The 60,948-nt window shown below is 40.4% G+C and overlaps 4 protein-coding genes across 7 annotated transcripts in view; all 4 read right to left on the bottom strand.

Annotated features, from left to right (window-relative positions):
• Nucleotides 1-401: 401 nt before the first annotated feature.
• Nucleotides 402-40,407, bottom strand: trim62.1 (tripartite motif containing 62, tandem duplicate 1). Of its 2 annotated transcripts, none has more exons than XM_032514768.1 (6): nt 40,308-40,407; nt 38,210-38,762; nt 10,335-10,430; nt 5,408-5,769; nt 4,283-4,398; nt 402-1,119 (listed from the first exon to the last, which is right to left on the bottom strand). In XM_032514768.1, the coding sequence occupies exons 2-6, from the start codon at nt 38,615-38,617 to the stop codon at nt 569-571; spliced, it is 1,533 nt and encodes a 510-aa protein (XP_032370659.1). In that variant the 5' UTR covers nt 38,618-38,762; nt 40,308-40,407; the 3' UTR covers nt 402-568. The 2 variants fall into 2 exon arrangements, with proteins under 2 accessions (XP_032370659.1, XP_032370660.1); XM_032514769.1 differs by having other exon boundaries at nt 5,513-5,769.
• An 862-nt stretch (nt 40,408-41,269) lies between these two features.
• Nucleotides 41,270-48,604, bottom strand: tnfrsf1b (tumor necrosis factor receptor superfamily, member 1B). Of its 2 annotated transcripts, none has more exons than XM_032514770.1 (9): nt 48,415-48,604; nt 46,124-46,229; nt 43,707-43,832; nt 43,421-43,579; nt 42,848-42,941; nt 42,496-42,767; nt 42,302-42,385; nt 42,044-42,102; nt 41,270-41,946 (listed from the first exon to the last, which is right to left on the bottom strand). In XM_032514770.1, the coding sequence occupies exons 1-9, from the start codon at nt 48,463-48,465 to the stop codon at nt 41,419-41,421; spliced, it is 1,479 nt and encodes a 492-aa protein (XP_032370661.1). In that variant the 5' UTR covers nt 48,466-48,604; the 3' UTR covers nt 41,270-41,418. The 2 variants fall into 2 exon arrangements, with proteins under 2 accessions (XP_032370661.1, XP_032370662.1); XM_032514771.1 differs by having other exon boundaries at nt 42,302-42,379.
• Nucleotides 48,605-50,619: 2,015 nt separating this feature from the next.
• On the bottom strand, nt 50,620-55,672 carry miip (migration and invasion inhibitory protein). Of its 2 annotated transcripts, none has more exons than XM_032514258.1 (9): nt 55,335-55,672; nt 54,437-54,639; nt 53,791-53,896; nt 53,586-53,697; nt 53,402-53,475; nt 53,181-53,307; nt 52,584-52,680; nt 52,147-52,266; nt 50,620-51,935 (listed from the first exon to the last, which is right to left on the bottom strand). In XM_032514258.1, the coding sequence occupies exons 1-9, from the start codon at nt 55,567-55,569 to the stop codon at nt 51,801-51,803; spliced, it is 1,209 nt and encodes a 402-aa protein (XP_032370149.1). In that variant the 5' UTR covers nt 55,570-55,672; the 3' UTR covers nt 50,620-51,800. The 2 variants fall into 2 exon arrangements, with proteins under 2 accessions (XP_032370149.1, XP_032370148.1); XM_032514257.1 differs by having other exon boundaries at nt 54,437-54,642; nt 55,335-55,670.
• A 3,938-nt stretch (nt 55,673-59,610) lies between these two features.
• Nucleotides 59,611-60,948, bottom strand: part of LOC116688627 (uncharacterized) — a 2,249-nt gene continuing 911 nt past the window's right edge. The window contains exons 2-3 of the mRNA XM_032514782.1: nt 60,149-60,948; nt 59,611-59,770 (exon numbers count right to left, since the gene is read on the bottom strand). The exon at nt 60,149-60,948 is cut by the window's right edge and continues 103 nt beyond it. Of these exons, the coding sequence (XP_032370673.1) occupies nt 59,636-59,770; nt 60,149-60,948 (935 nt within the window). The 3' untranslated portion in view covers nt 59,611-59,635. The remainder of the gene's footprint in view (nt 59,771-60,148) is intronic.

Below are 60,948 nucleotides of genomic sequence, written 5' to 3'. Positions count from 1 at the left end.
GCCAAACGAAGGCCAAAAAGGGAGCCGAGTGTTGTCAATCCCATTCCACAGACAAAGCTAAGCCAACTGTACAGCACAGAGAAGACAAGTGACCAGTCTTCATTGTCCTCTTGCTTGAACAGAGAGGGGATGTCAAGTCTGACAAGTCTGGAGATTGATCAGGAGAGTGTTGCCCCCTGGGAGTGTGTGCAAGGTGGGCCTGGGACTTTAATCCCTTTCATCTTTTCAATTAAAGATACGGAATGAAGTGCGGGCCATTATCGTATGGCCATTTCAAGTCACGCAACAATAACAGCTCAGGTCTTAAAGCAACACTATATAACTTTTCACTCTTCGGTCCCCCTACGGGTTGTCTCATTGGAACAACTCAGGACAGAAGAGGAAAAAAGTTACAGTGTTGCTTTAAGAGCAACATCAATCACAAGTCTTAACTGAACTAAAATAAATGACATTTCAAAACACCTTATTAAACATTTTTAAACTCATTTCTTATCACATCTTTTCAAAACCTACACAAGTCCTGTGCATTATCTGTCAGGACAATCACGACCACAGATGTGTGCAGCTCTTAAAGGCGTACAGTGTTGATTCGCAGCGGCTGCACGTTCTTGCCGTTGGCGTGGCTCTGGCCAGGGCTGAAATAGGGGAAGACCTTGGCGGGGAATTTCTCCCGGTAGGTGTAGAGCCAGGACATGTCGTCGGCATTGTAGAAGATGAGCAGGCCTTTGTGGTAGTCCAGATACACCCCCACCTTCTCCAACTTGCTCTTTACATTGAGGCGGGTCCACGGCTCGGTGCAGGCGCTATACTGGTTGCCGTCGTGCATAACGATGCAGTAGAAGCCGCGGCTGGGCTGGATTTGGATGCTGCCCTTGCGGCTTACTGTCTCATGGGCCACACCGATCATCCACTGGGTCTTCTCCGACACCATCACCTCCCAGTAATGGACGCCCGACAAAAAGCCATCTGCGCCCAGAACAGACACCTCCACGTCAAAGCGGCGCGGGGAGTCCTGCAGGGGCTGCGGATGAAGGTTCCCGTAGGCCACTATGGTACAATCGTCTGAGAGGATCAGTCTTTGATGTGCTGTGATGGGGTCGAGGGTCAATGCTGCTGGCACTGGGGAAGACGAGAAAAGGGAAGAGACAGTTTTAGCACAAAGAGTCCGCATTTATCTCACTTTTAGATTTAACACTGGACAGAAAACAGCCGAGACACACAGGCCAGTCATCAGTATAAGAAAGTAGGAAAAGACAAAACAAATCATCAACATGTTATGCCTTAGCTTTGAACATTTCTGTTAGCTTCTGTGTATTATCCAGAGTAAAGACATTGTCAATGAAAATAGACGCTGCTGAATTCCATAGAAACTCCATTTCCTTCCATTGTTTTGTAGTGGTGGCATACTTGGACACCTAAAACCAAAATTATCTCAATGCCAACATACCACTAAAATAAAGGTTTTTTTTGGTTGTTATTTGGATGAATCAACACTTTGAGACCAACAACCCAGTAGAGACATCATTAGTACTGCCAGAGTTAAAAGAGGTGATTAAGCCATGCCCTGTGGTAAGTGATGACTGATGGCTTGTGTATTATACTGTGAATCAACTGCTTAATTCTTATTTCAGGAGAATGAGCAATGAGTGTGGCTGCGAGTACACGCAATAGATTTTATTATGAGATGTTATTACCTTTATGCATAAAGTAGAATTTTCAAAGTCCCCTCTAGAGTCTGATATGGTAGCTCAAGCTGAGCAATATCAGACCACAGGAAGAATACAAATAATACAGGGAAGCACAAATGACAGTGTAGGAGGCTCTTTCACTGTGCAGTTTTGTGGTTTCAGGGAGGGAGAATTTGCACCCATCTCTGCTTTTAAGGGAACCCTATCTGGCTGAACAATAACAGGTTCTTCTCTTTGCTCAGTTCCTCTATCTTCTCTATCTTCCTCTTTTTATCAACTGGGATAAATGGAGGTGAAATGTTTGGCGCCCGGCCAGCGGACAGGACAATGCCTTCTCCAGTCAATGACATCTCCAGTGTTTGTTACAATCAAGTCATTAAAATTTCATAACCTAAGTGCCTCTTTGTGTCATACAGCGAAACCTGCAAGTGTACACACATCAACGAAGAAAGCCATTTTTCTTGCTGAACATGAGGAGGGTGAAAAAAGCACAGCGCCTGGTAGTTATTCCGGCTAACCCATCAGTGACAGCGAGGGATGAGGGACGATGGGAAGAATGTCTTTATTTCGTCTCTGGCAACCGCTGGTGATGGATTGTAACCAATTGTTCCATTTGGCAGCCAGTCGAGGGAGGCAAAACAACTGCCTGGCCTCCCTTCGGTGACAGCGGGCTAAATTGGGAGATTCGATTGAGGGAGTAAAAAATTCCTCAGCACATTATTTTAAATAATCTCCTATGAGTGAGTGATGGCTGTAGGGCAGAGGGAGAAGAGCTCCTCTTGGCACTGTCAAACACAGAGGGACATTGCCGTCCTCTGTGTCGACTACCATTTTTCATCTGAGGAAAAAAAAAATGCACAAAGCATCCCAGCAATCCTAATTCAGGGCTGGATCAGTTCCTGCACTCCGTGTTTCTGTGTCAAACATTCAGCTACTGAAGGAAATTAAGACAGTCAACCGGTTTTTAAAGCAACAGTTACACGTTTCGGAAAATATGGTTTATTTGCTCTCCTGCTGAGAGTTGATTAAAAGACTGATACTACTCTCCCATCTGTCGGTTATTTTAAACATAATTCTAAATCTAGCTAGACGATGGTTATCTTTGCTTAGCAGGAAGACTGAAAACATTGGAGAGCAGCAAAGTATGGCTTCGTCCAAAAGTAACAAAATCCTCCTACCAGCATCTCTAAAGCTTCCTAAAGAAACAACTATTTGTGGTTTTACATTGGCACTCGTTCAAGGAATACACTGGCTCATAATTGTGAATCATATCACAAAAAAAAACCAAAACAGGAGAGATTATGCTATGTCTTACACATGGCGCAAAGCAAACAGTCATTGCTAGTGTCAGACCAACGTTGTAATTTTCACACCCAGCGCCCACAAAGAAGCAAATGTACTTGCGCCCATCTGTGCAAACATGGGCGTGTCTTAAAATGAGGTGTGGTCAGGCGCATTGTTGGCGCATAGACATCAGAGAGCAACTGTGTGCCACTGACCAACAAAAACCTGTTCTAAAGTCAATGGCGCAGTATTTTTCTCCTATTAGAATGAAACATTATTCAGATAATAAGTGATGAACGAATTGCAGTTACATTTGCAGCCCTGTGGTTAATCCGCAGACAATTAACATTTTGATTAATAGCAGCTGTGGGTGGGAGAAATGTTCAAGTTTCAATATATACATTCATTAAAGTGAATTCAACTGACAAAACGTTTTGCATTTTGTGTTGACGAGTTACCCCTGTTCAAGACCTGCCCTACTTTGCCTCTGGTTGGCTAGAACTCTTTGGTTGGCCTCATACCATTGGTAGGGGGAACTACGATGGTGGTTATACCCAGTGCATCAAAAACAAATCCCATGTGGACTTTTTAATTTATTTATTTACTTTTTATTTTTTCTATGATAGTCATACGCCGGATATCCGTCACCACCCCAGGGTACTTGAAGCCCAAGGCAGAGAGTCTTGCTTTGTGCATGAGCGCATCCTTTTCCTCAGCAGAAAATCGCTCACTTCTCCAATTTCCCAAATCCGCGGTTTATATAGCATTGCACATGGTGCAGGCACATCTGGCTTTTAAAGGGAATGAGACATGACACTGATTGGTTGTATTCATGTTATGCACAAAAACACACCTATGATTATTTAAGAGAGTAAATACAACCCCTAAACCCATTGCCCCTTTACTTTGCATCAAGATAACGCGCTGTTAAACTAGCCAAAGTGGAGTTGGACAGGCCCTAAATGCACCAGCATCACACACTTAAGACCATGTGCTCTATAGACAGGTTTAAATTACATTAATGAGCTTTGAGATGCTGGTAGATGGATTTTGTTACCTTTGAACAGACTAGCCATTTCCCCTTTTCCAGCCTTTATACTTAGTTAAGCTAACCGCTGCTGTCTGTAGCTCTATATTTACCACACCGACATGAGATTGGAATCAATCTTCTGGTTTAACTCTCAGCATAAAAAGCAGATAAACATATTTGTTAAACCGTTCCTTTATCACCTGCAGTGCTTTCCACTAAATGACACGCTCTATATTTACTGAGCAGCATGTTTGCGTTACATCCATCCATGTTCACATACCTGGTGAGATGTCTTGGAAGAGAGACTTCCATATTGTGTACTGTAAGGGCCCCATGTACTTGGATGTCGGGAAGTCTTCATACGTCAGATTGGTCTCATGTATCTTCCCTTTAATCCTAGACAGAAAAAAAAAAACCCAGATCAATAACAGCCTAAATCCAATTTTCCACCTTCCCCCAAACAATACTGTCTGTTGTTCAACCCACAACATTGATTTTTCACATGCTTATTCTGGTTTGTGTCTTTGAAATATGCCATTATTGAAATTAAACAGCTGACAAACTGCTTCATAAATCTCCAACTATAGAGAACGTATCAGTGAGAGAAGTGGTTCAGCTCTAACACCATTACAGTATGATTCAATATGAACCTCCACATGAATCACTCAGTGCACTCCTACATGTAGTCCGACAGTTCAGACGAGATATTGACCGTGTTGTTTACCACGTTGAAATCCTGAAAATAACAGCGCAGTATGTCGAAAAGGAGACCTTGTGGAGAAACATCCCGTTATTTGTGGTGTATTGTCAGACAGTGAGGAATACAAATAAAATAATATTACAATGTTTCTGTAAGTACCACTCATGGTGTTTTCCAAAAGTACAATTTTTGAATGATAGAGTGTTTCTTTGCCAAAATGTGACTTGTTTCCTTGGTTCAAGCAAAGTGAAATGTACCTTGATCATACATGCTTGTCCATCATATTTACATACATTTACAATCTATTCTCAGACATGATATTATCCACCTCCAGTTTAGATGAAATAATACTTAAAAAAAACGTTAATATTGTACATTTAAAGATATATAATGTTTAATTCCAACACACTTGCAAGCTCTATTTTCAACCTCATTAATCAGCTCTAAAGCTATTAAACTCTTCAATTAAATCGTCCTCAAATACCCCTCTTCCAGATTAAACCCTACAGCTGGTTTATTCAGGCCTAATACACCATCTGTTCAGAGATTATCTGATGCGGTTGCTCAAATCTGTACTTTCTATAAAAATGTAAGCAACCTTATATTTCGGCTCAGCAGAACACCCATTTGGCATGTTGTAAGCTATTATTATAAAAACTGTAATGGCAAATATGTGGATGCAAGACTTCAAGAGTTGATAAAAACCTGATCCTTCTTGAAGATAATGTGTTTACAACCACATTTAGTTTCTTATCGGACTGCAGTGATGACACTGGGACTGCTTTAGCAAACTCAGAGCAGGTGAAGCACCTCTCAGATGTGACGGCTACTCCCTCCAGGAAGTCGTGTCGTTCCGTCTCATTAAGGCGCTCCTGCAGGATTTGGATGCCCTCCTTGACGTCGCGCAGCTGCTGGCTGTAGCGCTGGATCTTGTGCTCAATGTCGGCCAGCTTGCGGGCAGTGTCCATCTCAAGCTCTTCCAGCATGCTCTTCTGGCGCTCGCGTAGGAAGCGGTGAAGGCGCTCGAATGCGTCGCCGATGGTGGCGCGCAGACTCTTGGCTGAGGACTGGGAAAAAAAAGAGGCAAAAGAGTGTTTACACCCTCAGCCGGGCTATTTATAGCTGTCATCACCCAACTCTGAAATAGACGTAGTACTTTAGTTAGCTTGGTTTATTGAGTGTTTCAGTCGCAATAGCCTGATTCTTAAATAGACAAGAGTCAGCAATTCAAGGACTAGCAAAGTGCTCTAAATTGTGTTAATATTAAATTAACATTCATTCATTGATTCAGCTTGTACATGTATTGATGTTAAGTGGCTCTCTGAACAGTGTGTGTACAACCTTCCACTGAGAAAATAAAGTCTGCAAGACTACAAACCTGGTGGACTGGCAGAGAGGCGCAAACTATTACAGGCCGAAGCAAAGACTGGACTACATTCACACGTTTTGTTATAAGTTTCCCTGTGTCCAAACAGTCATCGTTTCACAGAAAAAGTTGAGCTTACGTTTTTACACAGATCAAATCAGATTTATCAATGAATCCCAGTGAAATTGATCAAAACAAGAATTTTATGTGAAACTAGTTTATTTTCTCTGTCAGGAATTTCAACCATTACTCTGATCTTTTCAGCATTTACAGTAGGATCTGTGATCTGAGGTTTAATTACACTCGAGTAAAATTCAATCAATCCCCTTCAAACAGCATGTTCCTCTCAGAGACTGGTGGCAGGTATTCTCGCTCTGCCTGTGGGAAACTTTTCAGACAACTATTTCTCTCCAGGCATGAGAGCTATGACATTAAGGTGGGCTGTATCCCCAGCCCTCCTACCTAGTTAAGAGTTGAAAACCAATAGTGAAAAGGAGGAAGAGGAGGAGGAGGGCTGCAGCAGTCCAGCTATCAGTCTCTCAGTGACACGTCTGCTGCTTTGACCCAGCAGGCCGTGATGGCACTAAGAGGGTGTCTGTAGCCCTTGGAGACAGGAGACTGGCTACCTTTCAGGGAAGCATGTGATTATGTGGCGAATCCCCGGTGGGAATGTGAATAGGACACAATGTCTATCCTTCAGACGGAGACCAAGCACCCACGAGCCTAGGACTCAAATTGCAGTGCAAGCAGGACACATTCAGTTTAAATGAGAGTCAGGCTGCTGCACTGATTCCTTCGCAGGAACTGAGACACAACGACATTACAGGGGAACTCCACTGATTTCACACATCAAAGTGTGTTTACAGGTACGCTTTGAGAATAGACAGAATTGTAGCCTATCTCCAGTATTTCCTTTAATATTCTTATTTAATTGTCCTCTTTTGTCTCACACACACACACACACACACACACACACACACACACACACACACACACACACACACACACACACACACACACACACACACACACACACACACACACACACACACACACACACACACACACACACACACACACACACACACACACACACACACACACACACAATGCGTTCTCTTTATTTTCATGACTATTTACATTGTAGATTTTCACTGAAGGCATCCAAACTATGAATGAACACATATTGAATTATGTCCTTAACAAAAAAGTGTTAAATAACTGAAAACATGTCTTATTTTCTAGGTTCTTCAAAGTAGCCACCCTTACCTCAAATCTGAATATTTAACAAAGGAAAAGTGAGTTTGGGCTTTCTCAGGAGAATATCTGTGTGCAGAATTATTATGCATTTAAATGAAAACTAAATTTTTTCCATCTCACTTGTTTATTTTAATTTAAGAATAAAATTTAAAATGTACAAATAAATAATACATTTCAATAAATATTCAGTGACCAATATAGCCACCCCACTTTTCAATAACGGTCATGAGCCTTCCATCCATGGAATCTGTTTCTTGATCTGTTAATGATCAACTTTTTGTGCAGCAGCAACCACAGCCTCCCAGATGCTGTTCAAAGAGGTGGATTGTCTTCCCTCACTTTAAATCATACGTCTAAGAAGGGCCCATAAGTTCTCAATGAAGTTGAGGACAGGTGAGGAAGGGGGCCATGTCATTATTCTGTCTTCCATAAGGTCTTTGCTGACTAGCCACGTAGTCGAGTACTTGGATGCATGTGATGGAGTATTGTCCTGCATAAAAATCATGGCCTTCTTGAAGGATATAGTTTTTTTTCTGTACCACAGCTTGAAGACAGTATCTTCTAAAAAAATGGCAGTAGTTTTGGGAGTTGATTTTAAGTCCATCTTAAAGTCAAAAAGGTCCAACTAGCTCATCCTTAATAATAGCAGCCCATACCAGTACCCCACCTCCATCGTGCTGGTGTCTGACTCAAAGTGGAGCTCTATATTTAGAGATCCAGCCAAGGGCCCATCCATCTGGTCCATCAAGAGACACTCTCATTTCATCTGTCCATAAAACCTTTGAAAAATCTATCTTCAGATATTTCTTGGCCTAGTCTTGACGTTTCAACTTATGAGTCATGTTAAGTGGTAGTCGGGTTTCAGCCTCTCTAACCTGGGCACCTGAGCACTGAACACCTTGTACTTCTTTTGGCCCATTTTGTCTGAGGTAAACAAGCTGCCTAATAATTATGCACACCTTGATATAGGGTGTTAGTCACTTTAGGCCTCACCTCCACTCATTAAACAGATTACCAGATAATGCTTAAATCAAATTAGCATTTAAGTTCATATGGCTTTGGAATGGAAAATATGCATGAAAATGACAACAAGGTCAAAATACTCACTTGCCTAATAATTGTGCACACAGTGCACACACACACACGTCTGACAATGTTATAGTGCAAAGCTAAATAGGTGGAGTACTCTTAACAGTTGGGTAAAAACACAGAAGAAAAAAATATTTGATGAAAATATGCAGGGAGACGTTTCATTCTAAGCTACCTAAACGCATCAATAAAGTCACAGTGTGGCTCTCTTCCAAGCAGAGCACTCAGTGCAAATGGATGTAAATCTAATGAGATCAGCTCATTCCCAATGAGGAGTGGGGGCGGCAAAAAAGCCTACATCTAGCAGTTAGAGTCAGTTGATGGACAGGCTAAAATGGACAGGGCCTGGCTCTCTCTGGCAAAAAGACAAGTGGTGCTGTGACGTCGGACAGCAGGTACAAAAACAGGAGAAAGAGAAATGTGCTCCCTAGATGCCAAACAACGCTGACGGCTGCGACATTGTCTCTGCTAAAGACCCTTCCCTGGTCAATAGCTTCAATGTCACTACAGGATAGAGAAGAGGTGTGTGTTGTGTGTGTGTGTGTGTGTGTGTGTGTGTGTGTGTGTGTGTGTGTGTGTGTGTGGTCGTATGTGTGTTTTTGTGTATGTGTGTGGAGGGTGAGGGACTGACATATTGAGTGGATGCTCATGGTTCGCGGATTAAAACAAGGTCACAAGGATCAAACAGCCGCTCAATAAACCAATTTTACGTGTCGGAATTTAACTGTCAGTCCAAATCAGTTTGGAAGAAAAGATGGATAATCAGTGACTGAAAGACTGCACACGTTTCTCTTTTTCCTGCTCGTTCAGGCTTGTTTTACTAAGTGAGTATTACTGTCACGTTTGGATGCTTGAGATGCAAACAAGGATGTCTTGTTGAATAAAGATGCGCACAGTCTGTTGTGTCTGATATTCAATGCTATTTGTTGGTATATAACTAATTACTTGTAAATCAAAATGTGAATTCTAAGCATGCTTTTGATGCATGATTACAATTTTGTGATTGTCTGCTGGTTAAATCATTTCGTTTAGATTGTTTTTTAAAAGTATTCTATGATATTAAAAGGACTGTTTTTGGATTTAAAACTGTCAGACAAAACAAGACATTTGAAGATGTCACCTTGGGCATTATTCCTTTTCTGACGTTTAATAGAGTAAATAATTAGCAGATGAATCAGTATTGAAAGTAATCTTTAGTTGCAGCCATAAAGATGTTTACTATCACTTTTAGTTTATTACTATTAATTTACTATCAAATAAGACAAAAAAAGCAGCATGTTCACAATTGAGAAGCTGGAACTTGGTGGTATTTGATATTTTTGCTTGAAAACATGGCATTTAATTGCTATTTAAAGTAGTTGCTGAGTCGATCTATTAATCAATTACACCACAGATTGTTTCAGGTTCACCTTTGTGACAATTAGTGCTGAAACAATTAGTCGGTCAATTGATCACTCTTATGTTGTGTATCCAACGAAAGTCTGGCTCAACTGATGTTCATGCTGGGATAACGTCTGACATCCGCCATCTCAAAACATCTAGTTTAAAGAAATACAAATCCCCTATCCCAGAATGGATAAACGGTGTAGCCAGACCGTACTCCATTGCTTACAAAGCACTGTGGAGAGAGGTCTGGCAATCCGAGACTAATCCTGCAGTAATGGCAAACAATCTCCTGGTTCCAGCTTGCAGAATGTAAAGATTTGCTGCTTTTATGTTTCATGTCATTGGAAACTGAATATAGTTTTCAATGTTCGGTGAGATAAAGCACGGCTTTACCTTAGGCTCTGGGAAACTGTTATGGCTAACACTATTTTCTGACATTTCTATAAACTACAGTATATAGATAATGAAAAAGATTTTTAGTTGCAGCCGTATGCAGCTGAATAATTGCTGCTGGTGCAAATGTTTCAATACCTTGGTCTCAGTAAGTTGTCTTTGCAGGAGCTGCAGGGCCTCGGTGTGTCCCTTCTCACTGTCCTGCAGGGTGGCCAGCTGCTCCTTCATCTCCCTCTGCAACACAACAAACATGTCAGTAACTAGTGATTGGAACTCAGTGAAACAGAACACGACAATTAAGCAATGTTGGAGGAGTTTATAAAATGCTGTATGACATTCCTTTCTATTTAAAATACTCCACTTCTTTTTTGGTCAAACATTGTCTCATAAACACTGTCAGTTTCAAGAAAATTATGCTAATATAGCTGGCAGACAGATATTTTTTCAATTCTATTTATTTTAATTGTATTATTTGTGCAACAGCTCTCTGTGCTCAGGTGTGAGGCAGCGAAGATTAAAGGCTCAGCTTCAAAACAAGCAAGGCAGATGGATAGCGAGATATGAAAGAGATAAAATGAAATCGCTGGAGATGTTGGGCTGTGTCAGAGAAAACTGGGTCTCATATCTAGTCAGGCACACGCTGGCAGAACCTGCATCACTCAGCCACCTCCAAGTCTCCCTGAGGCAGGAGAGGGGCTCTGCGGGAGCTGGCTGGGACGGCTGCTGTCACGAATGGTGCAGAGTTTTTGTGCAGGTCCCATGTGCCGACAACACTGGCACACTTTAGGTTTTAGGACAGAAGAGGTTCAGCGGATTCACTCCCTTAAGTAGAGATTTGTTTATAAGACTCAAGGTACAGGTCTGCACTTTGTTAATCGGTATATGGCTGATGTTTTCAAACTAAGAAAAAAATGGGGAATAAAATGGTTGAGAGTTTGTAATTCAGTGTCTCACTCAAACACTTTTGTTAATGGTAAATGTTGGCTTTTTGCGAGAATACTACATTATAGAGAATCAGCAATCATCCCCAGGTACGTTGTGGAATACTAACTTTTGTTACTACACTGAACATATACAAAAGACATGTCTAATCAAAATATGACACAAGGATACATTGCATCATTGACCTGGCATTGAAAATCAGACCTGACCCTTTTCAAACTGACATATCTGAGCCTAAACCACTGCAGTATTTAATGAGCTGGCATACTATAAAAAACTGAAAGTCTTTTTGGTGGTAAAATAGCATTTTTTAGGCCAGGAACCCATTAGGCAAAAGAGAGACCAAGTAGGTACCCCTACTTCATATGTATATTTTATAGTTTTTACAATTGAGTTAAACTGAGCCAAATAGATACAAAAAATTGGTTATTATTTATACATCATGTTTTAACATTAAAACACCCATATTATGCACATTTCAGGTTCATAACTGTATTTTGAGGTTGTACCAGAATAGGTTTACATGGTTTCATTTTCAAAAAACACCATATTTTTTTTATTGTACAGCACATTGCTGCAGATCCGGTTTGGGTCTCTGTTTTAGCTACAGAGTGAGACATCCCACTTCTTTACTATCCTTGTTGGGAGTCGCACAGACGTGGTAGCTAGGTAAGATCACATCAGCCTGAGAACTCTTTCTCCAACTTTGGTCAGTACAAGGCAGGATTAGCTGGGAGACTTCTTCTGAACAAGGGCGCACTTGTGGAATACCTGCGGACCAGGGACATGTAAGTAGTTCTTTTGTAGATTATGGTGAACTAGTGTGTCCTGTAGCAGTGTTTTGCTACTGAGAAAGAGCTAGCATGTTAATGCTAACATACTACGGTTAGCCACTTTGTCTTAGTTAGTGAAGTAGAAAGCCGTGCAGATTTTGACCAGCTCTCCCAGAGACTGAAGGCAGAGGACATTCATAAACCTGTATCGAACTCAAAATAGCATTGATAGTTTTTTTTTTTCGAAGTTTGTATGCCTGTGGAAGCATCAGAGACACAAAATAACACCGCAAATCCCTGAAAAAAAATTGTGTTTTTTTCCATAATTTGGCCACTTTAAACATGACACACATGCACCTTCAAGGTTGAATGCACTTACTGGAAGTCACTTTGGATAAAAGAGTCAGCTTAATGACATGTAATGTAAAGTAATGTAATACATGTGGTCGTGGAAGCCAAAGTTAATCCTTAAACTCAACTGTATGGCTACCAAAGTGACTACCGTACCTAAACCTTCTTTTTCCACAAACTGGCCAATTTATCTTTGCTATTAATATGTTGGATTCATATTAATGTATATTTTCAGACATTTTTAATTTTAAAATAAACTTTCAAAAAGATATTTTTCACATAATTTGGCAGCCCCCCTGCACTAACTCTGAGGACTGCCTAAGGGTCAAGGACCCACTGTTGAAGATCTCTGATCTAAAGGGTCTGGATTTCTGCTGATTATTAAAAATGGTGGGTTGACAACCTAAATTTTATGAAAGCAAAACAACAACTAAACATTAGGGGAAGAATGATGTTACATTGAAATTATACCTTTGTCAGTTTCCAAAAATGTAAATTAAAAAAAGAAGGGCCTAAAGTACGATTATGCACAACACAGAAACTGTGCATTGGAGAAAAGCCTTATACATAAAATGACAATATATGTGTTGCATAGCATCATTGCATTTGCTCTGGTTTAAGGGGAAACAGAAAATTTAAATAAAAAGGACACAACCTGGCACACTGCTCATTTCTTTCAAACCCCCCATTAAGCCACCCATGCAGCTGGTCTCTCCCCTCATGTAACCTGTGTGTCACACAGTGTCACCTCCCCTGACTGCAGCAAAAATCCATCAAATGGAACTGTCAGCTTAGCGGGGCTAATGTGCGACCATCACTCAGCTAGCGGGGTAAAATAAATGCCAGAATATATCTCTCACAGGAAAATGCATAATAGAAGGGAAAAAATGGTAAAAGCAGAGAGGAAAATAAAAGCCATGCATCAACTGTGTATTAGAAAAGCCTTGACCTCGATCATTAACTGCCAAATCAAAAAGAAGCAAATATGGGCTGTTGAAGATGAAGCATGTTTCCTCTCAAGGACAGAAACAGTGGAAAACAATGGTTGGTGCAGAGGGGGAGCGTGACTCTCCATGCTAATGATAGGAGTGCGGCAGGCTCAGCAGGCTCTCCGCCTCATCGCTACACGCTTGTCTGCAGCAGGTCAAAGGCCGCTCCCACACACTGAGAGAGACCAACACTGACAGACTGGCAGAGAAAACATGCTCCTCCACTCTTCTGCTGCACATTGTCTGATTGACTGATCAGAGAGGGGCAACTTTAACTGTGGCTGCCGTCACGGCAATAGACAGATGCAATAAGATGAACCCACACATTTCTGAAAATCCAAAATCATCTGCACAATGTTTCTTTCAATAAACTGAATTTTAGATTCAAGTTGTCTGGGAGTTTTGAATCAGCGTCGTCTGCATTGCAGTTTGTTTATTCTCTTTTAAATATATTTATTGTTTACTGTATGTACCTAATACACCCAGGCAAATTTGTTGAAAGTGCAAACTTGCTTAGTTTAATTCTGTAGCAAACAGGATATATCTACTTGGAATAGGACTTGTTGCTAAAATTATATAAACTTGGAGAATGTGTACTTAAGGTGACTTTAAGCAGGCAAAGGTATAAGGAGCAAAAATCAACCTTGAAGAAATTGTCTTCATCCAATTCAAGGCCCTAAACCTCCTTCATAACGTGCAATTACATAATCCTTAACCTTCCTGGAAGCAAAAATGATCCTTTTTGTATCCTACAGATGGGCATTTCCTGTGTTGACCTTTAAAGCAGAAACTGAGCATAAGCCACAGTTGTGTCCATTACTACACATGGAATTATATCTGAATTTGATTCACTAGCAATTCGAGGAAAAGTGAGCATGATTGCAAGCGAACCACAATTATGGGACAAAAATGAAAAAGACTCTTGATGTTCAGATTGTGTGTGCACACAGTGTGCAAGTGTGTGTTTTTATGATGTGTGTGGAGGAGCCTCTTTCCTGTCCATTGCATCTGGCCAACATAAGTCTGACATGACATTTCCCCAGGATGTCAAGTTGTGGTAAATGGGGGTCACGGCTGGGGATTTTGTTTTTGTGATCAAATGTTTTTTAATAAACAAACATAAACACACTTGAACAGCTGTTACAGGTAACAGAACATACATGTAATACCCCCCATAAATCTAAAATTAATTTCATTCTGCTGTCATTCCCTTATTCCACTTCCTGTCCCTTCAGGTTAGCAGTTCTGGTAGATATACAAGTAAAAAAATGGATGAAATAATCAACTATCAGTGCATGATTCTTTGTGCATGGGGCTTAAAATCCTTCAAACTTAACTTACAGCTGCGAGCCTGATTATATGCAGCAGCTCGTTCAGGATTGAAAGAGTGATATTGGCTTCAAACTGCCAGCCCTGATGAAGAGGGGAACAAAACAACATGCAGTGTCACAGCATGAATAATAAAAAGCCTACAGGAGCAGAACTCTCTCTTACACGCAGACAGGACTAGCTTCCTGTGATTTCATTTCCATGCACTGATGAAAGGAAAAAAATAAACAAATAGCAAAATACTTTTGCAACTCATCTCCTTACCGGAGGACATACAGAATGCAGAGCCAATGTGCTACTTAGACTTATAATTAAAGTGGGATATCTTTAATCTGTTTATCATTACAGTTGGGAATGCAAACCCCAGCAGAGCCAACAATAACTCAATGAACTGCAAGTGATTTTCACAAGGACAGTTTGGCATAACCTTCGTCGAGCGGAGGGTGTAATTCTGTCAGGTAGCAGACAGGGTGGGTAAATAGGACGTCAGCCAATAACAAAGCAGTGAACACAATGCAGCCGTTATAGTGAGGCAGTAAGGTTTATGGGCTTGTTGTAATTTAACATGGAGCGGGTCTGAAATATGCCGCCAATGCCCCGCCGACCCTTACAACTAGAATCAAATATTACAAGGGAAGCAACACACAAGAACTCCATTTTATCTGTATGTATATGTATTTATATCTGTAAGTATCTGTAGACAGTAATGGCCCAAATACATTTTCTACACACACCGTCTTTGTAGCGTGTAAAGAGTTCTCCCTATCTGTAGGCGAGAAGCAAAGCGTAGTCTTTATTTAATCTCTCCATTATTATTTGTTACAAAATACCTTGTACTTGTTATGTTTCTACCTACCTACTTACTTACGTATATTTATATATGTTATGATATATAATCGTAGGTCTGTGCGGTGATAATGCAGGATGACCAAACATTTTCAATCAATGAGTTACGTGTCAGTCCATATGACGTCATTCTTAAAGCTCATGGTTTGTTTGAATTAAGCCAATGTGAACATGAACTAAATGACAACAATGTCAATCAAAATCAATCTTTTTTTTGTGTATACGTGTAACATGTTCTAATATTTACTCCAGCTCCATGACATGTGGGAATTCTGTGATTCCTGGCTGCAGGAAGAAAAATAGTAAATTAATAAAAACATTAAGAGGAAAGATGAAACATCAACACACTCATTACTAGATTTAACTGAAGATGAAGATGGCACATGCAAGTAGAAAGGGAAAGAAGGAAAAAGAGGAGAGTGAGCCAAGATAAATAATCTGTCAGACCAAAAGTAAGTGGTATTCTACAAAGTGCTGCGTTTTCTAGTTGGGACACAGAAGCTAGGAGTAAAAATACACAAAGAAAACAAACAGTGCACCATGCAGGTTGCCCAATGAAACATTGAAAAAAACACGACAAGCAACTAGCCTGCGTGTTCCTGTCCTCGCAGTACAAGGACCTTCACAGCACTCAATGCCAAACCAAGTGCAGCATGAAGACACTGACACAGTGAATAGCAGTGTTCTGAGCTCTGTGTTCTGAGCTACAAAATTTAACTGAGTCATATTTTCTCTCTTCCCCCCCTTCATCTTAGACGCATGTTCCTAAAAAGGACATGAGTGGCCATTCAGTGCGGAATTAAAATGCACACCAAAGACTTCTTGGAAGCAAAACCCCTTGTGTAATCACCAACCCCTTTAAAAATATAGATATATATAATATATTAATAATAATAATATATGATATATTATATATATCTATATATAAAATAGATATATATACAACAACAAAAAAACACACACACACACAACACACACTATATATACACACATATATATATACACATACACATACATATACACATACACACATATATATACATATAACTACATATACAGTATTATATATAATAACACCCATACACACATATATATAACACATACACAATATATATACATATATATACCAAATATAACAAAACACAAATATATACATATATACACCCCACAAAATAACATAAAATTTTACACACATATCAAATATACGTATATACACACAATACATATATATATGTATATACACACATTTCATATATATAATATTAATCACACATATACATATATAATATACACACATATACATATAATTTTATATACACACATATATATAAAAATATATATACACACAATATACAAATATATGATATACACACATATAACACAAAATTATATACACCATAAAAATTTTACACAACATTATACAACATATACAATATATATAAAATAAAATCAATATATATATATACACACATTAATAAACATATAATATATATTATAAAACACACATTTCATATATATATATATAATATAACACACAGTTTCAATATATAATATATATATACACAACATAACAATATATTTAAAAATTATATACAACAATAACATTATATATTATCACACACATATACATATATATGTATATACACACATAACATATAATGTTATACACACATATACATATTTTATGTTAAAACACCAAAACATATATATAGTATATACACACAATAATAATATGTATATACACACATATACATATATATAGTATACACACATTACATATATATGTATACACACAATACAAATATATGTATATACACACAAATATTTTATGTATAACACACAACAAAATATATGTATAACACACATATACATTAAAATATATATACACACATATAATATATATATACACACATATACATATAATATAAACAACTATACATATATACACACAATATAATATTTTGTAATACACAAATATAAACACCACCCATTTTAAAGGCACTTTTTTTAAACCCACCTGTCTAACACTTAATTTCTAAGCAGCCAATCACATGGCGGAACCATGTCATTTAGGCATGAGACATGGTCAAGAAAATCTCCTGCATTCAAACCGGACCAGTATGGGAAGAAAGGGGATTTGAGTGACTTGGAACGTGGCATGATTGTTGGTGCAGAAGTGGTGGTTGAGTATTTCAAAAACTGCTAATCTACTGGGTTTTTCACGCACAACCCTCTAGGGTTTTTCAGAGAATGGTCCCAAAAAGAAAAAACATCCCGTGAGCGGCAGTTCTGTGGGTGGAAATGCCTTGTTGATGCCAGAGGTCAGAGGAGAATGGCCAGACTGGTTCGAGCTGATAGAAGGGCAACAGTGACTCAATAACCACCCGTTACAACCAAGGTGGGCAGAAGAGCATCTCTGAACGCACCGTACGTCGAACTTTGAGGCAGATGGGCTACAGCAGCAAAGACACATCGGGTGCCACTCCTTTCAGCTAAGAACAGGAAACTGAGACTACAATTTGCACAAGCTCATCGAAATTGGACCAATAGAAGATTGGAAAAACGTTGCCTGGTCTGATGAGTCTCGATTTCTGCTGCGACAGTCGGATGGTAGGATCAGAATTGGCGTCTACAACATGAAAGCAGGATCCATCCTGCCTTGTATCAAGGGTTTTCAGGCTGGTGGTGGTGGTGTCATGGTGTGGGGAATATTTTCTTGGCACTCTTTGGGCCCCTTGGTCCCAAATTTGAGCATCGTTGCAACGCCACAGCCTACCTGAGTATTGTTGCTGACCATGTCCATCCCTTTATGACCATAATGTACCCAACTTCTGATGGCTACTTTCAGCAGGATAATGCGCCATGTCATAAAGCTGGAATCATCACAGACTGGTTTCTTGAACATGACAATGAGTTTGCTGTACTCAAATGGCCTCCACAGTCACCAGATCTCAATTCCAATAGAGCATCTTTGGGATGTGGTGGAACGGGAGATTCGCATCATGGATGTGCAGCCGACAAATCTGCGGCAACTGTGTGATGCCATCATGTCAATATGGACCAAACTCCCTGAGGAATGCTTCCAGCCCTTGTTGAATCTATGCCACGAAGAATTGAGGCAGTTCTGAAGGCAAAAGGGGGTCCAACCCGTTACTAGCATGGGGTACCTAATAAAGTGGCCGGTGAGTGTATATGTATATATTATATACACAATATAAATGATATATATATGTATATAGTATATACACACATATACATATATATAACACACACACACACACACAACACACACCACACACACAACACACACACACACACACACACCACACACACACCACCACACACACACTAATCGTTAGTGCTGTCAGTTAAACGCGTGTCAATTTTTTTTATCGCGAGACTACTAGTACTACTAGTACTACAACACCACAATGATTCTAGCTAGACCGGAAACAAACAACAGGACACACTTGTCGGGGCTTGCAGCCGGACAAAGAGTACTGGGGTTGCGTTTTGAGTAGATGGCGAGTGCGAGACAACAAAATGGATGCCAATAAGATGCCAAAAGTTGCCAAACGGTTCCATTGACAGGACCAAAGTGATCTGTATGTTTTGTCGTTGTGAACTGAGCTATCATCGCAGCACGTCCGGTCTGAAATACCATTTGATGGCCAAGCACACAGCTGATGAGAATTCATCAGCGTCAAAGTATTTATTTCACCCTTTTATTGATGGACAGTGTTACACTGTGTGAGAGATTATTTGCTCCAAATGAGAATGTTAGTGTGAAATTGAACACTACAGTAGGCTATATGCCAATGTTGTTTTCAATTTAAAAATAAACATTTGCACAAAGCAAGCCGATCCACTTTTCCATGTTGATAAGAGCGTTAAAATGATGAAAAAAATAATGGGACAAAAAGAAATCAAGGGACATTTAGAATAGATAAAAAGGTGTGATTAAATTATGACAGTAATGCTATAAATCGCAATTAAATATTTGAATCGTTTGACAGCACTATTAGTTATCATTGTCATAGATAAGCAAACCGAGTCTATGATAAACTGTGGGCCAAAGGATTTGAGACCAATCATAAATGTTTCACTGTCTGGTGTGAGAGACTGGTGTATGCGCCTCGCCCCCCCCCCCCAATAACAATAACCTGTAAAAAGAAACAAAAAGCAGAACAACAAAAATGCTGTCTCAGGCTGCAAACTCTGGTGTATTGTGTTCCAAGACATCAAAATGAGCTCAAGCTGCGCCTTACATCTCGCAGCCGTGTTTCCTCTAGCATCAGCAGAGCCTGCAGCCTCTCAGGGGGGACGAGTGCGTCCCTGCAGCCTGAACTCAGCCAGCAGAGCAGGCAGAGGCCAGCTGAGCTGACTGTGCAACATTGCAAGACCGAGTGAGACAGGCAGCCTGAGACAAAACAAGCCTGTACAGTACATGTGCATCTACTTTCAGTGCTGCACTGATGGAAGATATGAGGGATCATTATTTTATTAGGGTTGTAAACAATTACTTTTATCATGACCTTCCGCCAAGGAGGTTATGTTTTTGGCTTGGTTTGTCTGTTTGTTGGTTTTCTTCTCGGTCAGCAGGATTACGGAAAAAACTGCTTGCCCAATTTTCATAAAACTAGGTGGAAGGGTGCAACATGTGCAAAGGAAGAAGCCATTCAATTTTGGAGCGGCTATGAGTCACGGGGTGGATACAAGAATTGTTTTTCACTCTTGTGAACATTACGAGATAGGACATTTATGCTGCATTCCTGTGGTGTCAGAAAAATCTGACCTGATCGTATTTCATGGCTCATCTTATCTTTCTTCTGCTCTTCGTCACACAAATACTGGAAACTAAATAAAACACAATAGCACATCTTCTTTGTAATGCCATTTTCACTTAAAGCTCATACACACAAACCAAAATCAAACAACTCCCTAATGGGACCATCCGTGGAGCATTCTTAGAGTACCATTCCAGTTCTTCTTTTTTATGACTCATCAATTTATTGTTGCAAAGATTACAAGAAAATTAAATACCAACATTCCTGGCAATCAATTGATTGCTTAAATTGAATGTGAAGCAAAAACGTAATACTTGAATTTGAATATATTTGGGTTGAGGATTGTTGGTCAGCCAAAACAAGGAATTTGAAGACGTCCCCTTGGGCTCTGGAAATTTGTGTTGGCCATTTTTGACTGTTTTAAGTTAAGATAAGATAGAGCTTATTAACACTGCACTGGGGAAATTCCTGTGCTACATCAAAAGAAAAAATGTACACACATCAGAGGAATGTTATACACATTTAGTAAACATAGGCGAAGAAATAATACATTAACGTAAATAGAAAAAATAGAAACAGAAACATGTACCTAAGGGAACCAGTTGTTTAGTTTAAAAATGTCAGAAAATGGTCAAATCAATGCACCACAATCGAAAATTCTGTGCGATTGTTTTGTCTGACTGACAAAGAGTCCAAAACCTAAAGATATTAAATTTACATTGACAAAACATAAAGCATCAAATCAGCACACTAAAGGTGCTGTAACCAGAAACTGTTTAGCACTTTTGCTTGATAAATGATTTAAAGATTTAGTGTCAGATAGTTAGTACATTTTCTGTTGAAATGTGTCTATTTCCCATTGTTTGACTAATCAACTAAAAGTTTAATGTTTAATTCTCATGAAAGTAAATGTAGCTTTGTAAGGACAAAAAGGCAAATTCATCATCTAGCTGTATAACTGAGCACTTTAAAAAAAATATATCCACTGCTACAGTTTCAGCAGAATATTTGACAGATAAAATGGGGCTGCTGTGACTTGTTCCTGGGTCAGAACACAAATGACCCACACATCTACTACATCTATTTTACAGGAAACATTTGGTAAGAGCAGTGGGGATTACTGGAAGCATTGATGCTGGCAGCCACCTCCAGTCCTCTGAATATAGGGCACGTTGTGTAAATGAGGAATGCTCAGAGGCAGCTGCTCCACTTCCTGGAGTGAGGAAGGGCACAGAGTATGCAAATGTTTTACTCCAAACATTAAAAGATGAAGTAAAAACAAAACACTTTATGTCGGTTTTAACACTTTTAACCTTAAAAGGAAAAAGAATCATGTTTGGATTGCTGACAAAGGTCTAGAGAGTCCACACGCTGAGCTGAAGGAGTAGGGAGACGAGTGTGTGGTAGAAAAGTAGCGGGATGTCTGAAGGTTTAAGAAGACAAGCAGGTCTCAAAGCCATCCGTGTTAAGTTTGATAATCTACACAGCGCAGGACAAGCCATTTAAGTGGAACAGGGGGTTTGTTGTTGGAACTAGAGTGGAAATCTGAGAAGTATGGAGCGATAAGAGCGGGCCTGCTGTTTGCAAAGAGTCACCAGCTTGGCAGAAGCCACTCAGTGCTTCACCATCAGTCCTGAAGCTGTTACAGCAGAACTAACCTTCTATAACACTGTTTAAATAAAAGGAGTCTGTGGTATATAAACAGTTTTCACAGCTGAAGTTGGGAATTGATTTGACAGTCTGCTTAAATGCTTACGGGCCTAAAATGGAATTTTAGAATAATCTCACACCAGTAACCGGTTTCAACCCATCTCCAAAGTGCTATCAACCAACCCTGTCAAGAGCAAGACACTCATCTTGGAGAGGGCTATACATCATCTCAACAGGCAACTGATAAAAGAAAACAAAACATTCACATACCAAAGTTTGACTTCCTTTAAGCCTGTGAGATTACATACAATCCAAAACAAACCACAAGCTTCTCACATGAATCACGTCTGTAATTAGGTCGAAAAAAAGGGATAATTAATGAAACTGGTTTAAGTGGCTATATTTGGAAGCTTCACAGCAATCAGAGTCAAACCTTTCAGATGTTTACATTTTTCTATAAAGTGAGCCAAAGTGAAACTGGAACTTTCTGGAACAGCACCTTACTCAACAGTATGTTATGCGTCTGTCTTCATATTTTGTCTAGAAGGAGGGCATTTTCAAAAAAATCTTTAATTACTGAATATTTCAAACAGCATTTCACATATGCCCGAGAGCATTATGGTGCATTCAGACCAAAAATGTGGGTATACAGCAGGGGGAGTGTCAATGAAACGGCCCATTTGTGTGACGCCCTGTTGTGTTCTTTAACCCCCCCCCAATGCAGCATAAGTAGACTTTAGATTTCCCAATTGTTGTTTTCCGTCAGATCGTTTATAGATCTCAACATTTCTGAACGCACATGAAGTAGGGATATACAATGTATTGTCTTTTTTATCGTCACAATATACACATCGCTAAAAGGCTGCAACATATCGCGAAAGACCCTCAGAGATCATTTTTGATATTCAATTCAATGTTCAATTTGTTCAAAAAAAGAATGTTAGAAATTATTTTGCTTTGTTTGTTTTAATTTTAATAAGCAATTTGTTGTATTTTATAATACGGAAAGCAGCAATAATGCGGAACTGAGTACACTTTGGTATCTGTTTATTTAATGTAAGTGATATCGTTATCATGATATTAAACAGTGTTATGGCATATTGCATCTTTTCCAAATACAGTGTAGAAGTTTTAGATGACAAAGATTCTGGGATAGGGATTTGACTTTTGCCTAAAAATCATATTCAAAGTTTGTTTGTTTAATATTATTCAAATATTTATTAATAATATTTTGACCATTAAATGCCTTCAGTAAGAACTATATTGGTATCAAACCAGAGTGCTGTGTTTCAGTCAATGTCAATTGACAGACGAAGAAAACACACAATTGTTTTTTATTAAAAGTCAGACCCTTGATTAAACACAAGCAGTATGCTTTCAACAGGTTTTAGCCACTGTTCTTATCATATCACGGTTAATGGGCCCCATATCTTCGCAAACGAACCGTGTCAGCAAATCTGTCGCTCTATTTTGACGGGCATAGGAGAGGCCTCATGAAGGAGATAGCACAGAGCTGATTCTGGACTGCCTCACCCTTGCCCCCGATCCCTCCCCTTCCTCTTCCAGCTTGCCGAGATGTAGTGTTGACAGGTGGGCTCTCAAGTTGCTGGTTGTCGCGTGTTATGTCAGTGTGGTCCTTCATCTTTTACATGTCGCTTTGTCCTTACTCATGATTTTTCCGTTTTTTGGGAACCCAAAGTAGCGCCACACGTTGCTTTTCAAATTGTCATGAGTGTAGTTTTCAAACTCCTCGTCAGGCGTGGTTCTTGCCATTGTTTTAGTATACAAAACAATAACAAGCAAACGCATTTACTAAAAATAATGTCCAACAGGTTAGATTATTAAGGGATGCTTAATATTCATTTGAATTTGTTATGTTTTTATAAATTTTCAAATTATATTCAAATAAAGTTTGGAGTCAAAGCCCTAATTCTGAGAACGCTGACTTAACAAGAGAGTGTTGGTGAATTGTTTGGATATGAAACTGTATGCTGAAAACGACCATGCAGGTTCTCCCAGTGCCTGCATGGGTTTTTGACGGGTTTCCTCACAGTTCAAAGACATGCAGGTGAGGTTAATTGTGTTTTGTATTTTAATGTGTCAGCTCTGGGACTGACTGGCACCCTGTCCAGGGCATAACCCTCCTCTCGCCCAATGTCAGCTGGGATTGACTCCAGCACCCCACGTACCTCTAGGATAAGCGGGCATAGCTAACAAATGGATGGAACCAAGCTAGGATGAAAGCACCTGTACTGGTACATTTTCATGGGAGCTGGAATTATTTGTACATAGAGTAATTGTTGTTTAACTTGCTGTGGTGTGGATTTGTATTAGAATATGGAAAGTTAAAAAATAGTTACATTTCAACTACTTTCCACAATTGTATTTTGACTGTCACTTCAAATTCCACTGTTTCAACATTGACACACACTGACATTTTCTTCAGTTTAGCCTTTTCACGTTTAGTTTCAAGGGCCATTCAGCTATATTTGGAAGCTTCACCTGACTATGCAAAATCCAAAAACACAGAAACCAAACTCACATGCAGGCATAACAACACAGTCATAAAGAACTGCATTTCCTAACACCATCATCTCTTTCTCACTGCACGGTGATTTTACTCCCATTACAACCCTATTTCCACCTGGTATTAAAATCCAATCTATATGATCTGATCACAAGTGGACAGCTCTAAGTATGGGTGATAATGCATTCAGGACGCATTGAGATCCAATCACTCTGACCACGTCCGGAGGGGGTTTAGGCCAACTCCAGACCTCATCAGTGAGAACGGGTACTGGGCTGGCGACACTAAGGACCGCCTACTGTGAGCAAAACTACGCACTTGTTCAAAGTATTTTCGACGTCACAGAAACCGCAGAGTGAATCAAGCATTTTGGATGTTATCATACTGTCTGTGAAGTGTCGAACTGTTTGTTTTGGTACTGCCTGCTCTTATAACTCCAGCTGTCTGGAGCTCTGTGTCTCGTGGTGGGCTAGAAAAGGCAGCCGCCAGTATACAATAACCCCAAATCTAATATGTAGGATATTCCTACAGACATGTATGTTCCTACCTTGTAACAAGTTATCAAAGCAGTTGCTGTGGAACGGTTGTCCTATAGATTTTTCCACAATAAAAGTGCCCCGTTATTGTGTAATTTTAAAGGTTTTATTTTGAAACAGCAAAATCACAAAAATTTTAGGCCTTCATCAGCAGAATAACTCTTATCCTAAAATAACTTCATTTAAACCTCCTTTTCACCTGCCTGATAGACTGTAGGCCGCAGTTTTTCATTAGCGCACAACACACCACACACACCACACACACACACACACACACACACACACCACACACACACACACACACACACCACACACAACACACACACACACACACCACCACACACAACCACACACACACACACACACACACCAACACACCCCACACACACACACACACACCACACACCACCACACACACACACACCACACACTTTATTTGCATATAGAGCATTTAAGTGAGATCCAGTCACAACTGGTCCCTCAGGACGCATTGGAGAACGATTCTGCTGCCAGGTGGGGACACACTGGGTAAACAAGCCCTGAAAATGACCCTTGGATATGTTTGACTGCCAGCAGATTTTCACTACAACCAAATACAAGCTGGTGCCATCTTTTAGAAAAAGCTTCTTAGGATTAGTCAAACCACAGTCACCAATAGTCAACATGTTGTGAAAAACATGATGTTGTTGTACGCCAGCCAGCTCCACACGGCAGGAATATCAAACAGATTTGATTGCCTCTACCTTGTCTTAGCGGCATGGGTGCAGCTTGAAGCGATTTGGTTGCAGCTGTTGTGTATACACACTATGCAGGCGTGATTGCTCCAGCTCGCCAGCAGCTCTTTCTGACCAAATAAAGTGAGCGTCTGCTTCTCTTCCATGCAGTTCCAACATCAAATACATATTTGGGATGTATGCCTCTTTTGTCAGGTCACACTGTGAAATAACAGACTGTTTCTACTGAAGCTGGTAGTACAGTTTACAGTTCCGTGAATTTTAAGTATAGCCTTCAGTCAGGTCTGCATGTTATTTAATCTCCTGATGATTTCCAATAATCTACATATTTAAAAAAAAAAAAATATATATATCTATCAAGTTTCGGGGGACTGCTCGAGCACAGAGCAGGAGAAAAATCCGTTTACAGTTAATGATGCTAATGTTTTGCAGTATTGACCAGTTTCAACCAAACAAAGGCTTCCAAAACTTCATACACTCAAAATGATTAAGATCAGTCTTCAAAAACACTCTGTTCAGTCCTAATTATAGGGAAACCAACGCCATATGAAAGATATTGTGTGCTGTGCAAACACAATACAGAAAATAAAGAACACAAAGTACATTATTAATCAATACTACCACAATATAAAGAGACTAATGTAATTCACTTTTTAAAAGCTAGTTTCTTTTTCACTTGCTTCAGCCAGACTATGCAATTTTCTACAGTGGATTGCTTTCACGGGGCTCTTAAATGTATATCTACTGGGCCTACTGTGCTGGACTGAAAGATTTCAACCACTACTCACTTTAACCAAGGTGACACATGAGAGCTGTAGTTGTTAAAGGCTTTCTCATTTAATCTTTGTTAAAATGACACTGCTCAAATCTAACGCCTAGCACAGCAGTAGACACAAATTCAGTTTAGAATATATAGACAGAAAAGCAAAACTTATACTTAAGCTAGTTGAACAGAAGTCAACTAGGAAGTGGAGCAGGACTAGTCTGGCTACCACCAAACCAAGCCAAGCTCAATAGATTTGAGATTGACCGTTGGTCTGGGGAGTGTCCTCTGTATTTTCTCTGCACAAGAGGCGTGACCAACAAGCATAGTTCAAATGACTCTGTACACAATTGGATAGTCCTCCAACCAATCAGACAAACAATCCAAATGACGCAGAAGCAACAGCAGCATCAACAGGTTGCTGTGCTCAGCTACGCTATGGTGGCCGCCGCTATGTTGAATGTAAACACGAAGCTGCTTGGCTGCTTTTCTATTGTCATCGTGTTAAACCCACCAATTGTGCAGCAGGTAGATAAGCCAGTTTGTGATTGGTTCCTGAAAAAAAGTGAACCGAAGCAGGAGAATTAAACGTGCAGGTTTCCAGACCAAACTGCAGGGCGAAATTAAATCCCCGGCAGAGTGGGCAGGGTTTACCCAGTCTAGAGCAGGATTTCAGCTCTCCATATGACCTTTTGAGAAAATCCACATCTTTTTACCACATATCGTAGCCAGTTTAAAAAAAAAGCAGCTAAATCTTCCTGGTCCTGTTTCTGTCAGAAAACCATAAAATTGCCTGATAAAGAGTGGAACAGACTACCAATAACCTGGGTTTTTGTTGCAAGTCAATACAATAATGAAGTCACCTTCTGATAACACCTACAGTTTTTTCAGGTGATTACCTTGATTTACATTTAAAATAAAAGTGGGTTAGAGGCAGCAGACAGTTTTTGTCTTAACTTTAGTGCCACTCAACCCCCGATCACACTCACATAATGTCAAAAGCTCAGTTTTCCTCATTCACAATAAAATGCTTTTCAGATGTAATCACTCTGGACTTTAAAAAAGCTAAATTTTCAGGTGACAAAAATGTCAATTTAGTGTGCATGAAAGACTAAAGTAAAGAAAAAAAGATTTTTGAGCCAATCAAGCAAACAAATACCGAGGCTTGTCTTTTATTTCAAAGAGAGTTTTTTCTGTCACTTCCATTTTTGAGAGGGCTGATAAGACAGATGTTATTTGACTTTTCCTGATTAAAGATGCAACATTTTTCACAGCCCTCTATACTACCTGACAGCTCTTACACTTTTAATGCTTGACGAATGCGCACTTGTTTTACAGCTGTATTTATTGTAAGCCACAGCAGTTAACTGCTCTGCACAATGCCTGAACTATAAACAGCTGCTCGAGCAGGAAACCTCTGTTAATGTGCAGACTGCAAGAGATGATGAGTGGAGGAAACAGGGTGAGGACAGAAAATACAGCTGGCTGCTCCCCACTGATTAGCCTGACCCTGGATTCATGCTAAATGCATTATGGGAAATAAACAAACTAAGAATATCTGGCCAGAGAAACTTGAACTTGAATTGGCCATACATCACATTAACAGGCAATTTAGGAGTTAAGGTGTTTAAAACAGCTAATATGGATATAAATTATTATGCAGTCTAAGCCAGGGCAGTCATGCAAAACTTTCATTGGGTGTTTTTCTCCTACCACACATAACCACAAAAAACTATTTTGTCCTCTTGTCTGATAATTACACAAATGTTTTGCAAGGAACTGCTGCTTAATTTGACACCATTTCCCTTATCCCACAACTAGAAACATACCGGGACTAAGCATCTGCCTTCTTATCAATCATCTTCAGTCCCTCTGTACCTGGACTGTGACGAGAACAACACATTTATAAGTAAACAGAAATACAGCTTGACTCTTTCACAAAAGGAGGTATTTAATAGGTTCATGCTCCTTCTCTCTCCCCTTACCAGGGACTTGTTAATTCAGGGAGCGGGTAAGAACTGAGTCAGAAACAGTTAACGAGGACTCCTATCAGCAGCACGTCTAATTAAATCATCTGCAGCAAAACACGGACGCAGGGAATTACAGGAGATTACAGCCCGGTCCGGCCCTCGAGAACAATGGCCTGTAATCTGTCTTAATTCCCCAGCTAATCAAGCAATGCAGGGCTCAAGAGTCTCATGGCTGCAGCGCCTGGATACAGCAGTTCACATCCACCCAAATATCAAACTGACGGAAAAAAACTTAAAGCCAGAAAAGCATGAATAATAGCAGCTCTGTGACCGCTCACCACTGATGGATTTTTTTTTTTCTTAACATTTACCAAGATCTGAAATTGCCTCGGCCCAGAACCCATCTTTCTTAAATTCTCATTTCACATTCACTACTTTTAAAAGGCTATTGTAAAAAGTAACATCTTTCACTGCCTGGTCTTTTTCATTTAATGAAATCTTTATAGCAGTGTCACTGGTGTGGAGGCCGCTCTCCCTGCTGATCTGACTCACATTAGGGAGGCCTGGGCTCAGCATTAAGCCTCACTTTAAGCTGCAAAACTTTAAAGGACAGCACTTCCCCTTTCATCCACTAAGATGACCAGTAAATCTCATCTCTCCAGCAGTGATCCTTTCTTTGCCTCTCTGGCCTGCCAGACCAGTTACAGAACACACGGCACCCCTGTGACCTACAGGTTTAACTGTCAGACAAATACATGTGCGACTACGGATGTCATACAACAGGTACAACGGATTCACTTATGATAAATTATTGGGACGAAGTCATGGAGTCACGTGCGGGAGCTACTGTATTTGAACAGAAAACATACATTTCTGCAGAAGATACCTCTTTGGAAGTAGCTATTTTTAAGGTTGTATAATTGATAATGTTGCTGAGCAAACATATACTCAGTTGCCAGTTTACTCAGTACACTTCTAAAACTAATGCCTTTTGGGGATATCTACAGTATATGACTGTATTTCATGCGACTTTCCCCTCTTTCAGTAGTTCACACTTTTGTGGTGTGTCATGTCTGTATTACACCTATTGTGTTGCAACAGAACACACTATAATGATATACATAAAAAGTAATTGGGTGGAATCAGCTAAAAATCACATATAGACATAGAAATCGGCAACCCAAATAGAAATCTGACAAGGAATTTAGTAACATCAATGTTTCAGAGGTGAGTTATGCCATATCTAGTTTTTTGAGCATTTTCACTGAATTCACTACTCATTTGTCTTTAAACTCAATGGTGAGCATAGGTGTTTGTGATAAAGAATTTAGTAGTGGTAGCCAAGAAATGCTCAAGATGCCCTTGTGAGCATGTGGGGAGGTACTTGTTAGTCTATCGTCTATTCTAAGAATATTTTTGGTTAATATTCTTCTGACAAACACCTGCTAAGCTAAAGAAGGTTTGTACAATGAATTTTACTATCTTAGCCTTAAAAAACAACTTTGGGAAACGGGGCTCTGGTCTCTTTGTATGTGGCTGAAAACATCTTTCACTTCCTGACCTCTCATAAGCTGCTAGAAAACACATGTCAAAATGCAAACACCACTTTGCAGAAGGCCTACATATACTTCTCATGCACAACAGATGTATCGAGATCTGACTCACTTAACTTAAGCTTGAGCCAAAGTCATCTAAACAAGACAAAATGTTATGATTGATGGACGCAGCGCCTGCTCCACTTTTTCCAATCAATGCAGCCGTTTGCCAAGGTAAACATGGAGTCCAGCTCTGTCCTGCCTCTAGCACCATCGGTGGTATCAGTAATAAGGGCAGTACAAGCTACTGCCTCATTCTGCATCAGGATATTGTGCCAGCACTCCTCTAATGGAACATAACTGTTCTGTCTCTCCCCATGGCTCCATTTCCGCATGAACGCAGCCTCTCTGCCACACCACCCTGACTGACCGCCAAGCTGGACAAACTCATTTGTTTGGGGGTAGGTGGGTGGGTGGTGGGAAATTAGCAGGGTTAGGGACTGGGAACTGGTTTCCTCAAAATAATGTGTTACCAAACAAGATCTGTGGCTTTTAATAAAGCACAAATCTTCAAAACAAGAAGACTACTGAGAGACAAGACAGCGCAGGAGCTAAATAAAAGAGACATGAAGCTGCAAGAGGAAAGGAGAGCAGTCTGAGGCTAGCCACAGGGGAGATGGCAGCCGTGGGTGCCCTTGAAATTGCCTGACTCATTACTGCAGCAGCACGGCCATGCGTGGTGATGGCAGGCTCAGAGAGAGCTCTCGGCTGGGCTCTGACAATTGGAGAGTGAAAGACAGCCCGGTTTATAAACCACCAGAGGAACACTTCAAAGGCTGGCAAGCTCCTTCTTCCTTTTCTACCATCCTTCGTTGCAATGCAGACAAGAAAAATGATAATTCGTTTTCAAGATTAAACCCTGCATTTGTTGTCTGATAAGGAGGGAATACGTAGGTATAAGAATGGTGTTAATTGAGGACAGTGCACAGGTGCATCTGGACACTTTGAGTGACGGGTCTGTGTGGGTGATTCAACACCACGGAGTAATCATTTAATTCTTCAGCTGCGTGGGCTTTAGTCTAACTCAGACCAGCGATACTGCACAGCTGCCTGCTGCTATAACATCTACGATATCTATAATTTGTTGAACAAAGTTAAGTCCCCAAATATGCATGATAGCCCATGGGCCGCAGTCTTATTTCCCTTCTTGTCTGGTCTCACATCGCTGTCAAGTAGAGCGGAAACATGTCCCTTGGGCAAGTAGACAGCAGGATGGGTATGTCTGGCTCTGCAACACTGTGGTCGCACACAGCCCACTGACAGCCTCGATCATCACAATTAGGACACAGTGGCTGCTGTGGCTTCCACTTTGTCCTACACAGGAGTTGACTGCCAACTTTAGTCCACAGTGGTGCGATAATAAGTGCAGCGCCTCATCCAGCTCCAATCAGGGTTACAGCAATCCAGCCAACCTCTATTTAAGATGGCGCCAGTGCTCCAAGTGTAGCGTGACTGTGGGAGGGAACTATAATCTCTCATCACCATTAACCATGTTGCCTAAAACAAAAGGCATTATTTCCCCCCAGAACATAAAGCACGTACTGTACAGGGACATGGCTTGGGGGATACAAATGTCTGGCTCTCTGGATATAACTTCATTTAATGAGTTCAGAGTAAGACTGACAAGCCCAAAAATGTCACAGCAAAACAATAGAGGATCAAAATGAGACAGCTTGGTGTGTATTGAGTTTAAGGTAGTTCAAGAAGCTCATGATCTGAGTTTGAGATCTTTTCTGAAAATTGAGATTTTGCATTTAGAGTGCTTTCTGCTCTTGTACATTATGGTTAAATGGTGTTTAATGCCGTCCAATATGACTGATGGAATAAAACCCCTCCTAATCAGAATGCATTAGTTTCCCTTTTAAATCTCCATTCCCTGAAGCGAATGGCAGAGCTACAGAAAAATCCTCTTCAATCCTACCTTAATGTCCTTGATGTTGTAAATTCTTTCTGGAAGAGCTAACTTTTAATCGATGCTCTCCTAAATCAATTCAGCTGTTATCCTACATTTTATCATGCTGCGTATAACTGTCGCATAGCTGCAACTAGTCTCTCCTGATTGAAATGTAGCTCAGTGTAAATCCTTTAGGAAGACCTAACTCTTAATCAATGCTCTACCTAACTCAAATCAGCTGTTGGAGGCGTTCACCTTCCTGCTAAACCAATCAGAATCATCCACAAATTTCAGGTGTCAATCACAGAGTCACAACCCTGCTTTAAAAAATCTGTTTCTCCCTTTGCTATTCAGCTGTTGTTGCAGGCAAAGAGTGCAACCCCCACCTCCCCTTCCCCCTCCAGTCATCTACTCCAGCTGACTGGTCCGGAGCCTCCTTTGGTCTGGTCTTCGGGCTACTTCGTTGCTACCGCTGTGTCTAGATTCCATCAGGGGGTCTGATGGTTCTTTACCTCTATACATTTATACAAAATATTCTGTATAGCGATGGAGTCTAATCGCCAAAGACTTTGTACAGCTGTCCAATAAACCTTATTTGCATATCTGCAAACATGTCTCTCCTGATTGAAATATGTGCAAGCAAGCAATTATGTGTTGGGGGAACGTTTTCCAGATGTGTGTGCTTCACCCTGCAATGGTCAGGTGCTGAACGCGTTCGTGCATTACAGATTTTGTGCATTACTGACTTGGCCGCAGGAGCGGTTTACAGGGGGGAAAGGATGCAAATCCGCAGGAGGTAAAGCTCTCAACTCAGCAACAAGACTCAAGGCCTGAGGTCAGCGGAGTGACATGCCAGGCTAAAGAGATTACAGCCTGCCACAGACTAACCAAAAGCTGCCCTTGTCAGTGAACACCGGCTATCCAAACACACTGTCAACGTTGGTTTGACAATTACAAATCTGAGACTTGAATGCTGTAACAGTGAATTCAAACTTTGGGAAAATATAAGCCATGAATGGATACACATAGTGAGATGTATTAACTAGGGGTGGGAATCACCAGATGCCTCCCGATATGTTCTTATCATTACTTATATCATTATCACTTATGCCACGATACGGTATTATTGTGATTTTAAACATATTGCAATATATTGCAATGTATAACCTTTTTTTTTGCTGCAAAATGGGATTGTCAAGCAGACAAACTGACCAACACATATAATAAAAGATTGATACTTGGCGCTTGTACACCATTGCCACTGAAAATAACGTGATACTATGCTGTATCCATTTTTTCCCCCCACCCTTAGTACATTTTTGTATTATTTAGTATGTATCACCAAAATAAATCCTATTCATTTGACCGACACACAGCTGTTCTGGATCACGACAGACTGCACGTTTTTCTCCTTCTGTATTTCATCATGGTGGCCCTTTATAGGTGTTAGTTCATATGTTTGAGTCTGGGTGTCTACTATAGATGTTGAAATTTGATATTGTCATAATTGTATAGTAGCTCTGATTGTGAAACACACTAACCATCTGTGTTCTGCTGTCTGAAGATAAATAGGTTAACACCACCAAAGTGATTGGAGGACATTTCTATGTCATCCTGCTTTTTTAGCGGATGATTGGGTGAGGATGACGTAGCTTAAAAGCGAACACTTCTGGGAAAATGGACAGTTATAGTGAACAATTATTACTCAGAGCCACAGTTCTGCAGAACCACACAAAGGAGTTGCATCACGCTAAGATGAGAGAGCAACATATAGAAACATAGGAGAGGAAGTTTAGAGCAAATCCCATGTGCCACAATTCAGCACATAATAACAAGCTTTGGCTATGGACCTACCAAATCCTTTCCCACCCTACAAAAACTCTTAAGGTTCATTTTAAAAGAGGCCACCAAGCTGGCACGGCATGTACCACTCTGGCCCAGTTAGTCAAAACACTGGAGCTGATTGCTGCTGCACTTTAACACATCCTGTCCATTTTGTTTTGGCACTTTAGTTGAGCATGTTGAGCCTCATGCTTTGTGCCTGCAGGCACAGCTCTCACACATTTGTTTAGCTCTAACACACAACTCTGTGGAAGGAAAAAAGAATGGATAAGTAAACTTATAAGTTGACTAATATCACAGAGTATTTTTTTAACATCTCACAGCTCACTCTCTTAGGTCTGATGTTAAATTGGCTGACTGTTCCATGCATACGTCTTCAGACCCGTGGTGACCTACCTTTTGAATTCAAAGCCCCTAAGCTTTGGAATGCTCTGCCTAAACCCTTATAGTCTGCTGTATCTGTGGAGTCTTTTAAAAAAACAGGTAAAGACATACTTTTTTAGACAGGCGTTTGGTTGACATGTCTGCAATCTCCGTATTATGTTATTTTAATTGTGTATTTAATATGAATTATGTTTGCTTGCATGTTTTTTATGTCCTTGAAAAGCACTGTGAAAAGTGCTTTATACATAAATTGTACTTACACTTACATCCTAATGCAGAGAAAAAAGTTCAGTTACTGAAGACAATCCTGATAAAATTTACTTTGTGACCTCAAACGAACATGACAGATTATAACTGTTACACCCTCTGCTGCCTTGTTCTGATGTCTGCGTACGTCCGGAAAGATGATGAGACGTTAAGTAACAAAGTAACAAACTACCCCACATGAAGAACTAAAAGACGAGTACACCATCTAAGCTCATCATGGGACATGGTTGTTTCCCATGGGGCCTCTGTGTGCTCATACTTTCAGTACTGTCGATCTGGGAAGCCTCCAAAGCTCCTGCCAGAGTAGAAAATGCAAAACGTCACCCAGAAAAAAGCTCCAAGCAGAGGGACAAAACAATGTCCAAGAAAAGAGAAACATCTTGTGCTGGGCCTAATTACTTCTGCTCCAAGATTACATGGTTTTGACCTTTCTCAGGCTTTCAGTGCCATGCCTGATTGGAAATTAAGGAGGACAGCATTGATGTTCACAGCGCTGTTAATTATATTCAATACTGAACACAGAAGGGCACCACTGTTGCTCTATACTACCCTCTAAACATTTCACTATGTTTACATGTGAATCTACTAATTTAATTAATTGTTCCTGTCTTTAACTCCTCACAACCACCTCAATGGAGTTACAATCTAATTCAAACATCCCTATAAACTAATATTAAAAAGCAATTGATTTTAAGCCTGATGATCAGATTGAATTGCCATTTCTTTTCACTTATTTATATGACGATTTTTGTTTGCAAGGTTGATTTTGATTTTGACTGAACAGAATAACAATCAGACTTTATTCATTATGCACAAGGGATTTGTTTTGGTGCAGGTGTCAGAAGAGCAAAGTAAAGAAATTTCATGGGTGAAAAAAAAAGCTGAAGACAACACAAAAAGCATAGCAAAGAAATTGTAAGTACTTATGAACATTATTTGACAATATAGCAATACAAACAATTAAGTTTACAGAGGAAGTAAGGGTCTGTGGGATGGGTCATATAGTTTACAAAGATTACAGTAATGTTATCAGAGAAGTCAAGTGTAATCAGGGATAAATGACCAATAAAAGAGTAAAGTATCTGTCCTGCAACTTTTTCAGTCAACATTAAAGCTGCAGTAACGCCTGATAGGAGCACCTGTATCGCTGCATAATCCACACTTATTTTTCTGGCCCGTTTTCTGGCTCTGGCAAAGAAAGATGAGGTTAGGGCTGGGATGGTTACAGCATTACCGCGGTCACATGTAGCTTACCGCGGGTCTGAGCTCAGTCACCACCATCACCGCAAAAAAACATGCTTGCACATGTGCACGTTGTGTCTAATGACATACATTCATCGATTCTAACGACATGTCTGATGACATTGTGTCTTACATGGACTCAAGGTTTTCTAAACAAAACGAATCATCAAAAGATGGAGCAAATCCAACCTTTCGCAAGCTGATGAGGGCAATGTTCCATGACACAATAACATTCCATTCGTGTTGACTATTAGGCCTATATGCTAGAGTACTTGTGTAATGTCTTGTATTGGAGAAATGCTTTTTCCTTTCCTATCGTGTATTACGATAGGAAAGGCAAAAACATTTCTCCATTCTAAGCTGAGGTAGACACATTAAATTAACAGCTGCAGTGTTTACCATTGCACATTAGCCTAGCAGCTAGCGGAGTGTCTTTCTGTTTATCCTGATAAAACGGCACATTGAATTTCAGCCTGCATGCACATTTCGTAGCCTAAAACAGTACAACTTATAGAGAGAGCAACAAGTTAGTCAAACTGCCAAGTTGCCCTCTCTGCTCTCTGTCTGCTCAGCTGCTAGACATGCTGCAACACATGTTGTAAGGGTTAGGCCGATTTTTTATTCGGGGGGTAACGCCATTCACTTTACCGGCAGTATTGAGTACAGATAAAGCCACCGTGTCTTGAGAAGCTCTAGCTTTTTGTTTTATTGTTCACTTTTAACTCGCTTTACATCAACTTTGTTAGGTCTTTTTTCCACTTTCTTTTCCTCACAGCGGCACTCGTACACTACTCTCCATTACCGCTGGCTCTTCTTGCGTGACCAGACCAGCACTGACGTCACTTACTTAAGGCACCCTGCCATTCTCGCTCTAACTTATGCTAGTCTTGTAACCTTTTTTTAATGCTGCAAAATGGGATTGTCAAGCAGACAAACTGACCAACACATTGGTCAAGATTGATACTTGGTGCTTGTATATCAATACAGCATTGCCAGTGACAATAACGTGATACTATGCTGTATCCATTCCCCCCCCCCACCCCTAGTACATTTATGTATCATTTATTATTTATCACCAAAAATATCCTGATAATTTGACTGACACACAGCTGTCCTGGATCACGACAGACTGCACGTTTTTCTGCTTCTATATTTCATCATGGTGGCCCTTTGTAGGTGTTGGGTCATATGTTTGAGTCTGGGTGTCTACTATAAATGTTGAAATTTGTTATTGTCATAATTGTACAGTACCTCTGATTGTGAAACACACTAACCCTCTGTGTTCTGCTGTCTGAAGATAAATGGGTTAACAACACCTCACAGAGTAGTGAGAGCAAAATGAGCTTGCCAGCGATAAGTGTTTGTCTGAGCTGCAACGGGAGAGTGTAAACCCTTCAAACCTGCAAAGATGAGTGTTAACAATCAACACTTTGGTCCATTTCTTATCAGAAAGTTCACCTTGCGGTCTGCCAAGTAAACTGGAAACCAAGCGGTTTATGTTACATAGAGCCAATCTTAATATCTCCATTGGCAACAGAAGACTTAAGAAATGAGACAGATTGCATAACATTAGACTGGAATGCGTTTCTTTACATACTGGAGCAATGAAGGAACCGAATTAGGAGCTTTGTTTCACAGTTATTGGATTTTGGCTCTGTGGGAATGGAATTATCCAAACACTGAGACAAAAGCAAACACAGAACCATTCCTGGTAACGTGGAAAATATCAATCAGTGTAAACACATATGACACATTAACATAAGCTCATAAGGAAGAGCTAATATCTACAGAGTTGCTGTCATGACAAATATTATTGATCTGAACTATCTGGATTGTATTTTCATTTCAACAAATGAGCTGTGCACTTACATTCCCTTACTTGCAAAGTCAATATCCCTTCATAATTCTTCTAAATAATCCAAAATGCAATACAGTGAACACGCTTAACCCTTGTGTTGTCTTGTTGTCAACCATAAAAAAAAAAACTTTTTTAAAATTGTGGGTGCTTTTTTTGGATGATTTTTCCAAGGTTTTTTGATCATTTTGATGTTGACATTTTCAGGGCTTATTTCGACAGCCCATTTTTGTGACAAAAAAAAACAAAAATTTACTGAAAAACGGTCAATTTGCCCCAAGGAAAACATGAGGGTTAAATTATCAAATACACTGCCTTATTTTAAGAGTGTGTTGTTCTACATTTTTTGAAATATTTCCAGACTTTAAATATGTATTTTAAAATAACCAAGCAGGCAATATAAAGGCATTTATTCACTTTGTAAAAAAAAAACACTATTTCAGAGGGAATGACACCCAACTGAATTCACAGATCAGCCAGGTAATGTGAGCATCAGGGATAAGCAAATTAGACATGTTTCACTCCAAAGCACCCAAAGTACTCCTAAGCAAAGCACAACATCCCCAAACTGCTTGAGTGGAGCTGCTCTGGGGCAGTAAAGGACTGAGGCTGAACTGTCTGGGCAGCTCCCATGGGGAGAATGAGTGCAGCTGCCTGAATGAGTGCTGATGGGTTTTAAGAAAATGTCAGCCTTACCCTTGCTAATGAGCTTTCAGAGTATGTGTGCTATAACTGACCTGTATCTCTTCGTAAGCCTCGTCAATGGTGGTAACTTGGTGCTGCTCGTGTAGTGCCGGCTCGTCACAGAAAAAGCACACCAGACTTTTGTCGGTGAGGCAGAAGAGCTTGACCTTTTCGTGGTCCTTGCAGGGGTAGGAGCTTCTCTGAGCGTTAAGGATGGCGTCTAGTGGGAAGGCCGAGTAGCGCTCCACAATGTTGGACAACTTGAGGCTTGGCGAGAGGAGAGGATCAGTGAAGGTCCTGCGGCACTCAGGACAGTCCCGCACTCCGTGAAGCTCCTGTCTGCTCCAGTGCTCGGTGATACACTTTCTGCAAAAGTAGTGCTCACAGCCAAAGCTGACGGGGTCCTGGTAGATGCTGAGGCAGATTGAACAGAGGAGCTCGTCCTTCAAGCAGCAAGCCATTTGCAAAGACGGAGACTGAGCGGCATCTACGAAGGCAATGCTCTGGAGCTTAGTGTACCTGGTTTAATCTTCAAGTGAGTCTACTGCCATGTGGGAGTTGACGAGACAAGATGAAGATCTTCAGGAATCTTTAACTTTGCGGTCTCTGTTGAAATATGACAAATAACAATTAGATGCCATTAATATTTTAATATTCATGCACTAAGTGCAAGGACTAAAACATGCATAACAAGCAAATCATTAAAAGGGGCAGATTCACTTGGTTAAACATTAACAAAACCAACTTCAATCTGAGATTATTTAACATAGAATCTTACTCATGGTGATTTAAGTGGGCTGTTTGCATTTTTCAAGCAAATAATAATAATGTATACTTTATTAATCCTGCAAGTGGAAATTACAATTTACACTCTGTTATTACAAACAGACTCAGGTCCTATACATGCACTAATGGAAAGATGTCAGAGGGAAGGGCTGCCCATGGAAAGGCACCCCAAGCACCTTGCTCAAGAGCACCTTGGCAGTGCCCCGGAGAGGAACTGGCACCTCTCCAGCTACCAGTCCACCACCATACTTTGGTCCATATGGGGACTTGAACTAGCGACGGGATCCCAACCCAACTCTCTACTGACTGAGCTACTACCACCCCAAATGGGCCAACCAATTCACAGGTTCTAGCTTCTCAAATCTGAATGTTAGTTTTCTGCATGTGTCTAGTATTCTGTGATAGAATATTAAACCCCTTTTGGGTCTTGGACTGTTTGACAAACAAACAACTAATCTAAAGAGTCCTCTTGGGCTCTGGGAAAATGTGATTTTACACACCTTTATGAGATTTTTCAGACCATACTATTCATTTATTCATTCATTCATTCACTTACTCATTTCTTGAGAAATCAATCAACAGATTAATAATAATGCAAATAATAGTTGTAGCCCTGTTTGAAAAGCACGTTTACTCAAAGTGTTTTTGATCACCACAAAAACGAACACAATCTAATGACAATATGAAACAGAACCTGCAACCTGTCCCCGGTTGCTCTTGTCACCTCTTTATTAACAATAACGTTAAACTCAATTTTAATGCCATATTAATTAAGCTTTTTCAAGAGAGCAGATGTTATCTAGTTTTACTTTGTCTGATGCCTCCTTACCTGAGGAAACACCTGAATATGTTGATGCTTTCATCAAAAATACTTCTCCACCTTGCTACATCTCTTTCCCCTATCATTGTGTAGGATTAGTTGATTTCCACAGCAAACTGCATGCATCCGCCAACAGGGACACTGGGAAACACCTGCCCTAACAGCGGCATTCTCTCCCCTGTCTCCAACCCCTGTGTTAAGAACACTTACCTTTAAATTCCCATTATGAAGAGGGGTTCAACAGCCCGGACTGAGCGTTTTTAATTATCACCATCTACCGCAAACTGTCGAGCGAACATTTATTCTCTAGCTTAGCATACATGCTATTTAATTGGCTTGCTCCACATTGCTTTCAACCTGGATTTGTAAACATAACCGACAAGAACCACGGGCACAAAAATGGGACAAAACTAATTTAATAAACTACATATTAAAAAAGTTGGATTCGGGGGAATGGGCGGCATGTGACAGGTTAAGATATATAAATATGACACTTCCTATTTGAAGAAATTGATAGTAATGGAGAGAAAAACGCCTCAACTCACCACCCTCTTAGCAGTGACATCCGCGGCTCCAAATGCAAGTGTTGTCTTTCAGGAAGGAGAGCAGCACACAGCGGCAACAGACGCAACCAACTGCCAGGAACTATGGGGGTTTACAAATATATATATATTTACACGATAACTGCTGTTGGTCAATAAATATGTTATGATAGGGAATACGAGTTCATTTGCATTTAATTTAAGGATCTGAGTAATGTGATCAGGGAATACAAGGCTTTAAGAAAATAACAATATGAACTCCCTCTAACAATGGACTGGCTCAGACCTCCTCACCCCCTGTTCTCCCGGTTAGCATCGCTGCTTAGCTACCTTGAGTACAACAAATAAACACGCTAAAATACACTTACTGCAATTAGATCCGTAAAAGAAACTGTTTGTCTTAAAAAAAATAAAAAGAGTGTTTTTGCCATAAAAAGGGACTGTCACTGTTCACTGAAACGCGTTTATGAGCCGAAAGAGAAGGGCTTCCATCGGCTGCAGTGTCTACCTTCAACCAGCAGGTGTCAGGAGAAAACACTTTATTCTCCCCAGGACACGCATGGACTGTATAGATACTGAAATTGACACCGTTATAAAGCAAAGCAGTTAAGATTAGCTTCACCTTGACCAACATTAAAAGACTGCTTACACTGTGATGTATCAGCAATAGTAATCTAATACATTCATTAACACTGACAGCCTCTAACTTGCCTACTTTTGCTTTTTACATTTTTACTTGTCATTATTTCCACATAGGCTACACCTGTACTTAAATATGCTTATCAATGCAGGATACGTAATAGACTATTATTCTTTAAAATTTGGACACTTATTTACATTTGTAAAAGATGTAAATACTTATAGTATTACATTGTATGAAATCTTTAAGAATGAAAGCATAATCCTTTCACACAACGTTGTAAATTCTAAATCAAACAAATGTGTATATTTTACAGGAAGGAAAAGACAATATTCACATTTTTATTAATTGTATTTACATATAAACACAGTGAAAGGTTAATGACTTTGACAACACAAACAGAACTATGAGTTCTCTTGTTGTTCTCAAAAAATAATAATAATAGATGAATCAGTCGTCCATGCAGGTGACGCTTCATGCACTGTAACTTTCACTCTCCTGTACTGACATCAGTGATTGTTTTCCGGCTTCTTGCTGTGGAATGCTAAAGGACCTATCTTCCTCTCCAAAGGGGAGTTTAGAGTCAACATGAATCAAATCTGTGGGCGTGACAGAAGGTGTCCCACAAGACCCGTTGATATTGAAAGTGATGTTGACGTTGACGTGGGGACTGGTGGTCACTGGACTGAGGACCTGTGGGCTGGTGGGCTGAGAGGAGGACTGTGTGGGAATGCTGGGCTGGGGGGTGGCTGGCTCTGAGTAGGAAAGTAAAGGCCTGGGCTCCGACAGAGCAGAGTGAGGATTGTGAAGAGATACGGTGGATTGCAAAGGGCCGATGGAATTCTGGCTGCTGCAGCCGTCTGTTTGGGCTAAAGTTTCAGTATTGTTACAGTACTGACTGTGGCCACTGCAGGCATTCCCATTCTGCAGCAGACACTGTTGTTCTATTGAGGTTTCTGTGACGGAAGTCAGCTGTGTTTCCACCAAATAACCCTGATTGATCTGCATTAGAAAGACATAAACAGGTTGATTCTCAGTTTTCTGTATGGCACAACTATATTTAAAAGGTAATCTAGAAGAAAAGCCAAGGAAGACTCACCTTATCACCACTCTCACAATTACCATTTGCATCTACTTTAGGATGAAATCTTGCAGCATCTGGGTAAAAAGGCAGAGTGAATGTTGAGTAAGGTAGTGAAATATGACACAAACAGTTCCTGATGAAGATGTTGAGAAATATAGGTCATTATCATTCTGTATTTCACGTTGAAGATAAACATAACATAGATCAAATCTACGATTTTCCACAAAACAAGGACGTGATTAATGCATTTTTTTCCTTCAGGATTGCGTTTACCTTTCTTCCAGACTGATTTACAAAGGACCAGCAGAATGATTGCGATGAAAAGAATGAATACAAGGACACCGGCAATGACTGCAGCTAACAGAGAGGTAAACACAGACACATCACAGAGGCACAATGAAACACTGATTAGACCTCACAGTTTTCTCACAATGACATGCTTAGAAGCACAGAAACGTTTACCATACCCAGTGTACTGTCAGATACTGTGCTTGGTGGCGTGGTTTTTGTTGAATAGTTGAATACTGGCTCTGAAACAGACAGGCTGATAGACCATGTGGAGTCTGTCAGTCCACCTGGAACCTTGGAGTCTGAGGTTGCTAATACTGTGGTCATCACTGTATTTGCAGTTGTAAACACAATCTCAGTGTGAGGCTCTTTTGTTGAGGTTTGAGGCTCTGGTTCACACACTGTGTCCGAGGTAGCGTCACCTTGTACAACAACAGCCCTCCCATGACAGCTGATAGAAACAGAGGAAGAGAGAGGTCAAAGATCTGAGCTCCAAACAGCTGTGTCCAGACGTGACTATCCTTCACTCACTTTGTATGAGGCCGACAGGGGTCCGTTGAGGAGCGTGAGTCAGAGAACGTTCCATTGGGGCACCGTTCACACATCACGTCTGAGTTTTTTCTTCCTGAAAACAACCGCCAAATGTGTTGTCATTTACCAACATTTCACTATCAGACATTACAATTCATTTGAATTGTATGCTACATACTGTATATGTAACATGTTATACTTTGGATTAGACTAATAATTAAGTTTGACAGTGTATGTGGTTTATATAGACCATAGAGACAAGTGTTAGTAACCACTATTATGATGGACCTGATATAGTCATTACAATAAAAACATTGGTGGATTGATAGTCAATGGAAAATGGGTCTTGTTAATTGACCACTGCAACATTTATACTGGAGTCCATACATTCAAACTTTAATTCTGTTCTTGATAGATTGACAATTTGCAATGATTATATATGTATAATTGAATCTCACAAAAACTAGATCTTACAAAGAATTAATGCCAACATTTTAAAACTAAATATTCAAGTATCACATGAATGGTAAACACACAAACAGTAACAATTGAAAGAAATAGCAGTTGCTGTACCTGGCACAGACACTCCTTCACCAGTTTTGCAAGCACTGTACTTTCTACATAGTGAGCAGTATGGGTCATCAAAGCCCATGTGACAATACATCCCGGGCTGGCACACACACCTGGACATTGTGGTGGAGGAGCAGCTCTGACCAATCTGCAGACCTGCGTCTGATTGTTGTAACAAAAGTAATAATGTTTTGCTTGCAGGGACAGTAATGTGTTAAAAATTCAAAAACAAAACAAACTATTTCAACAGTTGCTTTTTTTCCCAGAGATTTACAGTGAAGCCACTGACTTGTTTTGCATTTGGTACAGGAAAAGCAGTTTGGAGCGTAGTTCCAGTTCTCCATGTACTGGTCTTTTGAGCATTTTTCACACACAGTCTCAGTAGTTTCGGTGCATTCTTGTTTCAGCCGCTGTCCTGTTAGAATACATACATGAATGAATCGACGTTGGTCACTTCAAAGGCATTTTATAACAGCACATGGGCATCGTGAGCTGTAACTCCAAAATTCCCACTAACAGACAAAAACGTGAAGATTAAAAGATACATTTCACATTATACATCATGTATTCACATTGTACATCATAGTACCATGCGGTTATCTTGGTTTGACTTTGTTTACTGGTTAAAATATAACATCACATCTGCATTGCCTAAAACAGTGTAAAACACTGTCAAAAATAAAATAGTGATACATACTTGATTGTACGACAGAATTCTGGCTCACATGTATTGTATGTATTGTATGTCTGTATGACACATTTATGTCTTGGGAGGTTTTTTATTCATAAAATGCACTGCCATTAAATACTTGCACATTTCTTTCAATAATGCAGTAAGTAGTGTTAATTAAGAGATTGTGGCTGTGCAATTTACTACAGACATTTTACAGCTAGAAAGCATTCAAATAAGCACTTGCTGCTATGTTTACTCACTGCATGGTAGAGAAGGGGGATGCAAAACAATTAACTCCCCACTGAGTGGGAGAGATGAGGTCAGCAGCCAGGCACATTGACACACAATCAAATTACTGCATGAACACATGGCCAGAATCAAGATTGGGAAGGTGTGAGGTGAAAATATCTGATGAAAATGCTTCCAAGGAAATTCTTCTTTCAAAATGAGAATGTGTCAATACTAATGTAGATACATTTGACAATGTTTCTGCATTCCTGCTCTTCATGAGCTGCAACAATTCACTGAAGTCATAGACAAAACATACACTACAATTGTACCTTTTTTCAATCTCTATCATTTTCAGGTTCATACTTGTATTCAGGGTTTCTACTTTAACATGTTTACATGGCTTTAATGTTTATAAACATATTATCTTCTCATACTGTCTGTCTGAATATACCTCTATTTACTAAAATGCTCAGTTCTGTCTCTTTAAGCCCCTTTTCTCAAAAAGAAAAACCCCAGTCTGCTCTGATTGGTAAGCCTGATATGGGCTGTATGCATTTCTCTGTGGATTAAGTGTTTTTATACTTTTACAGTATTTATATAGCACCTCCACCTGCCTTATAATTAAAAATAACATGATGTCTCACTTTTAACAAGATGGGACCTTTATTAGAAGTAGAAGTCAATCAAGTGAAAAATAGCAACACTTGCCGGTAAATCCTCAATAGGCTAACATGAATTCAGCCATCATTATTTTCATTATTTACACCTATGCATTTCCCATTGTAATGTGTCAAAATGCCTACTGTGAAAGAAATGCCCATTACTGTGTAAATGTTTATATAGAGAGAGCAATGCAGCAGCAGTTTTCTGCCCTAAGCTTATTGTTAACATGCCTGGCTGACTTAATTCCAAGGACAAGGAGCACTTTAACTAACAATATTACTATGAGGGGTTACAGGTTACGCTAAAAATCTAAACAGCCCTGTTCATGGACACGGAGATCGTCGTTTGGTCGCCTGTCAATGGCTTCATATAAACTTTGACCCTTCTAGTTGCTTTAACTTCCATTAAAACACGGCAAACAGCAGATGATACTGTATGTTCGAGAGTAATCGTAAATCATACAGCGTCAACAAATTATACTCAGTAATACTAATACAGAGTTTCTTTCTGCCACATATTTTTTAATTAATCACATGCCACTGTGTGACACAGTAATACAGTAGAGACCTAATTTACTGATATATTTCAACATCAATCAAGCTCACTACAATGTGCTACATTGACTAGTGGCCTATGCTAATGTTTGGTGGCTAAATCGTATGGTAACGTTACAACAACGTTAAACATGCTCACACACGCTCACGCATGCTGTCTTTGTTCAGATGCTGCCCCCATCCCTACCAGCAAAGTAAGTTTCCCAGCAAGAAATAAACCTTTCAGTGCCCTTTGATGGACAAATGATGTATAAGCAACACTATTTAGTAATTTCTTTATTCAAATTTCTAATTATTTATCTGCACAAATATAATTGTGTTTAAAATCATTCTAACATCAGAGAATATAGTGATGCGGCTGACTCATCAATCTAGCACTACTTTAAACTATATGTGTTAAGCTACAGTAGGTGCTGTTCACACCTTCACGCCCAAGTTTTTACCAATGGTTCATAACCTGTCATCAGATAACTGTTATTTTGTACTGAGATAACTTTGTCTTTCAGCACACTATGTACCAGAGCATTGGTAAGAGTATGTGTATTATTGAAGAAACGTTAACAATTGTAGTCAGACTGCACTTACCAGGGGGGCATTTCTTGCAGCACAACTCAGAACCATCTAACAGGTACTCTGTTGTTGAGTTGAGACAGTTTCCATCTGAGTCTGCTTTATAGGGCTGAGAACAGACCTATGGGAAAGAGAGATGATACAACTTTGAGAGCAACTCGTTTTGTGCTGTTTGATGAGGATAGTGGTGAACATAAGCCTTTTCCCCTAATACTCTGACTATGAGCTGCACTAAAGTTGGGGGGCCTTTAGCTTCAAGGTAAATTTAATCATTTTTAAATTATGTGGGAAATATATGCAGCCCACTTTTTGATCTGCCAGACAGTATGCACCTGCTCTGAGGTCAACCAATCAGTCAGTATAGTTAAATTTAGTCACTAGCCGTCAGAGGAAACAGGTATGTCAACCAATGACTGGTCTGATTTTTCACCCTTTTAAACTAGAGCTTAAAGTAGCGCCAAACCAAACACTTGCACCTAAACGTTTTCACCTATGAAGTGTCTCTTCCTCTCTGTGGGGCCCTCCAAAATCTTCTGGTTTAGAGTACTGTACATGTAGCTTCTTCCACCTGAAAAACGCGAGGAGTGTTTGTCGGGCTCTGGGTGCCTTCTCTTGACGTTGCTAAGCTAGTCAAGCGACCGTAAAAACAAACTAACAGTATCATTGACATCTAACATCTCCATGTAACAGCTTGGTTAGCCATATTCTTATCATTGAAAATGTTTGGAAGCAGAGGGGAAAAAAGGCAGTTTGTGGGTTCATCCCATTGATGTACCGGTATTAAACCTATCCTACACAGTGGTGTGGCATGACGTAGTGGGGCTACAACTCTAAAGGTAGCTAACAGTGCACACAGTTTTGAGATGGAATGGGCCCCTGCTCTTATCCTAGCTTTCTAAAACTACGTGTGGCATTGAGGTCCCAGGAGCCCGCTGGTAGACAATTACCTTATATTTTTTTGGTTCATAAAATTTAGCCCAATTCACAAATATGTGATATTACCATAGATGCCTACTGTCAAAGACTGGACCAGCCATCTCCAAACCGCTGCAACCACAGCTGCAGCCATGATATCTCAAGACAGCAGCCATCGTGCCCTGAAAAAAAGGGGCTTGCGGCGCTTGGGTGCTGCGACAGCATCCCTCTCTTGTTTGAGTGTGCCTTCTGTTTGTTCCGTAATGTTATAAACATTCACGTTTTCTCGTAACAGGACACAAACCCCGGTTTCTTGGGTGAAAGTATGTTTGTTTGGCACTCTTATACTTCCTGTTTGCTCCCGTCTTAGATATTACGGCCAATAGGTACAGTAAATTGTAAATATGGGCCTGATTGCTGATTGTACGAATGACTTATGAATTTGTTATTTCAGGGAATACCACATTATCATAAATGCAGCTACTAGAACCACTGTATTGTTTTCTAAAGAGTCATTACACAATTTACAGTTGCTGATACACCTGTCCTGTGCATCAGTCTTGAAATTGAAAGTCTCTCACCACAGTGTCCTTCAATGACTAGCAGAAGTTAGAATATGCTGACAGAAGCGGTGCATTTCTCGTATGACAGGAAACGAAGGCGACAAGCAAGAAGCCCTCGGTTCCGATGCACAGACTATTTCTGTGGTGTGACCACTGGTAGCACGAGATTTCATGATCACAAAGATAAACTTCTGTGAAGCTCTGCGTTATGAAGCACTGAAAGCTTATTGAAAAGAACATGTTTTTCCTTTTTGCTCCTGGCATCATTCCAAAACTCAGCTGTAACAGGAATGCACAGGGAACCTGAACGGAAGTACTAAGGAATGTTTCATTACATAACTTGGTGTCTTAACAATGAGATGTTCAGTCTGAAACTGCATTAGATGCCAAGGAATTGAAACCAAATAGTCATAGAGTTCCCAGTGCTACTTTCTACTGTAATGTAATGTAACATTGTCACACAGCGCTAAACTGGCATTGATTCATAAAATAGATTATACATTCTTCTTTTGTTGACTCCATGACAGGTGACAAAGTTAGACTAGAAACGTGTTAAAAGATCAGATGTATTAATTTACATTTCATGCATTGTTTATCAACATCATTTTACAAATTTTCAAATGCTGATTTTGAAAGTACCCTGTGTGTATAACTTCACACTCCATTGAATTAATCCGAGAAAGTAAAATTTAAACCAACAGTTCACAATGTGTTTCAGCAGCATGTTGACCATCAGGAAAATTCTGATACTGGCGGATATCCAACCTGTCCAGAGTCCATGATAAACACAGAAAACAGACTTACAGTCAGACACAGAGCTTACTGTACCTTGGTAGTTTCGGCATTCAGCAGAACCAGCAGTACAAGTATGTCCTTCATCGCCTCGTTATAGCAAGTAATAAACTGTAGCGGATACAGCCACTGGTATGTGCACTCTGCTGATCATTTTCTAAAGGTGGGACAGCAGTCTGTGCGAGTAATTTCCTTGAACTGAGCTGAGTATTTTAGAGGAAGGAAATGAGCAGGCAGGCTCTAACCTACATTCACGGATTTTACATGAATAAGCATTATGAGGTTATACAGAATTTAGATGACGTTGAACAACGATACTGTACTTCCAATTATTCCAAAAGTTGATTTTGTTTAATTAAAAAAAAAAAAATCTGTGTCTGTAAAAAGTATGCAATTGGAAGTTGTCATGTTTTATTGATTGACAACATTAAATCAAAATAGATTTAATGTGATTTTTTATTTTATTTTTTTAAACAGAAAACCTCCACAAAGCAATTTTAATTATTAACCTGTTCTCATAAGTATTTACGCCTTTTAACGGACAGACATACGTCATCACTGGTGCAACCAGTTGGTTTTAGTTGTCTTGTAATTACTGAAATGGAGATAACTTGTGCAATAGGTTTCTATCCGGGAGGTCCAACCTTTGGTGATATCTGTATCATTGCAAAACCTACTGTATAGTATACATAAATCCTTTTATTTCAAGGCCAATGAGATGGTCCCACTACAGTAATCAAAGATACGAAGCGCCTACATTAGGTTATTTTCTCCTTCCATCATTCATGAATTAACTTGAATAGTACGATGGCTGCAGAAAAATGAAACCATGTGAAAAATAATTTATTTTCTATGCTGCTCCATGTGTGACTGTGTGGGAAATAAGCAGCACTGATGTTTTTGGCATTGAAAGAAAAGAAAATAATGTCACTACCTAAACAGGAAGTGGGCTAACTTAGATGTTCTCTTCTTGTTTATATACGGACAAGAACAGATGCAGTACAGTCCCACAATTTGAATCAGGATATATATATCATTCACAAAGAATGTGTAGGGGTTTCTGCCCTGTGACAGGATATTGTAGCCGGAACATGCAGTACCTACTGCATGATTATAGAAACCACCCTATAACCAGAGGCCCAGTGTCACTGAGCAAAGCACTGAAGCTCTACATCATCTTCAATTTACATTTTGACCACCCTGTGGACACATGGGAATAAAGACTTTATTACACACTACTGACCACTGTAGTCAAAACATGTCTTCTCATAATTCAGCTGCAGTAGTGTACATGTTGTACCTAGTTTAATGCCCCTTCTGTATGCCTCACTCTGTTCCTGTGTTAGGCGTTGACATTTCACAATAAAGTTTCCCCTCCCACATCTTCATTTTTTTGGTGCTCAAGTACTCCAGTAGCAGCCCTGTTGTCCATTATGGTGTTGTATGTTACTTTACTGTCATTTTAATGGCATAGGCCTACCTTCAGTGTTTCACTGGGTTGGTTGCTACTGCATAAAATGTGATCAGCACAGGTGAAACCTTCAACAACAAAATTGTTTCATGTTTGGCCTACTTTCAGGTTTTGGAGCACTGATCTTGTGTATTGTATGCTCCTGCTGAGTAATTTCTGAAAGTACTGCATAGTAATTGTGATTTTTAAATGACGGACTTAAAATTTGCTTCAGGCAGGTATGAACACACTATCTGGCTTTTTATTTTTTGTTGAAGTCACATTAAATTTGCATTGCATGGTAATGTAGTTCAGATTTTATGATAATTATGACCTCATAAGGGGCAAGTATCCAGATTGGCCTATCTGAGCTTTCATTTTCTCAAAAGAAGAGCAGGATACCCAGGGCTTGGTTTACACCTATTACAATTTCTAGCCACTGGGGGACCATAGGCAAGCTGGGGGAACGCATATTAATGTTAAAAAACCTCAAAAAGAGAAATTTTCATGCCATGGGACCTTTACTCGAAAACAGCACAGCGTGCTTTGAAAAAATTAATGGTATTATTCTTGTAAAAACATGAAAAAAAAGACACTGGTATATGTTATCTGATCACTGCAGTCTTCAGTGTTGGATTATAGTTAGAATCAAAATCAGTTCTTTATCAGTTAACGCTAGTATTGATGTTAGATCTCTCAGTAGAATGTTGTAATTTCAAGTCAACTAGTGTCACTGCAACTCAAAATTGCTGTCCTGTAAAAATGAACAAAGCATTAAAAAATGCATGCCATATGGGGATTTAAAGACATGATTTAATTAAATTCAGAAGCAACACTTCCCTTCAAAACGGCTTGTGGTAACAAATGTAGCTCACAAAGCCACATCTCACACAAAGCTTTGTCATGTCACAGCATCCCAGTTCTAAGATAATGATCAACAGTCACGGCGGACGCTTGGCTTTGAACAAGCTGTTTTGGCTGAATCATCAAAGTATTGCAGCTTCAACACAACAGGACAACAGAACAGAATCATATATTCCTGTTGAACTTTAATCACAACAAAAAATTAAATTATATTTTATTTCAGTCCAGGTAATGTGTTGCTTTCATTGAATGTGCATTGACACATTTTGGTTATACTATCTTACATCTTCAAATGTTTTAGCCTGTAGGACACCAAGTTAAAAAAGTGTCACAGGTGGGATTGCTACAGTATTTGGAATTAAGTATAGGGGCTGTGGTTTTCCGTGAATTGCACCCAGCTTCAGTGTTTCTACAGTGTTTTCTGTCCTGCAGTCAGGAAGTGTCAAAGGATGTTAAAAACAGAAGTATGCATGGACCAGGAAGCCAAAGTAAACAGCTGGAAAGGGCAAAAGAGATCATTTAAAATGACTTCCTTAATGTTGTGAAATTTACAAAGCAAACTCAAATTTTACCTCTGCTATGCAATTCTAAAACAGCAACAACCTAAACTGTGGCGTAACATTGTGAGCTCTTGCTTCACATCCACATGACTGCTGACAATCACATGTGAAGTCTAAATCAGTCAAAACCTTTTTCAGATCAGAACAAATAAAATGCAACTCCTGCCAACATGACATATACTGCTCTGTAGAGGACTCCCATTTCATTTAACTGGCATTAATCACAAAAAATAAATAGAAGACAACCTCATTATGTTCTTTAAAACAAATTATCTCATGTTTCAAATTAGTCTATTTAAAAACCAGGCACTTAGTTACAGATGTTTATACATTCTCTTTTGAGATCAATGTTCATGTTGAAAAATCTAATTTTGACACAGATATAGCAAAGATATTACAGAAAACATTATTGAAAATAAACATTAACACAGAAATACAATACAGAGATTTAAAACCAGAGACAAAACCCCAAAAGGAAATCATTTTGGGTGGTGTCAAAAGGCTACCAGGAACTGCTATAACCACTTAAAGTAGACTTTGATTGTTTGTTAGCACAAAGGGTAAAATGTGCTTCCTAGTTTTCTTTTGGAGGAGAAGTGTTGAAAGTTGTGAGGAGCCAAGCGAGACACATTTGAGATTGGGTCAGAGATCTGATTGCTGGACACTTTGTGTGCAGAGGAATTCTGAAAAACATTAAAACCAACTTATGAGAAACAATAACATATTCAATAACATGAATAAAAACTACATTTCATTTAAATAATTCAGTTTCAGGGCCTAGCTATTGTGCATGCTGGTTCACTGGAAAAGCTTACTGGGACAAGTCAAAATGTCTGCTGTGAAAAAAAGACCTTTGATATTTTAGTTTGAGATACAGTAGGAGTGGTGTGTCACCTCCAGTTCCTTGTTGTGTGACCCGGTGGAGCTCTTAATATTCAGAGTGCTCCGCAGATCGAGGCTGCTGGGTGGCGGCAGCGTTATCTGACCTGTGTTCGACCAGCCGGAGAGACAGTGCTGCACAAGACCAGAGAGAGACAAGATGAAACAATTTTAAACTAAACATGGAAAAGCAGTGTTTCCTCTATGTTGATTTTGTTGTGGCCGCTCGCCATGGCAACATATCTGCTGTCAGAGTATCAGAAATAGGTCAGACTTTTAAATTATCAAGCCGACATAATGCAACCCCCCGGTGTTGTTTGGACCGACCTGCCCCCACTGCTAAAACAAATTCCTAAAGGAAACACTGGTTAACACAATATGTAAACACCAAAGAGGGCAAATGGCATAGCTTAGTAGTCATAAATTGTCCTGCAGTCGCGTCCCTTACTCACCGATGGTAAGCCCAAACTATCAGAAGGGTCAAAACTGCACCGCCGATGAGCCTTGTACTTGTAAGGTGGCAGGAGGGTGGAGCGAGGGATGCTGACCCTGACAAAACAAAAAAGAAAAATGAGCGCTGCGCTTAAAGTTCAAATTATGTCAACTTTGACCTTGTTGCTGCTGATCTTTTGGCGCAACCAAAGCCAGAATCAATGATGACGTATGCCTGGGATGTGCTTTCCCTCTGTGCCTGCACTATGCTCTGGGCCCTACCTTGCGGTTTTAGCTCAGATCATGTGTAGTTTAAAAGATTTTTGTCAAATTTTGAGAGGCGTTAGTCACGCTTATCCCGCTCGTCATTTCCAGGTAAGCACTCCTCCAATCAGATTGGTCATTGACTCCAACTGCCAGCCTTTGTGTCAGACTATATTACGTAAACAAGGCCAAATAACACAGTATAAGAAGGTCTCAGCTTCACCCAACGGCTCCCATGTCTTCTGGATTAAACAAGTAGGGTAAAAGTATATAAATTTTAAATGTCTGTCACGTGGTGCCAAAAATGTGCTATGTTGTTCCTAAAAGGTAGTTTAGGTGCACATCATCATTACCTGATAAGAGCCGGTTCAGCAGTAGTGTGAGGGTGCGAGGATTTGTGTTCTTTGCACACCGGGCAGCACTCTTGAGAGTGAAGTGGGACAGGGAACAGTCTGCTGTTAATCCTGTATGAGAACGTACCTGACCAAAAAGGTGTGCAAGCAGAGGTGAGACTTACTTCAGCCATAATAAAAAGAAAAATGAGAGTAGCCTTATAATAAATAACCCTTCTTACATTGATGAGTATTTGTGTTAGCATCTGGACCATCCTTATCTGTTAGCAGGACTGAATGGTTCTCCTCAGGAAATCTATCAGGGAGAGCAAATTAATCGTAATATAATGGAGCCATCATCAATCATAGGTAACTTGGCTGGCACACACAATTGGTTGCAAGTGCAATCAAGTGTGAAGCACTTACTCCGCTTGTGGGCTGTGGACACACTTGTCTTTATTTAGCGATCGAAACATGCGCAGGTCATTGAAGAACTCATCAGAGCGCTCTATCAAGGAGTCCTCAGCATCCAAGACTCCTTGTAGAAATCAAACATCATCTGTTAGGCCTTCATTAGATGATTATATGTATATAGATTACCTGTAAAGACAGAGATACCAATAAGGCATACCTGCTATCCAGTCATACCCAAGTAAAGGCTGCAAATGATGCCTGTCTGAGGCAGATATCTCTTCACATTCATCAGACTGAAATGTGACTTGACGCCGCACCTCCCTCTACAAAAACAAACAAATAATGCAAAGTTAGTAAGTTCATACAAAATGTAAACTAAGGAACTCAAAATGTAAGTTTCTTGCAGACAAATGTTAAATCTAATATTTACCAAAACATCTATTGCATACTTCCTAACTAGTTGGATACACCCCCATCCATGGTCTGACAAATGACCAATGTAGGACGTGTGAGTGACCAGCAGTGTTAGTGAGGAAATTATAGGAACCCTGATAATAACAAAAATATTGGGACTTTGTGACACAATGTTTGGTTTAAAGGAAACAATTATGTTGAAAAGGTTCTGAGACAAGTGATACATTTTTTATTCTTGTCTCAATGTGTAAACCACAGCTGAGTTTCCAGGGACATGGATGTGAGTACTTTTTCAGTTTGGGATGAATTATTCCTTTCAGACAACCAGTTTTAACAATGCTGGAAATAACTGAGATTTAGGGAACAAGGTCAGGGTACTGCTGGTCTACTCATTGTAAAAGTAAGCTATTAAAAAATTGAGTAGACTGTCCTTGGTACTTATTTCTTACCTGTTCGTTGCTGTTATTTACTAGACAGGACTTGGTGCTGACTGGCCCTGTGTCCTGCAACCTGCTGTGGACAAGAGTATGTCTGTTGCTATCTTTTATAAGGCCTGATGGTGTTGTATGTTCAACAGCCTCTCCTCTGTGTTTGGAGGTCAAAAATGGTATTGGAACAGTGCCCTGGAGGCCTGTGTGTCGGTCACATGTATCTGCTGGAGACAGGGAGGAACAGATTTCTTCAATGACTCAAAGATCTTTTTTATTTGTCATAAGCACACAACAGGTCTGCAGTATAACTATTGTGATAAGTAACACAAAACATGAACATACAGTAAAAAAGGTCAGAGCACAAACAATATATATGATTCCAAATGTTTATTAATCACCACACACAAAAAAAACTTTTAACTTGACTGTCCTTTAAATCTCATCCATCATCTTACATATGTGACCAAAGTTTTATACTTAAGACAGTTAGCTCTATTTCAATTGCGTTAAGCAGTAGCTTGCTAACGTAACTCCATCCGCTGAGATGACAGTTGTCAGCTTCCGGGGAAAAGCTAGCTAGTATTAAGAGTTAGCTAACGTTAGTTAACGTTACCGTTTACAAAGTAGTTCGCTAACTTACTGTTGAATTGACGTTACATTTAGCTATAATTGAATTTAAAAAAACTGACAAAAATATATCGCTTTGTGTTTGGTGTGCTGTCTGTGCGGCTCAAGCTCAAATAGTTTCAATTGTTTTTTTCAAGTTAACGTTACTTCTGTGCAGATATTTTGAAACAATACAAATGAGGAAACTTGGAGGAAACACCAGCCTTATCAGGTAGCTAACGTTAGCTAACTAGCTATCTGCTGATTTCTCTCGTGTCTATGGCTTAATGTAAAGAAACCGTTTCAATACCCGCAAATCTCACGGTAGGTTTGGAGAGGGCGGCCCGGGCGGGCCCTCGGTCTCCACCAGTCAGGGTCAGGATCTCTGCTTGGTCTCTCCTCGCCTCTGCCTCGTCCTCTCTCTCCCTCTTGCGGCTCTGACTGCAGCCACGGAGCCGCTCCAGTTTTTCCCTGTGCTGCTTAAGTTGGTTCAACAAAACTTTGTTACGCTCTCGTAAAATATGCATTCGCTCCGTGGATGACATTTTGTTCTTAAATGTATACGACGTTAAATTTACGTTATTCAACTGACGTTACGACAAATTGAGTTCAGACCGTGGTTGCTTCAGACTCTTTTGTTATTTATTTTAAACCAGACTCCACTCTATAAACGCGTTGACAACAATGAATTGATTGGCTGTGAACATTTTACCCACCATGCTTTGCAACGTCCCAGTCCTTTTCTTAAAGTGACAGCTACACATCATTATTATTATTTTTTCCAGCCTAGAAAGGATATGCATAGATTGTATCAGTTTTTATCTGATTTTCTTGTATTGTTTGCCTCAAATTCCTCCATCTGGTGTGGACGCATTAAATAAATCTTGAGTAAAATACTGCATTTCCTTTGGAGTATCCTGCTGCCCTCAGGGCTGTGCACAACATAATTCCCCCAATCACTGCACATTGCAAAAACGTTGTTAGCTGAAACAGGCAAGCAAACACACATGGCATGTATCTGGAAGAGGTGCTTCAAGTCTGTTAAGATACAAATTGAGCAATCAAGTCTTCTAACATCTTCTGTCTCACTCTGACTATCCTCGTCGAGTACTCGAGGTTTCGGACCTGCCAGAGGGGATTTCACGTCCAGAGGCTAAAAAGCTCTTCAACCAGCTGTTGATGTGCCAGTGGCTGAAGGAGCCCCAGGGTGGCAGAGGAGGAGCAGGCGGCTGTGGCCCTTGTCCTGGTGCAGGGCCTGCTGGGCTGGGAGCCACCGCTGGGCTCGGGGCCAGCGTGGGAGCTGGAGGAGTGAAGGGGGACGGCAACGACCCGGCTCACCTTTACACAGTGCTGGTGGTGTTCCCCAGCACCATGGCTGCCCAGAGTGCGTCCTTAACAACAGCGGGGCCAGCTTCTTCAAACTGAAAGCTGCCAAAAAAAACTATGACCTGCGTGTGCTGGAGAGAGACAGTTCTCAGTGAAAGGAAGTGAGAGGAGGAGCAAAGAAAAAGAGAGACTCATGGTGGAGTGGTGGAAAGGAAGGAGGACTGGGGGGGGGGGGGGGGGGCTGCTTTAGTGTACAACTTAAAACCAAAACAACAAAAATAAACTTAATCCCTCTTTTTCCCCTCCCCTCTTTCCTACATTTGTTTCCTCCTTACTGCCCTCTACCTCCCTTCTCTGGTCCTCTCCTCTTTCCCACAACTGTCCCACATCCACCCCGACGCCCCCTTTGCTTTTGCATTTTTTTGTTGACAGCTTTTGCAGAATGTATCAGAAAAAGTATTTAAAGTGCACAATGATTGCACAATGTATAGGCTACTGTAAAATTTATTTAATCTGTTACTGTTTTGTTTGTTTTAAAAAAAATAAAGTCGAGAAAAAATCTTTCAAAACATCTTCTGTGTCATGTGGGTCATTGTTTGATTTTATTGAATCTGACTCTGAAGTCTGTCTGTCATCTGCAGTTATTTGCTTCTCTGTTTATTTAGTCAGGTTTTTCCTTTTAAAATAATTCTTCTTTGTACATAATGAGCATCTTCATGCTCCCCAGAGAAAGAATCCTTTTGATTTGACAGGAGAACTCCAAATATTTTACACATTAAAGTCTGTATACAACGTTTGGGGAGTACTACTGCATACAAGTTGTATAAAGCCTTTTGGGGTCCCAAGGGAGCTACACGAAATCGGCTGACAGTGTCAGTGGGTCTGAAGACTACAGGTTTGAAAATCAAAAAAATCTGTTGGAGTTAAAAATAAGTGAATTTTACCAGACCTGTGTTAGTCTGGCGGCTCCACACTACATTAGCTGTTAATAGCATAAAACACCTGAATCTGCACAGCCGAGTGAATCGAATCGAGTTCCATTGTTTGTTTTCTTTAAATGTCTGACAATGTTATGGGCGTGCAATGCTAAAACGGTGTGCTCTTTATACAATGACATACCTTTTCTCTTGTGCCAACTTTAATAGAAACAGCAGTTGAGAAAACACTTAACTCCTTAAACACAAAATTCCACAGAACATCTCAGGTCCATTAAATGGCTGCTCTGTACATTCAATCATAAAATGGTTTTCATTAGCAGATGTAGTTTTCCCGTTGTCAGATGTATTCGGTAAGACCTACAATTTTACCTTTACCTTGAAAAGAAGATGAGCATCATCTGCTGATATAGATCATATGATATAATAGAGAGCGACAGATCACCTACTAGATTAGATTAGATTAGATTAGATTATACTTTATTCATCCCACAACGGGGAAATTTTCTTGTCACAGCAGCAGCATTTTTTCAATGACAGCAAAAAACAAAAACACACAAACAATTAAGCACACAAGAAATACAGGCAAACAAAAGACAATAATAATATGGTAGACTGAGTAAGCAAAAAGGCGTCAAATAAAAGTGATGAAGCAAGAGTCAGTAGCATAATTTAAATTATATTAACCTGTGACCATAAATATTGAAAAGTAAGTACTTGTAATAAAATAATATAAATACCGATAATAAAGATAAACAGAAAGTGTGTGGTGTAGATGGGAGAAAAAACAGGAACAGAAACTACAACACTATCAGGTAGTGCAAGTGTTGTAGAGTCTGACAGCGGCCGGGATGAAGGACCTGCGGTACCTCTCCTTCTTACACCGTGGGTGTATCAGTCTGCTGCTGAAGGAGCTGCTCAGGGACCCCACAGTGTCATGTAGGGGGTGAGAGGTGTTGTCCATGATGGATGTCAACTTGGCTAACATCCTCCTCTCCCCTACTTCCTCTATGGGGTCCAGAGGACAGTCCAGGACAGAGCTCGCTCTCCTGATCAGTCTTTTGAGTCTGCTCCTGTCCCAGTCCGAGCTGCCCCCCCTCCAGCAGACCACAGCATAAAGGATGGCAGAGGCCACAACAGAGTCATAGAAAGTCCTGAGGAGAGTCTTGCACACTCCAAAGGACCTGAGTCTCCTCAGCAGATGGAGGCGACTCTGGCCCTTCTTGTATAGAGCATGGGTGTTATAAGTCCAGTTCAGTTTATTGTGAAGGTGAACACCCAGGAAACTGTAGCTCTCCACTACCTCAATGTCCGATCCCTGGATGCTCACCGGTGAGAAAGGGGATGTTTTCCTCCTGAAGTCGACGATCATCTCCTGTGTCTTGCTGGTGTTAAGCTGAAGCTGGTTGAGCTCACACCAGCTGACAAAGTCCTTGATAACTGACCTATATTCCAGATTGTCCCCCTCAGAGACACAACCAACAACGGCTGTGTCATCGGAGAACTTCTGGATGTGGCAGTGGTTGGTGTTGTGCGTGTAGTCCGAGGTATAGAGGGTGAAAAGGAAGGGGGAGAGCACCGTACCCTGAGGGGCACCTGTGCTACAGTGCACCACATCAGACACACAGTGATGGAGCCTCACATACTGTGGTCTGTTGGTGAGGTGGTCCGTAGTCAATGCAGCCAGGTGTTGGTCCACTCCGGCACTCTCCATCTTCACTTTGAGCAGCGAAGGCTGGGTGGTGTTAAAAGCACTGGAGAAGTCGAAAAACATGACTCTTACAGTGCTCCCGCTGTCCTCCAGGTGGAGCAGCGATCTGTTCAGCAGGTAGATCACTGCGTTGTCCACCCCAATCCCAGGCTGGTAAGCAAACTGCAGGGGGTCCAGCTGTGTGCCCACCAGGGGTCGCAGGTGACACAGGATGATCCTCTCCATGGTCTTCATCAGGTGAGAAGTCAAGGCAACAGGCCTGAAGTGGTTTGGCTCTCCGGGGCGCGGCGACTTCGGTACCGGAACCTCACAGGAGGTCTTCCACAGGGCTGGGACCTTCTCCAGGCTCAGGCTCAGGTTGAATAAGTGCCTGAGCACACCACAGAGCTGGTCCGCACAGTCCCTGAGGAGACTTGGGCTGATGCCGTCCGGGCCCGGGGTCTTCCTTGCCTTGATCTTCTTAAGTTGACTTCTGACTACTACATACAGTAGCTTTATTCTCAATGTTAGTACATCACATACACACCATACCACCAGAACCAGCACATCATTTAACATAGACCACACATCAACCCTATGCTTACGGTACTTTTAGTTTATTGAAATAGAGGGAGGGGGATGGAGTAGAATTTGTTGTTGTTAATAGGGGAGGTCACTCCTAAAACAACAGTTCTGACGGCAGCAGAAGAGCCAGATTCTCTGAGGCAGTGATGACCTTTTGGTGTGGACAGCCTGATCCTGAGCTGAAGCCGTCTGATCATCTTCCTTCTTGCGCTTTTAGGATATGTGACATAAAACAACAGGGTAAGTACAGAAATGTAATAAACTAAAATAAACCTGTATAGTTCAACATAAAGATGACCGATGAAATTGACTGAATGCACTTAATACATTTCACTTTACAACCTCAGATCCTTGACTAAATGGTTGAGTAAAGTTAGGAGTATGTGGGAAAGCTTTATTGCAAGTAATAGTGTTGCATACACAACCTTGCTTAAGTAAGAGTAACCAATTGTTTAATCAAAATGATTTTGTGTATGAAAAGTGAGCAGTAGAGGTCCTTCAGTTGGGCTGTTTAATGAGTCCGAACTGGGAACTCACTGTCAACTTCTAGTCAAATCGATTTCCTTCCCTAGGTAAATGCATCCATACCTTGCAATATGGGCTGATTCTGTTGCTCTTCTCAGCCTGGGTCTCACTGGTTTCAGTGTCAGAAGCAACTGTGACACCCTGCTCTGTGTCTTGTGGAGATGAGGAGAGTCCAGATGACACTTTATTGGGTGACAATGGGACGGTCTCGTCCATTTGTTCACCTGAAACCGGGTGGACCTTCTTCTTCAGTAGCTTACTAAAGCAGCTCCACCACGGCAACTTCTTTTCATGGACTTTGATGGTATGTCCATTTGTCAATCGGTCCTCTTTACTCTCACAATCTGAATGTTTCTGTGTCACAACTGTCTCCTCCCAGCAAGCTTTTGGAAACACGCCGATTAAGTTCAAAGGTTTCTCATCTGTCCTGACCGGATCACAAGACGTCTGTGTACCGACAGTGAAACCGGTCACACAGACAACTCTGTTGTTTTCCTGGGAGGGAATGAAGGGCCCCTTTCCAGGAAATGGAGATCCTGGTTTTGTCAGATTAATGTTTATAAATCTTGAGTCACTGCCGGTCGACCCGATTTCTGTGACCAAGTTGTCCTTCATCAATTTGTCCGTGACACACTCTGGTGTGATGTCTTTATCTGCCACATCCAGCAGTTCCAGAGGGACAGAGGTCAGGCCTGATTTCTCAGCAGCCTTGTTGTCCTGACTGGAGTGTATTGAGGCAGTGTGAGACGCCTCTTCAGGACAAGGAGAGACCGATTTTGAGACACTGCTTTCTAACTTGACAGCATCAGACAAATCCTGTCCTGTTGTCAGCTGGACATTTTCCCTTGGTTTCGATCTGAAGA

This window comes from Etheostoma spectabile, chromosome 4 (assembly GCF_008692095.1).
Source record: "Etheostoma spectabile isolate EspeVRDwgs_2016 chromosome 4, UIUC_Espe_1.0, whole genome shotgun sequence".
In the NCBI taxonomy this organism is placed as follows: Eukaryota; Metazoa; Chordata; class Actinopteri; order Perciformes; family Percidae; genus Etheostoma; species Etheostoma spectabile.
Note: the sequence above shows the minus strand (reverse complement) of the source record. Positions and strands in the feature narration are given on the sequence as shown.

Coding starts and splice junctions, on each gene's coding strand:
- trim62.1 (XM_032514768.1), bottom strand. CDS start 38,617: ATGGCTTGCTGCTTGAAGGACGAGCTCCTCTGTTCAATCTGCCTCAGC. Junction 5,770..10,334: donor GACAACTTACTGAGACCAAG/GTATTGAAACAT, acceptor TTTTTTTCCCAG/TCCTCAGCCAAGAGTCTGCG. Junction 1,120..4,282: donor CTTCCAAGACATCTCACCAG/GTATGTGAACAT, acceptor CGTCTTCCCCAG/TGCCAGCAGCATTGACCCTC.
- tnfrsf1b (XM_032514770.1), bottom strand. CDS start 48,465: ATGAAGGACATACTTGTACTGCTGGTTCTGCTGAATGCCGAAACTACC. Junction 43,833..46,123: donor CTGCAAGAAATGCCCCCCTG/GTAAGTGCAGTC, acceptor GTATTCTAACAG/GACAGCGGCTGAAACAAGAA. Junction 43,580..43,706: donor CTGTACCAAATGCAAAACAA/GTCAGTGGCTTC, acceptor TACAACAATCAG/ACGCAGGTCTGCAGATTGGT.
- miip (XM_032514257.1), bottom strand. CDS start 55,569: ATGTCATCCACGGAGCGAATGCATATTTTACGAGAGCGTAACAAAGTT. Junction 53,476..53,585: donor GTCCACAGCCCACAAGCGGA/GTAAGTGCTTCA, acceptor TCTCCCTGATAG/ATTTCCTGAGGAGAACCATT. Junction 52,267..52,583: donor ATAGTTTGGGCTTACCATCG/GTGAGTAAGGGA, acceptor GGTCTTGTGCAG/CACTGTCTCTCCGGCTGGTC.